The sequence below is a fragment of the Teleopsis dalmanni genome, chromosome X (assembly GCF_002237135.1).
Source record: "Teleopsis dalmanni isolate 2A chromosome X, ASM223713v2, whole genome shotgun sequence".
NCBI lineage: Eukaryota > Metazoa > Arthropoda > Insecta > Diptera > Diopsidae > Teleopsis > Teleopsis dalmanni.
Window position 1 is genome coordinate 32,886,142 of NC_051848.1, and position 59,677 is coordinate 32,945,818.

The 59,677-nt window shown below is 28.4% G+C and overlaps 2 protein-coding genes across 3 annotated transcripts; one reads left to right on the forward strand and one right to left on the reverse strand.

The window, feature by feature from the left end:
• Positions 1–6,389: 6,389 nt before the first annotated feature.
• Positions 6,390–44,778, forward strand: LOC119662132. The gene is made up of 3 exons (XM_038071688.1): positions 6,390–6,692; positions 28,804–28,989; positions 44,466–44,778. The coding sequence occupies exons 1-3, from the start codon at positions 6,626–6,628 to the stop codon at positions 44,672–44,674; spliced, it is 462 nt and encodes a 153-aa protein (XP_037927616.1). The 5' UTR covers positions 6,390–6,625; the 3' UTR covers positions 44,675–44,778.
• Positions 44,779–48,235: 3,457 nt separating this feature from the next.
• LOC119689047 (protein boule-like) lies at positions 48,236–53,950 on the reverse strand. Of its 2 annotated transcripts, none has more exons than XM_038103788.1 (2): positions 53,752–53,950; positions 48,236–49,256 (listed from the first exon to the last, which is right to left on the reverse strand). In XM_038103788.1, exon 2 carries the CDS (start codon positions 49,125–49,127, stop codon positions 48,564–48,566), a length of 564 nt encoding a protein of 187 aa, XP_037959716.1. In that variant the 5' UTR covers positions 49,128–49,256; positions 53,752–53,950; the 3' UTR covers positions 48,236–48,563. The 2 variants fall into 2 exon arrangements, with proteins under 2 accessions (XP_037959716.1, XP_037959717.1); XM_038103789.1 differs by lacking the exon at positions 53,752–53,950 and adding an exon at positions 49,913–50,125.
• Between the last annotated feature and the right edge of the window lie 5,727 nt (positions 53,951–59,677).

Sequence of the window (59,677 nt, forward strand, 5' to 3'; positions counted from 1 at the left end):
GAGTTAGTATGTACATGCATATATAATATGCATATATATGTATATACATATATATGTATATTTATTTATATACATACATAAGCTGTGCTATAACAATGAGACCAATACTCGGGGCTTACAAGACCAGGTCTTTCTGCTCAAGGGGGTGCTATGTGCTCCTATCACTACTGTAAGGAGTGTACCTAGTAGATAGAAATAGACAACCAGTAGACAATTTCAATAAGCAACGAATTTTTTGTCAACTGATTTATATATGTAGGTGCCACTATGAAGATTAGTATGTGGATGAAATCCAATTAATTTAAATGTGGAAGAAAACCTTAACACAGAGCTCTACACAGTAACTAGTAACAAATTAATCAGATGGTTAATCTGTAAGGTTGTCTAAAATACATTAGAAAGCTGCTTATGTATATTGTCAGAAAAGACAAAAAATATATTATTGTGGTCAAAAGAGGAAAAATTGGTTAAAGAGTGGTAACTTACGGAACCAGAGTAGGTATGGATTTAAAACTTGAATACTGCTGTCAAATGTGAAAGCTCTTCAATATGAAATCCAATTTGAGGTGCACTTTAGTTTTTATATAATTTTTAAGAAAAACTTTGAGTCTACTTGAATTTAAAGACACCATATAACTCTATTGTAGTTAACATATCAAAGTATGGATTCACTGGAATCTCTACCTCTACTCAATATTTGCTATTCGTTAATAATATATTATATGTTTAATTTGGTATATATATTCTTCATTTAATTTTTCCTATGCTTTGGTCATTAATTCATCAATGATTAGGACAACATTACTTTGCTTCATTTAGCGGGACTTTGAAGTCGGTGTAATATTCATCTCAATGTGTGAATGGATGACAACCATCATACTTTGCCGATATTTCTGTGGCAATTTTTTCAATTTTTTTAATCCACTAGGAAGAACTAACAGTGCCTTTAAATGGATTAATGACAAAAACTTGAAAGAAAAGTTTGTATAAATTCTCTTCTCATGTACCTAAATACCTATTACGCTGCTTTGTTGTAAGTCCTCCGGATGGACAATCAATATTATTGAAATGTGATGTCCTCTTTTTATTGGACACAGCATTTTACTTTGCAAAAATTTTAACAATAAAAAGTTTTTAGGGAATTCGCTAAACGTTTGTAATTCGGTCATTGCTTTGGCAAAACTTTGAAGGATATTCCGAATAGCTATTAAACAAAGCGGGTCATAGCAAATGAAAGCTAGAAATTTAATATAGAGCCAAAAGTTTCGAATAAAAAGTTGATAAAATTTTAAAACTTTCTTTAAAATATGAAGTCGAACCATATAAAAAAGAGAAGTTTCTAAAATGTGAAAGTACTGAAATTTAATCGAAATTCATATAAAATGGTAATAGTAGAGTGGGTTCTACCACCACTTCTATCCAGCTAAGAATAGCTAGAAATAGTAGTCGAAAAAAATAGAGTCCCAACATTCACTTATGTATATATGTTAAAAATGATAGAAATATGTTACTATTTTAATGGGTAATTTATTTCAATTGTCCATAATGATGTCCCGCAAAGTGGCTTAAGATAATTCCAATTAATTAATTCGAAGACTAACGTTTAGGTCAATTAACAGACGCGATTGATAATTCCAAGGTGTTCTAAGTAATCCTATTATGATATTTATTACGACTGTCATGCTAAAACAATGCATGTAAAACATATCAACAGCGCATTATTTCGTCGATTTTTATTTTTTTTGACTATATATGCTTTATTTTCCTTGTAGTTCTTGAGTACAGGACACCAATTTATTTGTGAATTCTTTTTGCTTCCTTTTTGACTATTATACATGCGAAGTCTTATTTTTTTTCGAAGAGATTCATTGGGTTTATCATTATTTACTTTCTATACGTTCTCGATTTCTGGTGTATAGTATACGGAAAATAATGCCTCCCCTAATTTATTGGGTTTGATTCTTTTTCGGAATCAATTTCGCATTATTTCGTTGAGGTTCGCTTCTTTATCTATTTATGCCTTATTCTTCTTGTAGAACTTGCGTCTAGACCACCAATTCATTTGTGATTTTTTGATAGAGATATTTTTTTGAAGATATTTAATAATTATCTATTTTCTATATTTTTGTTGCTTCCATTTTAGGCACTATATTATATGTTGGATTTCCCATCCTATCCTACATGTCCTATTTTATTCGAAGGTATTTAATGTGTTCATTATTTTCTATTTTCTGTAAGTACTAAACTTCGGGTGTATAGTATATGGATAATATCGCCTCGTTTTCTTCATTGGTTGTAATTATCTTCCGAAATCGATTTTGATTTTTGTTGTTATTGTGACTCATTATGTACCACCATGCTTGGAGAGATCCATTGTGTTCCCATTTCTTTCGAACGATGAGTCTTTAACAAAGGTGTTGAGGTCAGTTTTTCATTATAGAAGATCGGTACTGAGTCGTAGAACTGTCCATTATTAGAAACCCAATGAATGAGAGCTTATTTTTAAAAATGAACGAATGTTAATGAATTGTTGACTTGTTCACTTTTATAATTATATAAAAATAGTAGTAAGTCTTTGCTGCTTTCTCAGCACTATCAACAGATCTCTAGAAGTTTCTTCTAACTTGTTTTGCTAGCTGTTGACTCGAGAATGATTTTTCTTAATTATAGAATCATTTTCATTCGATATAAATTCAATGAACTTACAGGTTTACAATTTTAATTGAAACCATAACACGTACATAAAATTGTTTAAATGTAATTAGTGAGACATTTCCAGAAAAAAATCGTCTTTTTCCAAGAAGGATTTATATAAAAAAATGTACTCGCATATAAAATATTTAATTGTTCCATATTTGAACTATGGAGTAGTTTTGGTCAATTAATTTTAATGTTTCTCTTCTTTTGAAGTAATTTATTTTTAATTATGTCAATTTATTTGTGTGTTTTGATTTTGAGTACCGCATTGTCAATGAACTTTAATTGGTCTCCGTTTCTTAAGGGCTTCTATTTAAGTTTGAAGTAATTTTATACTAATTGTTGTCCTTGCTTGGGAAAAGGCGTGGGTGCTCCACGCTTTACTTTAATTGCATTAAATTAAATAAATTTGGCGATTATCAAAGTCATTACTTCTGAATACCCATTACGTTTCAAATTAAAAGTACAACGATTAAAAATGAAAACCGACTACAACGAATACTACGAAATATCTTGATTGGTGTTTCTTCAAATAAAGCACAAAAATTTTAAAATTTCTTTAAGTTAATATAAGAATTAAAGTATTCGCGCGTTATTCACATGTAGGTTGTATGACATCCATTTTTATTTTTGTTTTAGTCAAAAACTAATAAAAATGTCAACCACAACAGTGGATAAAAATATGTCGGAATAATTTTATTTTAATTTTTAATTTTAAATTTTTGTATTTTATGTAATTGTGTAGTATCTCTTTAGTGTTGAAAGTATATTTTTTTTATACTTACTGAATTATTTATATATTATAATAACATAAACTTACGCGTTTAAACTTATAACTTTTTAATTAATATTTTTTTTATACTTTTTATAATTTTTTTTTTGTAAATTTATTGTTTTTTTTTTAATATTACTTTTATATATATTTTTTTATTATTATTTCTGTTTAAATATTTTTTTATTGATACTTTTTTGTTTTTTTAATAATGTTTTTATTAATATTTTTTCTATATTTTTTTTTTAATATTTTTTCAGTAACATTTTTGTTATTTTTTTTTATTATCGTTCCTGCTTATATATTTTTTAGTTTTTGTTAATAATATTTATTTTAAATATATTTTTTGTTAATATTTTTTTATTAATATTTTTTTATTATATATTTTTTATTAATATTTTTTCTATATTTTTTTTTAAATATTTTTTCAGTAACATTTTTGTTATTTTTTTTTATTATCGTTCCTGCTTATATATTTTTTAGTTTTTATTAATAATATTTATTTTAAATATATTTTTTATTAATATTTTTTTTTGAATGTTTTTTATTAATATTTTTCTTACAATTTTTTTTATTATTATTAAAAAATGTGAACTTTTTTCTATAAATATTTTTTTTATTTTTTTTATTAATATTTTTTTTATATTAATTTTTTGTTTTTTATATTTTTTGTTAATATTTTTTCTATATTTTGTTTTATTAATATTTTTTTATTAATTCGTTTGCTTATTAATATTTTCTCCAGTTTTGTTTTATAATTTTTTAGTAATTCTACTTTGTTATATTATTTTTTCACAATTTTTTTTTTCAAATATAATTTTTGTTAATATTTATTTTACAAAATTTTAATAATAGTTCTGTTTATATATCTGTTTATATTGTTATTAATTTTTTTTCTTAATATTTTTTCTATATTATTTTATTAAAATTTTATTTTAAAGTTTTTATTAGTGCTTCTAAATTTTTTTTTATTTATTTTTAATGAATAATTTTTCTATACTTGTTCCATTAATTTTTTTTATATATATTTCATTAATTCTTTCTTTATATACATTTTTTTATTAATATATATCTATTTATTAATATTTTTTTTATATAATTTTTATTAATTATTTTTTTATACATAATCTTAACTAATATATTTTATATATTTTTTTTACTTCTCTTTATAAAAGGAGAGCAATATTTATTTGTATATTCTGCGAAAAAGTTTTCATGTAATAATATTTATACTTGACTATTTATATTTTGCCTATAAACAAATTATATTATTTTATAAAAAAAAATTACAAAAATTTGTTCTTTTTTATATATTTTTAATCTGGCTGTAGGTCCTTTCTTGTTAAATAATTAAAGGTTTAATATTTTTTATTATACTCTAAATTTCGACTCTCCTTAAGAGTCATCATCAGGATTACGACACGTCATCCTCTTTGTTCTATCGTCCAAATTGTAAGAAAATTTGATATCAGATCTATGTTGTTTAAATTTATAGCTCCAGATTGTTTCTAAGCTAGTAAAATAGCAGGCAATTCTTTTAGAGCTCTAATATTTTCATACTCCAATACAGTGTGAGTAAAATATGCTTATTAATTATTATTGTGTATAATACTATTATTATTGTTAATATTATTGTTTTGCTAACTGAATCACAACGACTTCACTGAAACTACAAACTCCATATATTATACGGTAACTTTCCTCATTTAATCCATTAAATAAAATATACTGTCGGACGGACAGACGAAAAGACTGAAAGCAGTTGGGGACACAGCCATTTCAAATCTGATATTTGTGTGCATGGAGTAAATAAACTTAATTATGAAAGCCATAAGTTCACTGTGAAACGATAATAACAGGAGTCATATAGTAAGTCCGTCCTCTATGGCAACTACGCGTATACGGATACTTGGCAACTTCGTTGAGTGTGTGTGTGTGTGGGTGTATGTGTGCGTGCAAATGTATTTGTGTGTTTTGTGTGGGAAATTGCAATTTTATCCGAACTTTACACAACACATTACACTATAAATATTTGCAAAACCATCAATTTTTTATAGTATTTTTGTTATTGGGTAAAAAATTTGTGTGCTTAAAATCACAAATCGCAGTAGCAAACATTAACAGCACGTATTAACCGTCGTCAACGTCGCTTAACGTCGCTTGACGTCGCTTAACGTCACTTGACGTTGGTTGACGTTGCGTTTGGTTGTAGCGAAATTATTGTGCACTTAAGTTGGGGCATTGCATTTAATCGCTGCTCACAGTAACGAGCACTTCACTCTGCACTAAGCGCAGTGTTAAAATTTGAATTACAGCAACAATGAAAGCAGCCAATGGATGAGTGTACGTACTAGTACGTACCTTCAGTTCGCTTTGATTTCGCCTGCGAGTGTCCCAGAGCAGAGCAGTGCGCCAGGCGCCGAGCTGAATGTGCAAGCGCGCTCGCCTTATTTTACTCGCCTGTAGTTGCTTTCAATTTTAGTTGCAGTTTAGTTTGGTTGAATTCAGTTAGTTTGATTTCAGATGTCAACGAGTCGACAACTTTCAGAATAACTAGTGTCGGTGGTCTTACGAGTTGTTTGGCGCGAATTTTTAATAATTCTTTAAAGTTTTTTTATTTTTATAAAAAATAAAAAAAAATCTTTTTATTAAAGATATATCAATTTTTGTTAAATAATTAATTCTTAGAAAATAGATAATTATTTATAAATTTATTGTTTTAGTGACCAAAAATGTTTTAATAATAATTTTGTTTTTTTATGGGTTAATTGACCAAATGGTTAATAATAAACTTTTTTAAAAATTTTTATTTGCTTTTAAAAGATTATTTATTTAAAATAAATATTCTTTTTTCATATTATTTTAAATTAATTTTTAATACGATTTAATATTGGATTATATTTAAAACTTGTGTTTTCAGTTGAAAATAAAATATTAGTGTTAAAAAAAATAAATAAAAGAAAACATAACTAGCAAAAAAATTTTTAAAATAAATTTATATTTCAAATAAATAAATTTAAAATTTAAACAATTCATTATAAACTCAGTGTATATCAATTATATTTAAAAAATATATACTTAAAAAAATAAAAAAAAGAAAAAATTGCATAAAATTTATGTTGTAAATTTGTGGTATTTTTTGGATTTTTAATTAAAATGCAATCCTTCCGTTTCATTATTGCAATTGCCTGCCTGCTGGCCCTGGTGCTGGACTGCAATACAGGTAAATGTCATCATTTATTCCCTAAGCTTTCACCTTTCTTGCTGTGAGCTGTAGTCGTTTGTTGCTTTTGTGACCGGAACCATTGTCAAGGTCAGCACAGGAAACGTCTATAAATCAATGAAAGGATATCAATTCTGTCAAAAATTAAAAATTTTCTTTTAAATTATTTCCATACTAACTCTATTTGGTTCGTTAACACTGCGCCCTTAATCAAAATTAAAATGTCATCAAAACTTGAATGAAAAATAATTAAAAACAATTTTCTCTGAAATATGCATATAAGACGGAAATTTAATTATAATAAATTTTAGTAGAGCAATTTCTAAAATTAGTTTGTGAAAATTGCAAAAAAAAATTTGGGTAATACTAGCTGAAATCGGCGTGCATTTCTACGTCTTACCGAATGTAAATAATTTTATAACAAAATTTATAGGAATTTCACATTTAAATTTGGAATTTTATAAAACAAAAATATTTTGTAGAAATCAGTTGAGTTGGTTTATAACCAAGTATATAAACGATAAGAATCCATAGCATTAGAATGGCATCAACTTACGGCGCTGCATTCAGAATTGTGGCTTGAATATAAGTTGGAATCAGTTTTTTTACAGCAAATCTAGTTGCATTGTAGAGTTTACGTGAATATCAATAAAAAAGTTTTTTGAACAGTACTGAACAACAAGAACAAAAATTCGTTTTTATATTATTTTAATTAATTGAATTTTTGGCTGACCATACAGCTCGTAAATAATTATTTTTTTGAGACTACAAGTACCAGGACTCGAACTCTTGCCCTGCCAACACACTCTGAGTTCTTAGGATGAAGTTCAGTTCCATTTTCTTTGGTTTAGTCGGCGTTGGAAATCACTTTTGGCCAAAAGAAGTAGAATATCTGTCATTAATACTTATTTATAAACACTTGTAGCTTGTCGGTGACAGCATTAGTTTTTCTCCAAGTCTAAGACCCATATAACAATACGGATTTATATTATTTCTATACATTTCATCGATTCATAATTTTTTCACTTGAACATTTATAAGCTATATTTAAAATTTATTTAAATTTATCTTAATAATTGAATATTAGTATATATATATATAGTTATAAATATAAAAAAGTGACCATGAATGGAAAAACGATTTTTATCTATTATTGCAGTATATCAGGATACGCCCTTAATTTCACTTCTAAGCACGTACGTTCATATTTATTATATTTGTATTGCACTAAATATAAAATATAATTTTTTATATATAGTTAATTCTTTTCTCCATTACTCGGATTAAGGAATAACTTTCCCGGTTATGCTACTTCATTTAAAAACAACTTTCATGTCTGACGTTAAATAATGGAACACATATATACGTTTATTTTTAATCAAATTTCTGTCATAGATGACCTTAAATATATATTGCTGATAGATTCAAAAATAGTGAAAACTATAGAAATACTTATAACATTTTTAGAAATGATTTGCTGAAATATTATAATAATAATAATAATATTTATATTCAATATATTAACAATAAATACCTGCTTTTGACACGGAGTTGGTGTTCCCAGGTTCCATTTTATATGACAGACCATATCACAACTGAAGATAGAGATAATGTAACTAAGAAAAATAGATTGTATCCATATATATTCTCTAAGTAGAGTGTGAAGATTGTGGGTATAGGAATTGAACAAATCAATGGAATAAGACATACAATTTATATGGGACCAAAGTTAAAGTATAAAGACAATCGTTAAGTGTGTTCCAGAATAATGTTGTATATAGTAATGTGGATGTGTCATATATTAACTGCCTTTAGAGGTAATTGTTGTGCTGATATGTAGAGTTTTAAGATATGTATAATTTTATGTATCCTTTTTAAAAATTAAAATCCGTTTTTTGGCTGTTATACTTTTTCAGATGAGATCCAAATTTTGAAGGTATAACCAGTTTTACTAGTTATTAACAGTGAAGTGGGGTCTTGAAATTATCTGAGTGTGTCTATTAAAATGCAATACGCTATTAAAAGCAATTTACTAGTCATGAAACTTTAAATAAATTAAAACAACCTAATCTAAGAAGTCTATTTATATAATGAACCTCTAATCTATTTAATTCATTTTATTTATATGTTTCATTTATTATTGAAGTGGGTTTTGATAGCATATGTGAAAGTAATGTTTTCATAATGTTTTTAAATATTTATAGATTATTTGTATAAATATAACATATATTTTATTGTGTATTATCTTCGAACAATGGTTTAAGTTTGGCAATCTATTTTGTTGGAACATATGAGTTTTCAGTTTCATTCATAGATTAAGTGAAGAGGTTTTCACCGAATTTCCGGTTTAGTTCGAATTTTGATATGTTTGTCTTTATAATTTTTAAACCTCTTAAATATTCTACTTACCAGGTACTTCTAATTGCTTGTAATAAATTTTTCATAGAATTTGTTTTTGGCTCAAAAAATAATTCTAAGTAAAGTAAATATCCTTTGGTTAATATATCGAAGCCTTTCTAAGTTAACGATAGCATTATATAGCTATAATGTGCCAAGATTGAGATATTTTTGTGGCTAGTTTAATAAGTTTTTGATTAAAGAGAATCGAAGATGTACAGAAAAAACAGAAAATTGAACAGATAGAATTTTGTTATTAATTTATAAACCGGTTTATAGGATGTTACCAAAATTTAATAGACCTTAAAAATTCGTATTCTTTAGTAATTGTACTATATCCATGATTTCATGAATTAAGATTGAACTAGATTTAGTTCTTGAGTATATATATTCTATATTAAATAAAATACATAAACAATATACATTAAATAATATATATAAAATAATTTCATAAATAATTTTATATATAAATTTTATTTTATATATAATAATATATTTTATAAAAGTATATATATAATATAGTACACATAAAATGATGGTTTCTATTATATTTTATATAAAAAATAATGTGTATTTTTTTCTTAAAATAGTATGAAAACAAAGATTAAATAAAAAAAGGGTTTAAAATGAATTAGAACACGATTTTTATATTGAATTATTCTTATTAATAATAATTAATAAGATACTCTCCATGTATTACAACTATATCTATAAAAAATGTTTCATATAGTCTAATTTGTCTAGTTAAATCATGTATGATATCTACAATAAAAACCACATTTTTTATTTAATGTCTTTGTTATCTTTAGAAATATAATCTACTATGTCGCATAGGTCATTTCTTATTGAATTAACAAAAGAATGTATCTTTTCTACATAACCACATTAGCTGTAATCGTGAATATAGTTGATTTTGAGGACGTCATTTTGCTCTTCCCACAGTTCAATCGAGAAGTCAGTTGAAAATATATTAACTGCTTAAATAAAATTTTTTGAATATCTATAGGTTATGTAAAGTGCTTTTGATAATAGAGTTACTAAATTACAATTATGTCTAATATATTTAAAATGTTTTTATATTGGCATGTGTTAAATTATTAATTGCAACTTCTCATGTCCACTATAAATATATATTAATTGTCCGTTTATATGTAATCTCCACTTGTCCCAACAACAGTTATAGTACTGATTTGAAAAAGCAGTCCATTAAGTGGGTATATAGGTCAACTAATTTACTGTTTCTGCAGTCACATTTTTTATCGTTATATCTTATTAATGATATCTTGAGATGTTTATGTTATTCGCATAAGCAACCACTTTGCAGTTTAAGTTTTTATAGTACTCTAAGTTTTTTTTTCGATTTCCTAGATAAGCGGGGTGTTTTAACTGATATTTCTTATTAGAAATAAAACTTGTTGCGAGGTCTTCACTTTTTTTATTTTTAAAATAGGTGTCTATTTTTTACTTATTTATATTTAAAAATCAATTGCTAAAAAAATAAAATCTCGAAAGGATAAGACATAATATATATTAATATATATATTTGATTTTTCATATCAAATTTCGTCTAAATAAAATTAAATAGGATCCCATTCAATCAATCCCATTCAGTATCTTTAATTAACGCTAAGTGCCAATAAAAGTTTATTGTTAAACCACAATTATCACCTAAATTTATTTTATTGTCATCCTTATATTATTATGAAAGAATTCACTTCTCAAAGAATTTTTTAAAAACTTATTTCTTATAAAGCTAATCATTATTGAAGAACTTTTCATTTTGGAATAAGTCATCAAATTGATTACTGGAATGCTATACAAGGGTACTAATGGAATGCTATACAAGGGTGCTTCGTTTTAAAATACTTAACTTAGGGAGATAATTCCTTTTTAAAATTATTTCTTTTTTAAAATTAAGCTAGATAACGGGTGTCCATAAAAGAATGATTCAAAAAATTTTTCATTGAAAAAATCCTTCATATCTTAAATTTAGACCTTCCATTCTAATAAGTCATATATTGGACGCATTGAGAAAGGTTAGGCAATTATGAGTATTTACTATTTTCGATATAGAGGTTATGGAAAAGAGACCTGTTAATGCTATTTGACTATCCGAAAGTAGGTAAATATGAGTTCCTTTTATCTTGCTGCGAAAACATTCCCTCACACTCATTTCGATTTTTATATATTTCAGCCTGATAAATTGTTGATTCATAGGAATGGATTCAACATAAGTTTGTACTTTTAGGCGATATATAAGTCGGTTTCTTTAGAAAATGAACTTGTTGTTTTAAGTTAAAAATGATAATTGTTGCTTGATCAAGTTGTTGGAGAAGGCACTACTTTATCTCGATCTAGAGATCTATTGGGACCAATGTTTCTTAATATTTTTAAAAATTCAATTGAAGGAATCTTTTCGTTTTATTTACATTTAAAAAATTGTAAAATTATTAAAACTCAAGTAAAATTTTTTTTGAATTTATTATTTTGTTAATGAATATGAAAAATGTTTATATAATATTTACAATTTTGTCAAAATTCTCCTTTATAGCTATTTATTTGAATAATTTTTCTATTAAAGTTTTAACAAACATAATATAATATGTTTGATTCAATTTGTTTGGCAGCATAAAAACTAGGTTTCATTATTTACGTAGGGTCTTCTAAAAGTTTTGCGCATGGAAACAGGTGCTGCACTGTAAATATTATATAAATTTTATGTACAATGCTTGTAAAATTATTTTTAATAATTTTTTTCATTGTCCGATTACATATATGAATAAAAATGTATATAAAAGACAGAGTTCAAGCGTGGTTACACTATCCGCGCTAATGGAGATCACGCTGGATGACCGTAAACTTGTCATTAACTGCATCAAATAGTATTGGACGATGGGCGAATTGAAATAATTAAACTTGATATAGTTATAGGTTTTTTGTTAGGAGATATTGCATAAGGGTTTAGGTATACGATTGCTTTCTACTACATCCAATGTAGTGTTTGCTAAGAAACTAAATTATTAAAGCATTTTTAAGGCTTTGTAAGAATGTTCATTAAGCTGTTCATTAATAATGGATTTACCAATACACATCAGAGATCTGAAGATCGACATTTAAAGAAGAGAATTATTGTGTTGATAGCATGAAAGATTGAGTCTACTATTTTTGACGACAGTAATTATTATAATCTTGTTAATCAACTATCTCGAGAAGATTTGCGGAATAATTGAAAGTGTTGAATGAACAGAATCTTACAGTTACTGAAAAACGTTACCATATGTAAAAGAAAAATGGAGATAATACATGTACTCACATTTCTTCTTCTTCACATAACTTCTTTTTTTATGCAATGTGTCGATTTATCTCATTCTTTAAACTTTATTCTGTAGCCACTACTTTTTGTTAAATCGTCGTTTGTATAATTAATGTTTAAATTGCATGTACTAGTTACGGATGGAAGCCACATAATTTTATTTTAATGCAAATAAAGTATTGTCATTGTAATACTCTTAAAGTTACCAGGAGGAGGCGAACTATACTAACCATTTTTTTTAAAATGGTACCCCATGTCATAATTGCTAAACCATTTACTTTTCCAGATGAAGTGAAGAAGACCCTTCAAGTCTTAATTCGTTTACTCTATTAGACTGGCGAAGAAATGGTTTCCGAGACATTGGAACGGCGTTGTGTGCAGTGCTGGGCGAGCACATAGATAAAGATTAATCGACACCACTTCCTCTATATAGTGGCAACTCTTGCATTGCCTACTTCTTGGAACTGCACTTCAGTTGAAGCATTGGTGCAATTTTATAATGCCGCATTAATACTCCAGTAAGCAAACGAATTGAAGCTTTATGGAAACTGAGAAGCTTAATTGTTTTTTTTTAACTAATCTAGACTAAAAGGCTGTAGTAATTTTACAGTTTACTCGATTACTTCATAATTTATTCATCACCGTAATAGTGAGTGTATATATGTTTATCTAAAAAGTTCACGCATCGGGGCTTGTATTACAGAGTCATTCTCGTTAATATACATATCGGAGACACTTCTGGCCCTTTTTCGATCTACTTCTATTATATATATATAGTGCAGTAGAAAAAATTGTTTAGAATATTGTAATTAATTAAAATCTATTGTCAAACTGTGGGGCCAGGGAAATTAAAATAGTGCTTCTATAACATTCTAACATAATTTCTTTCTCCGGGATATTGAAATCTCTACATAATCAATAAGGAAAACTTTTTAGAAATGTTACTCTCTACGTAGGATGCAAAACTTCTCAAACACCCCTTGTACTCGTAAGTATGAAATTTATTTTTAGAAGTTTTGAAGTATTTGTCGCATTTTTGCTTTTTTACTAGATGAAATTGATGTCACTGTGGAATCATTTCACTTGCTCTCATAAGTAACCCAGTAGCAAGTAGCTAGAAATGTTTTTCAATAGCAGAGACAAGGCACGCAAATAACATGAAGTTTACGTATATAAATATAAGTGGGTTCATCCCCTTGCCGCTTTGGGTATAGTTTGAACGATAGAATAACTGAATGGACGAAATAGCACATCAGCCATCAACCATCCGTCTGTACACATAGCGGAGAGTAGAAACTGAAGCATGATAGAGGAAATTTATTTCAATGGTTGAATCTATAATCTGTCCTCCGCATGGAGGGTACAACCGCATATTCGCATTTAATGGAAAAATAAAAGAATTCATAAATGGAAAAATTGAACATTTAATGAAATTGAAGTTAGATAGTAAAAAGAAAGCAACATTTTTGAATTTATTTAAATAATTGCATTGTATGTGACTAATGGAATATTTTTTCTCCTTTCCTCTACTCGTCTCTTTTGTTTGACTTATTCAGCAAAAATTGCAATTAAATTGATGTCATTTTTTTTTAACAAAATGGAAAGATACAAAAATATTTTTAATAAAATTTATTTGTTTCTTTTATTTAAATGAATTCTCTACACATTTCTCTTTTCTAAGATGACAAATATTTTCATAAAATTTTTAAGATTAAAAATTATAGAAATATTTCTGCAATGACATTGTTCTTGCTGACTTTTTCAAATAATTTTTATTTTTCTATCATTTTATTGCTTCAAAAAAATTATTAAGATATATTTAAATGATATATTTCATGATATATTAAATTACTTTTATGACAAAGCATGCAGCTAATACCATATTTTTCCTAAAATGCATTACTTAAAAATAAATAATAATTGATTTGTTGCTTTCCGTTTCGCTTACAAATGGTATTTAGACTTGCATATATAATAAAAAAAAAAATAAAATAAAAAAATAAAAATTTCATTTTACAAATAGTTTTACTTATACTTTAAAGTAATAATTATTTTACCATAAAACCATATATACTTAACTATACATATATAGCTATACACATCTATATGTACATGTATGTATATTATTTTTATCGGTTGTGGATATTGTGCAAGTGCTCGTCACATGCAATAAAGCAATTTTCCCACATAAGCAGTGGAAAAAATTCCCATAAAATGAGTTTTGAAATTTTCTGTGGCAAAATTGTCATTTACTTTTTATGACATACATAGGTATATGTAAGTCCACACAGGCCCATTAAACCTTTAAAATGATAAATGCATAAACAAAGAGTCCATTACCGATTACACTAGTTTCACTTTAAAATGCAATTATTTACATGTCTTTTATGTACATTTTACGGACTACTTATCGGGACTGGCCGTATGCAGAGACTACCTTAGGTTAAGTGCTTAAATATAAGAGGTATTCAACAGGGGTATTTATACTCTGACTTGCAAACTTATTGCAAGATGCACTAAATGAATAGATTGCGCGAGCTTGCAATTGACAACAATTGCTTGCCATCATACTTTACCTAAACCCATGTATATATGTTTGCAACAAACAAAAAAAGGAAAAAATACAGCTGTTTTCACATTTTCTTTGTTTATTTATCATGTGGATGGAGTGTGCTGCAAAAACAGCTGTTTTACTTTGATATAGCAATTCTGCAACAGTGGTGTTCTCGCATTCTTGCAATTTTAGCATACCACTCCTACATATCAAGCACTTTGGAAGACAGAGTGTATACCCCTACTCTGTTTTGCAAAGTCATTGCAAGGTGCAGGAAATACAAGAATGCTATACTAAAATTGCAAGAACGTGAGAACACCTCTTTTGCAAAATTGCAACAACAAAATGAAACAGCTGTTTTTACAGCACACCACATTCATATGAAAAGCAACAGATATTAAAACAGCTGTTTTTTTCTTTTTTGTGTTGTTGCAAGCATATACATATACATGTGTTTCGGTATAGCAAGGTTGCAAGCAAATGCAAGAAAGTTTTTTCATGTATTTTGTTGTCGTTCATTGCAAGTTCGCGCAATCTGTGCATTTCACGTACCTTGTAATAAATTTGCAAGACAGTGTGAATACCTCTATATACCTCAATAATCGTGGGTTTCATTTAATTTCTTTCCATTTCACTTTCTTTGATTTGCACTGCCTTTTTCCATAAAAAAAAAATTTTCATATGAAATTAATGTTTGAGAGTTTCCGCGCTACAGAAACTACAAGTGAAATTCGCTGTCTTTGTTAGAGTTCAATGCACCGAATTAATAATAATAAAATAACAGTGAAAACAACAATAAACAACTTTCAACTAGTTAAAAACATAACAATAAATAGTTGAGATAATAGTACGTTTTCCCAAGGAAGACAATTTTTCTTGAAGTAATTATAATTAAATAAACAAACTATACAATTTGTACTGCAAAATAAAAAGTACAAATTATATTTTTCTATTACCATTAATTTTCCAATTAATGTCTCTATATATATGTACTTATGTATATACATCATATACATATATAATAGGCATAAATAATTAAGTAGTTCACGTTTCCCACAAATGTGAAGAATATTTTTTACGGCAAGTGTGTGTTAAAGGGACACTAAAGAAAAAAAAATACCGGTACGTACAGAAAATAATAAGTTATACAGTCATTATTATTATTAAATTTGGGGATTTTGTACTCTGACTTAGAGTTCTACTAAAATACTAGGGTATATAGTCGATGTTGTTATTAAATTAAGGGATTATGCATTCCGACTTAGAGACCTACTAAAATCATAGGCTATATAGTAAATATTGTAATTTAATTAAGGGATTTTGTACTCTAACTTAGAAATCTACTAAAACAATAGGATATGTAGTCAATACTGTTATTAAATTAAAGGATTTTGCACTCTGCCTAAGAGATCTACTAAAACAATAGGGTATATAATCAATATTGTTATTAAATTAAGGGGATTTGCATTCCGACTTAGAGATCTACTAAAATAATAATAGGATATATAGTCAATATTGTTATTAAATTAAAGGATTTTGCACTCTGACTTAGAGATCTACTAAAACAATAGGGTATATAGTCAATATTGTTATTAAATTAAGGAATTTTGCACTCTGACTTAGAGATCTACTAAAATACTAGGGTATATAGTCGATGTTGTTATTAAATTAAGGGATTATGCATTCCAACTTAGAGACCTATTAAAATATCATAGGGTATATAGTCAATATTCTAATTTAATTAAGGGATTTTGTACTCTGACTTAGAAATCTACTAAAAAAATAGGATATGTAGTCAATACTGTTATTAAATTAAAAGATTTTGCACTCTGACTAAGAGATCTACTAAAACAATAGGGTATATAATCAATATTGTTATTAAATTAAAGGATTTTGCACTCCGACTAAGAGATCTACTAAAACAATAGGGTATATAGTCAATATTGTTATTAAATTAAAGAATTTTGCATTCTGACTTAGAGATCTACTAAAACAAAAGGGTATGTAGTGAATACTATTATTAAATTAAGGAATTTTGAACTGTGTTGTTTTTTTCATGGCTTTGGAATATTTTCTTGAATTCGATTTCCTCGATAAATTGTACTATTGAACCTATATTATCGCGTTTTATCTGATATAAGATAACAGCTTATATAAAAATAGTATAATATTAAGTTAACAAAAGAAACTGTCCAACAAATTATATACAGACTATAAACTAATTAAATAAAAATTCGAATATTTCCTAAAATCACAGATGATGAATACTTGGCAATATACGAAACAGCGTTGTATGGTCAGCCATATTTTAATAAATTAATCAAATTTTTCTAGCTGTTGTTTCTTCATTACTGTTCGAACGCTTCTAGTTTTGTTATCCTTATAAGACGCGACACATTCGACAAAAAAAATCTACTTTAAAAGAAAATGTAGTTTTTCGCTTTTACATCAATGCCGGGCAAGGCAATAACATGTGACTTGTAACTTCATTCTTTTCTTTACAAATCCAATATTTTATATGCTATGTATATTTAAAGAGACATCAGCGAATAAAATTATAGATACCTAAAAAAATTATATTAATAATAATAATAATATATAAAGCAATATGGACAAAGGAACTAAAAACCTGATGAAGGAATATTTTTTAATATTAATTAGTTTACATCCTGAGAGTCGAAAATATATAAAGAGGGTCGAAATATAAAAGATAACCAGTTGCTGGTTATTATTACTATTAAGTTAAGGGATTATGCATTCCGTTCTAAAGACCTAATGTGTCTCCTTCAAGCACTTAGATAGACCATTTCTTCACACCCAATTTCTTCGATAAATCAATTTCACCGAGTCCTATTTTTATATCTGTTATAAGATAGCGAACCTATGCAGAGTGGCTTAGACTGTAGTCTAAGCACAAGTGAACCAAAGAAAATTTGGTTTATTTTTAATTTTTTAGTTTTTAGCATTTGTTTTGTGACCTAGTCTCCTCTCTATAAAATTGAAAAGCTTTGTTAGAGTGAGTTCCCAGTTTTATAAGGTATTAATTTAATTTATAAGGAATGTAGAGAACTAAATCGATTGGTTGATATCACGTTCATTTGGGTTTCTAGACATAGGAACATCGAAGGGAACGGTAAAGCTAATAATTTAGCCCGCTCTGGTGCTTCCCTGGATGTGTCGCTGGTGGTACTAGTTTATATATGGTCCACCTATAGTAAAAATAGATCCTCAGAACTCATCAAAAAAGATCGTGTGAACACTGCAAGGCTTACTGGCTTTCTCATTTCTCACTGCAGGAGTTGTGGAAACTCGCAGGAAAAAGAAACCATAATATATTTTCTCTGTGAATGCCCGGATTTGGCATCAAGAATATATAGATTCTTAGGAAGATACATCTTTGATGGTTTATTGGACTGTTCATCGGTGAATACGAAAGATCTATTAAATTATCTAAATTCGGCGGGATGGATTTAGTCTTTTATACTTCTAGGCTTGTTCTATACTAGGGTTTTTGCGAGGTATGTGATAGGTAAATGGCGAAAAATCGCTAATTGAGGTGCATGTAAGTTATCTAATGGCCTGCCACTGCAATCAATCAACCAACCATGTGTAGTGTTCGCTATATTATTGTTAGGTAGTTGCCTTGAAGGAACATAAAGAGTTGGTGAAGAACTTTTGCATTGAGTAGCTTCATGATTGGTATGAAAATATATATTAAAACAGTTCTTTTAGTAGATTTGTATGCATTCTATAATATTAGGGTACGTAACGTTGAAATTAAATAATTTTCACAAAATCAAAAATTAAAAAAATTAAATAAATTTTATAGTTAAAATGTATATTAAAAACAAAATCTGGCTGCCTTTTGGCATACTTGTGCGTACAAGTGCAGTGCATTGCGTGTCTCAGAATAACCAATCAAGCGGCCAATCGTGCATTATATGACCAATGTATCTGCGGCTGCGGTATCGCCACTGCAGGCGCATTTCGATTTGAATTCAGTTTGAGATGCAGTGATAGCCGCCGTCGATGATGCTGATGCAGTTGTATGCGTTATGAGCGTTCGCTGAAACAAACTTGTTTCGGGAACTGTACGCAAAAAGTCCAAAAATCAACAAACAAAAAAAAAAAAAAAACTAACCAATAATCATAACAATTTGCAAAAGTGTTGCGAACTTATTTTAAATTTTGTCTGAGCTGTATCTCATTTATTTTCATTTATTTTCATTTATTTTAGTTTATGGAAGTTGAAATTATTTTTATTATTTTTATTATGGAAATAAATTGGCAGCGGTCCCAAATCGGCGACCGACACGCATATCGTTTACAAAATGGTGGTTAAGTTAAGCGATTGTAATGACAAACGAAATTATCTAATATTTTTCATAGGCTTTCGATATTTCGCGATATATTTTGATTTTTCAATTGCGGGAAAATCATTATAATATTTTAAATTATATTTTGTTTAATTTTTTTTTGTTGGTGAGTAGCGAGTTGACTGCGTAAAACTCGTTTAGAAATATTTTGAAAAGCTTTAATTGAAATTAAGATTTAATGCATTAATAATGATAATTCAAGCCCACAAAACGTGAACGCAATGTGCGAGTACATGAACTGCCCATCGTAAATTGAATTAAATAATTTTAATCTTGTTTATTAATGCTTTTCAATATTTACTCCAATTATTTTTAATTTGTGTTTCATATTTTATTTCAAATTTTAACCAAAGTGCAGAACACATGATGTTTCAGTGGGCAGGCTAATTTGATTTGGGACCCAATGAAGTTTTAAGTAGATACCTCAGCTTTTTTTTATATTCACTATAATATTCAGTTTGCTAAGTAAAGTCTAGAGATTCATTTATGGTTTTGTGCATACATTTTCTTTATTAATAATTTTCTAGACTTACCTTATAGAACCGGAGACAATTTTAGAAATTTTTTATATAGGTAATTTTATCACCAACTAGAAATCGTACAAACTCAGACTCTGAGAAGACTCTTCAAGGTACCATGGTATATTAGGGCATTTTCAGGGGTCACAAGATTGATCCGATCAAAAAATACATAAAGCATAGAGCGCTGAAATTATTTACAAAAACTGACACGCTTATGAACACCGCGTTATCGAATCTCAGATTGGTTACAGGCTCCTCGGTGAGGTATGCAGATCTAAAGTCAGTTATTGCTTAGTCTGATGAAGTGATAAACAATAATCCAATCAAGGCGTAGAGAGGTTTTATAAAGAAACCTCGCAGTTAATAGGTAGTAAAAGTGCTCAAGTGCACTGACTCAACTAGTTATAGTTATATATTAGGATAAAATCGATAAGTATAAGAAGAGAATTGTATTATATTTAATTAAGCTGTATGTTTTATAAGTGATATAAGTGTTAGAATAGTAATTAGATCTTAAATGCTAAGTGTGCAACAGTTAATTTCATGGGAAGTTTTTATTGTTTCTCTTATGTATTAAAGGTATTAATTAAATTTGATTATTGTTATAAAATGATAGATTTTAAATAAAATTGCAAAACAAAAACAAAAAAATTTCTTTATTCAGTTCAACTATTAAATAATTAAGCATAATCCTAATAATGATCCAAAATTTTCTTCAAGAAGAGATATTGATGTGTGGTGGTAGATTAACTAGAGAATTATTTATAATTTTAAAAAGTAAGTTTTTAATTTGTATATATCTGTTCATTTATTTAACAAGTCAAATTGAAGCAAAAAATAAATCAGTAATTTTTACAATTACAAACTATTATTGTTAGGAAATATGGCACTGCGACCGTCGGGTCTATTGTACTCCCTTCTGGGTTTAGAGTAAGTCTCTAAGTTCTGTTGCGCAATAAAAAATAGTATAGAACCTACTTTACAGAGTTTTATTGCCTCTTGCGTAAGGGTATATATTCCCAAAAGCACATGAGTAGCTGACTTCTCCTTCTCTTCGCAGAATCTACAGTTTGTATTAGTATATATACTCAGTTTCGCAAGGTGGTATTTTAGTGTACAGTTTCCCGTTAGGATTCCTGTGATGATTCAAAGTTTTTCTTTTGATAGGTCCATACAATCCTGGTATCTCCTATTGTCATCGGTACCAATAAGTGATTTGGATTGTGTTAAGATATTTTCCGATATTAGTCATTTTCAAGGAATTAAATAATTTGTTTTAAATATAAATAATAAATTATAGTTTTTTGTTAATTTTATCAATTAACCCGCTTATAAAGTATTACGTTATAAAATTAGTTGAAAAAATTTTTTAAATAAATTTTAATATTTAGCATTAAATTTAAGTATTTTAATATAAATTTAAATATTTAATGATTAACAACTTTGTAAAACTTAATACTTAGGCTCGATTTTATAGTCGTAGCTAAAGTCTGACTTCTGACTTAAGTCACACAGAAGTCATTAACTTTGCTGACTTTATTTATACTCAAGTTAGTACTAAAACTTAAGTTACCGCATTTTATAATCTGACCACTTTCCTCTAAAAGGAATATTCTATATTCCAATATTTTACTTGAAATGCCCGGTAGAGATAACAGTCTTATGGTAGGTTTACTTACAGAGCACTGCAGATTAAGAAATCATAGTAGAAGATTAAATCTCCCTTTTAATCGTACCTATTGCAGTTCTGAGGAAAGCGATAAAAATGCAACTTATATACTCTGTCTTTGCTCAACTCATACACAGCAGTGGCTCAACACTTCAGGAACTCCCTTTCTTGAGGATCTGGATCAATTACAAGGCCTCTTACTAAAAAGTATTTTTAATTTCACTAAAGGTTCTAGCTGGTTTTAAATCTTGAATTTCCTCTATATACGGTAACACTAAGTGGATCCCCTAGGGATTGCCGGTATACCGCATAAGGTAACTACCGCATATTACTAAAGTGAAATCGTTATTTACAAATATTATAAAATATATTGAATATTTTATGGGTCTGATTGAATTATAGTGGACGCGCTTAAACTAAAACTGTTATATATTAGAACTTACACTACTAAGATAGAAAGAATTTTCATAAGTTCCTGCTTAAAAGTAGGGACTTGATTTATTAATCTAGAACTTGATTCGTTCGTAGGTAGAATGCTTTGCCAACAGAGCAGCGAAATAGGGTGATATCACAGTGTCAAACAGTGAAAGAAGTTAATATAAAAGAGAAAGGTTTAATGCAGTATGCTCCGTGTAAAAATACTGGGAATAAAAGATTGAATAATAGAGGTGTCGGGTAGATAGCGACTAATAGAAGTGGTTGAAATATAAATTTTTCCTTCAGGACTGTAATGTTAAGCTTATACATGTAAATAATAAAGTTTTCAATAAGTCTAATTATATCCACTTTAAAGAAAAAGTTAAGAACTAGAACGTCTGGAAATACGTATCGTATTTTATCATGCTTTAAATGATCTAAAATTAAGCCTACAAGTTGTCTTTGTTTGGTTTTTTTTTGTTTTTGCTTTAAGATTGATAATCATTATACCCATTACTGTTTATTTATAATACAATATTATAAGTATTCCACAATTAGTCGTATTCAGATATGCTCGGTATCTCATATACTCGGTAAATCATAAATTTAGATATTATATAAAAAAATAATATATTTTCTTTAAATTTAAGTTCTGTGCAAAACTTTATTAATTTATGTATAAATTAATTTATAATTTATAAAACTTTATTATATAGACCAAAAAGAAGTTAAAGGATTTAGAACTCTTACAAATTGAATTAAACTACAGCTGATCAGTTTCAGGTATTCAGAGAAAATATTTTCAGTGGTTTTAAACAAGATATTACCGAAGATGTAGATATTATTCTCTAAGAACCAAGTTTGCTGTGTTGTCACCTCTGTAGGTTGTTGGTTCTTGCAAAAAATGTTGACCTCTTAGTGAACAATATCTGTCAGTTCTGTGTGATAGTATTAGAAACATCAAGATACATTCTCAAATGTAAGTGCATATAAATTAACAACAGTAGTTTGCTATAAGGAATAAGACTGGTAAAATATTTTAAAAGTGACTACAGGTCGTATACGTGACATTAGTACATTCATATTAAGTACATTTTTTTGTATTATAAAAACGATTTTATAAGCTAAATATTGACATAATTATCTTTACCCCGATTTAGAGTTTAATGATTTCTTTTTAATAAATAAAAGGCTGAAGTAAATAAACAAAATAACAGCTTATTATTTAGTTTATATTTTTGTTTTATTATTTTACAGAATTCCATGTAACAATAGCCGAAGTTTCGAAGTTTATTTGTTCTCCTCTCTCTTAATGCGAGTGGCCTCCCTTAATGAAATGGACTATAGTATCGAGTATGTCTATATCGTTTGTCACTTGGTTCTTCTACCCAAAATATGGACGTCTTTTATCTTATTTTCCACTCACTTTCTAGTCAAAGCATTTTTATCATTATCCAGCTAACAAATCCTGCGCATTTTTATGCGCCTAACAATGTTGATAATGTTGATATCTGCCCGTTTATACAACTCATAGATCTTTCTAGTTTAGTATTCGTCACGAGATCGTAAAGGTGTACGGGATCTTGAATCTTACAGAGAATTTTTCTCGAGAATGCTCCCAATGGCTTCTCATCACTGTTGGTTATTGTTTAAGTTTCTGTGTTCGGTCATAAGAACTAATTATTCAAGTCTAAATATATTTTCATTACAATTAAAAGTTTTACTTTTTTCTGGTAATAATTTATTGTTGTTGTTGTTAATTGATTTTACTATAATTAGCACAAATAGGTACCAACTATTGTTATTGTTGTTATAGTGATTAGTATTAAAAAAACAGAATTGACAGGGTTGATAGGGTTAAATAGCGTAATGAACGGAAATCAAGTTTCCACTTTAATAGAAAAAAATGCTATTTCCATTTATTAAGTGTATTATAGTATATATGAAAAAGTCAGTTTATTCGAATAATTATTTTTTCCTCTTCACGTCCTTTAGAGTGTTTTGTTTTATAGTTTGAATGGTATTTAAAACCTATAATTATTGAACTCTTGATTTAAAGTGCATACATTTTTTTTTAAAAAAATTTAAAAGCGGTGATACAGTTGGTTAGAACAATTTTTGATACCTCCGTGGTAGTGACACTATTGCAATAATCTAAAATTCCCACCTGGGACCGTAGCAGTTATCATTAAAAAAAGAAAAATAAACAAATAACTCTAATCATTCGCATTTTAAAATAAAACTTAAAAAATAATTAAATTTGCTTTATATTATATTTTTTAAAAATAATTATTATCATGTGCTTTTTATTTTTTCACGCACAAAAAACTCTTACACTCTGCTTTCTACTTTAATACGCACAAATAATTGTTATTTTTGGCTTAAAAATATAAGCCAAAAATTTTGTTTTTCAAAACAAAATATAGCTTACAGTGGCCTAACTAATGTTTTTAAAAACGAAAATATAAAACGCGTTTTGTATCATGCAAAATAGGCATGCCGTGTGAATTATCTTTTGTGTTCAAAAATAAAAGTCATTCCTGATTTTTATATTTTTAAGGCAAACTTTAAAATTATTTGTGCGTTTTAAAATAAAAAGCAGAGTGTAAGAGTTTTTTCTGCGTGGAAAAATAAAAGGCACATGATAATAATTATTTTTGATAAATATAATATAAAGAAAAATTTAATTATTATTTTTTGACTTTTATTTTGAAACGCCAAAGCATGTATAATATTAAGGATAAAAGTTGTTACAATGATATCCATATACCTAAATATGAGTATATTGCTGCCTGTTTTCTTAAAAATTTTTAAAAAAATCTTATTTTCGATCCCTGATTAGCACTCTATATAAAATTATTGCTTTTCAGTTATTATTGCCATTATTTTGAATAAAACCATTTTAATAATATAATTTAAGATCATAGCTAATCTCATAATTAAATTATGACTAATTTGACAATATAAATCAAATGAAAATTATTTTTAAATTACATTTTTTTATATTTACATAAATTTTGATATTTGAATATTAGCTATTAAAGTCTTGATTTATAAGACAAAATTATTTTTTGTAATTGAAAATTTTGACATTTTTATAGGAGGCCTATTTAAATAGACACTCAAATTCACAAGACAGTATGCTTTGGGTATTGGACAATGTCATTTGAAATTTTTACAATTTAATTTTTTGTTCTGTAATCTTTTTATATTTCTTTAGTTTGCGAATGACTTGTCTATGCAACTTTTCAAATTTAACCACTTAAAATAAAAAATAACTAACTCAATTGAAATTGACTAGATAGGAGTTGAAATACCCTTCATACTATTATTTTGACTATATTTGGTATACAATACATATTTGAGGTAAATAAATAAATAAAGTCTAATCATGAGTCTAGAAATTACTTATGTTTTTGGGGTCTTCATTATTAAAAATTATTTTATAAATAAAAAAATTTTTTTTTATAGATGTTTGAATTAGTTAAGTTAATATTTTTAGAAAGCAATATTAATTTTTATAACTAAGCTGTTTTTTTTTATCTACCTTTGATAAGATGGACTAATTATAATAAAATAGATAATACAAAGGAAAAGACTAAATAGAAACGCGTCCGAATTTGAATCACGGTAACTCTGTAATATAGGTAACTTCTATTGTATAATTAATTACTCGTACATCTCCGAAATCATCCACCTGAATGTAAAGTATCTATTAGGAAAATAATATTAGTAATGTATATTGCGACTCAGTTAAGAATGTTTAGTTTTGCTATAAACAAACACAAATGTAAATATTATTAACTATAATTGTCGGTATCCAAGCATGTCATAGGGACTCATCACTTTCTCGGGATCTGTTAGCTAAAAAGTATATACGGCTTAGCTTGTTAATTGTAGTAATGGGGACTAGTGACTTACTTAATTTATAACAATAAACTTAGCATTAGCAAACTACAAGTATATGTAAAATATAATCTACTTTTTCAGTTACATATCTTACATATCTTAAGCGTTACAAAGATTATAACACAGTGTTATGCCGTCTGCATAATGTTTGAAGGGTGCAATGAATAAGTGCATTAGTATTGACATATGCGTAAATATGTTATCTTAAAAAAAATTGTAGCTTTTATTGAAGAATAAAAATAATAAAAATATCATTTAATGAAAAAAAAATGACTTGTGTATTTGTTGTTTATCTAAATCGGCATCTTAAGCTAACATTAAACTCATTAGCTTGGCATTTTACGTGAGTTTAACTCGTTATATAAAGAGTAAAATAATGATTCATAAATAATTAAGACATTATACAATTAAGGCATTTATGTGACTACTTTGATTTATAGGTATTAAGGTAGCATAATTTTCATAATTATAATTCAAATTCACTCCTTTATAATTAAATCACATTGTTAATTTTACCATATTGAGCTTTGCACAGGGTCTTCATTAAGTCTCTAAGTAAGTTTTGTTTAAAAGGCGATTAATAAGATCAATAATAAGATCAAGATAATGATCAAATAGTTTAGTGATACTATATTTCAATAAAATACAAACAAACATTGACTAATCATCATGTGAAGAGCTACTTCCAAAATAAACTTTTGGCATAAAATGTTTACAGAGTGGTAATCCATGAAGCTATAAAACTTACCCTTATTTCAGTAGATTTATTGAATTAAAAAATTTTCATATGGAGTGTAAGGAAGACCCAATTGTACTGAAAAATACACAATACGATGGCGTTAATGCGACTAACTTCACCAAATAGTTATAGTATATTTATTGGAGAATATTTCTTAAGTAAAGAGATCAGAGCTTCAACGCCAATAGCGCCCGGACCAGAGACATGAACTAATATGTGGAAAGAACACGTTTTGAACAGTTTTGGTTTCAACGGGACTGTACTATGTGTTACTTTATTAGTTTTCAAATAAAATTAAAGAGTTATTAAAGAAAGTGCATGATGACTATATTGGTTCCGAAAGTTATGCTGTGACAAGGACTCTTAGATCATGTAGATTGGTAGAATAAAAAGTTTAGAATTTTGTATTAGATTTTATTTCAGGACTCATTATAATAGGATTTGAGAAATTCTATTAAGACACATAACAGACATCTAAAAATTTGGAGGATGTCATTGAATCAATTTTTTAAAAATAATTAAAGTTTTGTAAAACTAGTTCGATATCTGATTACGCCTGATACAATAGAATAGGTCAGAGTAACTTTTCTCATCAAGCCAGTAATGAAATTTTAATAATATTGAATATCATCTAAACTAATATGATGGAGATTAGGTGATCAGCTAGTCAAGCTGGCCAATTCAATTAAGTCTTACTGGTCCATACAGTACCATACTTAAAATGGAAGTTTTCTTATTAGTTTATTATGGAGTCATTTCGAGACTATTAAAAATGAAAAATATCAGTATATTGTTAAAATCTGCGCTCACAGTTCTATGAGAGAACTGCAGATATAATTGCATTGGTTGAGATTAAACTCAATTCTGCTTTAAAAATAATTTTCCTTCTACGATTATAATTTCCAACATACCACATGTTTCAGACTTCACAACACCAATACTCGATTTTATTACTACACTCAGTAAAATAATATAGTTGATTTAACCTGATTTTAATTAAATCTGAATTTAAGATATTCTTTCTCGACGTATGATGTTGGTTCAACCATACAACATGTTGATTTTCATATCTTCTTTACTACATCACCTAAAATTTCTCTAACAAAATGATAGGTCAATTTAACTAGTATGAGGTTAGAGCGTATGGTTTTTCTGAAAGCTAGGAGTGATGCTTCCGTTGTCATTACCAATGGCTTCTTTTAACTGGTTTTCTGATCAGTAGAGTATTGAATGCGACAAAATAATAGATGAAATGATTAGAGAAGCTTTTAAATGCTTTTAAATGTTATCGAAATCATTTACTTGGTACTTATCTTTACTTATGAGTTACCCTGTTGTGGAAATTGTTCTGGAGCACAGAAATACTCACCATCACGGCCGCAAAAGATTTGGTTGTTGCCACGGTTAAGAAACGAAGAGATAGTATTTATCAACTCTCTTCTATATCTTTGTCTACGTCTACAGATAAAGTGATCTCAATGTCCTGGAGGTCATTTTTTCATTGACGTGACTGAGAACATGAAAATGGAGTTCTCGGATCTCGTTAGCTCCAAAATATTTGTCTTGCAAGCAACTTTGAGGATATCACAGAGGACAATAGATATATTTTATCTCTGTTTAGGACTACAGATGAAGCGATCTAAATGTCTTGGTAATCATTTTTTCACTTAAATGGCAGAGATAATAAAAAATGAACTCTCTTTAGTTTTATGTGGAGAGTCAAATGGTTAGTCATAAAAGCAACTTTGGGGACATAATAATAGGCAATAAATATTTCCTATTAAATGTGCTGACTATTATATCGGTAGATAACCTCTTCTATGCTAACCTATCCTATATTATAAATAATACTTCTAGGTTTTTTAATGTATACGTAATGCTAACTCTATCCCTAAGAATAGATTTAATATTTGTAGTTTAAACAGTTCTATACAATCTAAATAGCTTAGAATGTAATAATTATAATGAATGTTTAAAAGTGAATGTGCTGACTATTATATCGTCACATACCCTCTCAACCTAACCTATCCTACACTTGTAAATAATACTTCTAGGTTTTTTAAATGTATCGATAATGGTAATAGATTTAATGAATAGATTTAATGTTTGTAGTTTGAACAGTTCTATACGTTATAAATAGATTAGAATGTATTGAGTATGGTAACATTACACCAAGAAATATATGTCAATAATACATTTCTTTTATTTCATTACAGCAAATGCGATTCTCAGATGTTGGCGTTGTTCCACCGATGTTTCGAATGGGGAATTCTGTAACGATCCCTTTCAACCCGAATTCATAACCGACCAGCAACGTTATTGGAGTTATGTAAACTGTACTTATTCAGTGGGTGTCAAATCAGTCAATGCACGTCCGGTTTGCAAAAAACTAGTGCAAGAAGGTGAGTTATCGGCAAAATTGTATTGCGTATTGAATTTGTAATAAGTGCGACCATGTAAGTAAATATCGATACGAGTACAGAGTACATCGCGACTATGTCTGTGGACGTAAAAACTATCTTAAGTAAACATGTAAATAGTTTTATATTTTGCTCAAAGCGTGTCATGAATTTTAAAGTCAATGCATTAGTCTAATGGAAATAAATTCTCTGTCATATATTTGATGACTTTTATGGCCAACAAAAATTGTAAATAATATATAAATGATTTCAGTGGCTAATACATTTTAGACGCATTTGAATATTTGCTGCGATGACTTAATGATTGAAATGAAATTGATTGGCGCACCTGATTTAATGTTAATTAACACAAAAAAAAACAAAAAAAAAAAAAAAACAAATTATAAATTTTGATTTAAAATCATTAAAGTGAATTCAAATGAATTCAAAATAATATTAAAAAAATTTGTTAACGATTTACTTTTAAATGGATGATTTTGATTTAATTACGTTTTTACAAAGAAAACGAACTTTTGCATTGCAATTGCAATTAAGAATGCAGTTATTATTTGGACATGCACTCATCCTAAACATTATTTCTTCTTTACGAAGTGATATTCTACAAATTTTGCTATTGTGGTAGTCAAATGTCAACAAGATTAAAATTTATTATCATTGCTAGTATGTCAGCTGCAACACGAAAATTAAACAGCAACAAAAAAGAATCACTTCCAATCTCGACAACACCCGCGTTTATGTCCCGTCCCATGTGCCTCTCAGCTCTCTCAGCCCTCGCATACGAAACATACGAAATCGAAATTGCATGCTTGCGAAGTGTGTTCCCGCCGTATAAACACCCCGACTTCTGCGACATCTGCGACATTTGCAGTCACGCCGCACTGCATGTGGCGCTAATTTGTTGCAATTTATGTGCGGCAATGTAGTTCGTTTGTCGGGCCTATCATGCGGTTAATATCTCTTGAACCAGTCGGATAATTGCGGTGCATGGCATTTCCATTTCATTCCACTTTTTTATTTTGTATTGGACAAGGAATTTAATTGCAATTCACCAATTGTTGCAGTTGCAATTGTTGCTGCTGCTGTTGCTGTTGTCGTTGTCGTTGTCGTTGCAACAATTTACATAATTGCATAATGTCGCATAAATTTTTGTTATCAAATTTGTTGAACAATTCAATCCTTCGATGTTTTCAACACACCTATACGATGGCTAATTAAATTATAATACCAGTACACTATATACTAGAGTCTACGGTGTAACTGTCATTGTACCCCGTTAATGCAAATTTTTATTTTTATCTAGATTCTACATATATGAATGCAATGTTCATGTTTATATTGACTTACTTTAAATTTGTGATTTTAGTATGAGTATAAACCATGTTTACTGAACATTTTACAAAAAATCTAGAAACCGTTTTTTCTTAAAAATATTCAATTCGCAGAATACCAATTTCTGCGTGATATATATATATATAGGCTAACACACTCTAAGCAAATGAATCAAATATTTTTAGAGAGATATTTTATTTTTTAAGCTTCTTGATACATTTAATAAAGGTTTTTGAGATACATACATACTATAACTCCAAACTTGTTAAAGAATCAATCATCGTTCTCAGTCTAAACAAGAAGAGTCTAAAGTCACTCTCTAGTGTACTTATAGGTCACGACGCCTGTGGCCTGACACAAATATTTGCAGATTCTGCTGTGATGAGTAAGAGTCTATTGAATATCTGAACACCAACTGTGTTGCGCTAGACCACACACATGACACAAAATTGTAAGTGTAAACCTTAAGTCCCAGTTTTAATGCATGATACACTCAGCGTTTGCTACCAAGTCTCAAATTATTGTTGATTTGTCGACTTTGGTCAATGATCAAATACTTCTATACATAGTCTATGGTCGTAAAATTTAATTAGATGATAACATAATTTAAGTGTTCACACCACAGTACCATTTTTAAATCAATGTGGTCATCATATAATTGCTACGATAAATCTACGGTTTATTTAATAACTGACAATATTAGCACATTCTCGTTAAAACAAAAAAAGTTTAAAACATGTGCACCCAAATATGCAATACAGAAATCTTATTTATGTCTCTATTCCGGTCACTAATGACGGTAACAATATGATCCGTCTCTCTGTTTTGAAGAATTTTTGCTATCAGTTACTTCAAATCACTATCTGCGGTTGAATCAATACCGTTGGGTCTCATGTTCTAAAAATTTCTCTTCTTAACAGAGATATTTTCTATTAGGAGAAACAGAGGCCTATTAATTGTGTAGCGTACGAGTACCACTCTACGAAAATTTTATTGAATATTTATTTTGGATGTAAGTCTTTGAGTGATGATTTTTCAAATTTAACAGAGAAATGGATTTAATTGACAGAAAAATTATAAGCTCTTCAATTGCCATTATATTGAAAAAACAATCTACTCTTATAGGACCTCGTGAGAAAATATTTTTTACTTGTATAAAAAAATTATGAAGACTCATTGAAAAACCTACCAACAAAAAGAGGATGTCTATAAAGAATACGTCTCAAAGACTCATTGAAAAATCTATCAACAAAAATAGGATGTCTATAAAGAATACGTTTCAAAGACTCATTGAAAAATCTATCAACAAAAATAGGATGTCTATAAAGAATACGTCTCACTGTATATATTATAAAGTATCTCTAAAGCATAAATTGAAGACATACAACATACAATCTTTACCAATAATAAACGAGTAATCTCATTGGTTATTCATATGTAGTTTTTGTTGGAATCTTTTATGGTCTTGAAGAAATGGTGTCGTGTAAACAAGATTGCTGACACCTGACTTATACGATTTGATTTTGAATTTTTTTTATTGCGTGCCTCTCAGCAATAAAATTCCAATAAAACGTTCGAATAGTTGATGGAATTCTGATGTTGCAATTACAATCAGAAAATTGCTATCTTATTATTCACTTATTTGAAATTTGCAACTGATATTAACTTATTCAGTTAATTTGTACTAATGCAAGTAGCATTATAGTTTATTTCATTTGTTATGAATGCTTAAGGCTACGCAATTAAATTTAAAAAAATATTTTTTAATGAATTTTTATTTTATTAAACAAAATAGTGTGTTTAAGGCGTCTATTTATTATAGGCGATGACCCATCCACCCATCCATCTTAAGTATTGGTAGAGCGTGTGTTGGGGTAAATTGTATACACACGATTGTTATTAATCCTAACTTTATCATAAACGGTTTTTCATACGACAAAGAATTAGTCCTCCTCTTCCATATACTTACATACTTCATATTTTCTATATAGTTGACTCTCAGTTTAACGCGAAATATATAAAGTCAACGTCTTTCGTTATTTCAAATGGCTTCCATATTTGAAACTCATTTTTAGGATAGAATGTTATTGTAATGTATGTTGTTTAGAGGATTCATTATATCGAGTATTTATTAAAACCACACTTGTTCTTCGACAACTTATTTATTGTTAGTTTGCAAGTATCAATTTGAATATTTTATATATAAGTATATCATTGTTCATACTAGTAGTTTCGATCCAATTTATGGTATTCCATTTTTGTACTGACGTCTAAAGCATTCTAAGCACAGATTTTTATATTACACACTTCTGCCTGAGAAATTGTGAAGAAGTTTTCAAAAGCCACAGTGTGAAATTTGAACCTACTAAAATCACATCTTTGAAATGAATCGATTATTCCAGTAATCAGTGGAGAGAAATCTGAGCGAGAGGCTTAAAACCTAACAGACTAGGTTTATTTTAGCCAGAAAACATGGGCGTAGAATGGGTGTACTAGAATGGGTGTAGTAGAGTGGGCGGGTTATGCTGCAAGCGCGTGGTTGTATAGTGTATTTTAAATATCGGTCTATGAATGTCAGTGCCTCTTTTTTAGTTATGTACTACTCATTTAATGTAAACACCAAAAACGAGGTCAGTCTAGAAACTAAATGAAGAATTAGTCTTGCCAATAGCTAATCAATAAATAAAAATTACAAAAATCTGTTGATTCCACCAACTGGTTATTCTGTTCTGCTGTATAGTGCCGAAGCTTGGATAAATCCCAACAGTCATCGAAAGACGTTACAACAATAGTCATAAATTCTTTATAAGATCTATAGCCCCTTACACGTAGACAACGAGTCTCGAATTAGATGGAACGTTAAGCTGTGTGGAAAATGCCGCGACATAAATATAGTTAAGCGTATAGAAATTTAGATACTTTGCTAGCTTGATCACATCTTGCGAATAAAAGAAAGTACACTGGTTAGGAAGGTGTTTAACTTTCTACCCGCTGGTAGAAAACGCGGTAGAGGATGTCCGCTTTATCTTTGGAAGGATCTGATGATAAACGATATTAAGGCATTTGAAACTACTAACTGATGACAGTAAACCACTGATCATGCTGGCTGACGGAAGTTACTGAACGCGGGCTAGGATACGTATATAATAGCCAACTTAGTAAGTAAACAGTTCTGATCCATTGGTGAATTAGATGCAGCGGTTGAATTAGATGCAGATTTACAAACATATTTAGTAGCATAGTGCGCTCAAATTTTGGAGATGCTACATTGCGGTATCCTTTATACGCATTATTCTGGTCATTAGTTATGGATAATGAATATATTTATATGAAATCGAACGTATGTATGATAAAGGCACATTATCTTGTCTTGTATACAATTTTTTGTTATGTTTCATAGTATACTGATGTTGTTGTAAATTTTTGGTAAAAATTTTGCATAAAGAAAATCATGGTTTAAAAAAGAAGAGGTGAAACTTCTTATTCTTTTTTAAATAAATATACTTTTAATAAAATTTATTTTTATATTGAAAATTTTAGTTTTTTTTAAAACGAATTATTACTATATAATTAATCAAAAATTTACAAATATGAATTTAACAATTTTATTGGTAGTCTTATTTTGAACTCGTCTATATGCTAAGGATTGAATAATATGTTATTTAATTTGAATTTAATTTTATTGTAGAACGTAGAATAAATATTTGTTTTTAATGTATTGTTTATATAATAAAAAATGTAGTATAAAATAATATTTTACTTATCAGAAAAGATCAGAAACCAGGTTCAAGGTTTGCACCAAAAACAGTTTGATTGCATAAATAGACTGCATTGAGGCGATCACTAACTGACAGAGACGATGAGATCTCAAACGGTGCAGTTGTAAAATTGCACTACTACTTCATTGTAGACTTAGAAAATTATTTTACAAAATAAAAATAAGTTTCTAAGTTTAATATTCATATAAACCCGAAATTGAAACTGAATCTATTTGTTAAAAATATTACTAAAAAATCATTATTCATTATTTTTTAAAATTCAATTTATTTTTCATGCGATCATTAAGAATAAAAGATAAATTGATAATAAAAATTAAACATTATATATAGAAGAAAATTTGTATTAAAGTCAGGCGCAATCTGTTCTGTTGATTGCATTTATTGAATGATGAAAATAAAAGTGTTCGAGTTATTGATCATTTCCGTTAGGTGGGTGGGAATATTCCTCATATAAAGGGAGCATTAAGTCCTACTTTAATAATCTTTCTCCGTGCTTTGTAAATATATATCCTTAGTTTCTGATTTCATATGACGATTTAAAAATCTTCAACATAATAAAAGCTTTATTACGTAGTAGTTGACAATTAACTATTAGCGATGCCATATACAAACTGTGAGTCAACTTAGATTATATACAAGTATTGTGCACTCAGACACTGTCTGATTGATTTCAATGCATCTCCTCTCTTTTATTCCCGTTTTCTTTCCCTCTCTTTCCTTCTTTCTTCGTTGGAATTCACCAAGTAAATGTCTCATGAACTCAATTGCATGTGTTGGTTCATTCCATCGCATCTATTCCACACTCTCTATCCCTCTCTGTTTCTTTCTCTCCCTCTATTTCTTTTTTTCACTCTCTTTTTTCTCTCGTTAGTATCTACCAAATTAAATTAGACACTGCCTTGTAAATTTAATTTCATGTGTTGGGTCATTTCACTTCACTTTTACAACTCTTCCTCTCTCTCTTTTTCTCTCACTTTTTTTTCTTTCTCTCTATTCCTCTCTGTTTCACCTCTCTCGTTGGTATTTTCTTATGTGAATGGTGTCAGACAGTGCCTTGTGAACTTAATATCATATGTTGAGTCTTTTCACTATATCCATTCTATTCTCTCTCTCTTTTTCGTACTATATGCATCTCTTTGTCCTTGTTCTTCTCTATATTCTCTCTTCTCTTGTTGGCATTTACAAAGGTAAATGCAATCAGACACTGCTTTGTAGTCTTGATTTCATATGTTAGGTTATTCCACTGCATCAATCTCACACACTCTCTCTCTTTTTTCCTTTTTCCCTCTCTCACTCTCTGACATACAGCTTCTAACTGAGTGTTATAAGGCGTCTGATAATAAGTACAGTGGAGAAACCTGAATGAAAAACTATAACGAATTGTTTCTAGGCGATGAGTTGATTTATCTTTGGGACGTCCATTTATTCAAAAGAGTGTACAGATAGAAGGCATATTCGGAAATTATCGTCTTTGTTAATTATCAATAAATCTTTTTTATCGTAAAATTTAAGTAAATTTTTTTTGTGAAATTAAATTTAAAACCACATGGAAACTTGGAAACTTTTAATTACTAATCAAAAAACAAGAAAAAAATCGCCATAAACTGAACTTGCATGCACCAAAAATCGAACTAACTATTGGTGACATGTTGCACGTTGCCAAGTCAAAATTCATTTCTGTACGTATATATAATTCAAGCAACATCAATTAAGTGCCACAACAGCGACAATAAAAAACTGCCAACAATGAAATAGGCAAAACGAGCAACTAATTGCAGGTGCGTATTTGTTGTTGATCGGCAGTCGCATTGAATGTTGCTCAATGAACGCAGCAATAAAAAATTGAAAATAAATAATAAGAAGCCTTAAAAGGTTGTTGGAGCACTGCAAATGATGCAATTCAAATCGATTCTGCAGTAGGAAAACCGAAATCAACTACTTTGGGAAAAAATCGTAAATCTTATAAAACTATTTTGAAAATAAAAAAGAATTGAAAAACACTTAAAATTTTAAAGTTATAAAGTAATAAAAACAATTAAAAAATCGAGTTGAATTTAATTAATTTTACAGATCTTTGTCCTTACCAATGAACAGCTGAACAAACTGTCAAAAAAATGCTTCCCCGAGAATCTATTTCTTCTGCAACATAAAGCTCAGTAATCGTAGGAACAATGCTTCACTGTTTTCTTTCCCGACAATTTTCACAACCTACAACGAGTATTGGTCTTGTTGTACTACGGCTAGATTAACCAGCTTTCCAACTTTCCACAGTTACCACAATTAACCTTTGAGCTTTGTTTTAAAGAGTCCCCGAGGTCTGCTTTATGTATTTTTATGAAGATCAGGTTGATCGGGAAATAGCACATGACATAAGTGTCTTCCAATTTTTTAATAATTAACTGAAGAAAATAGAGTTAAATAGTCGGTTTAAGGATCTTCAAGGGAACATTGCTCGTAACTTCTACGGATTCATCTGCCTAGCTAACTAAATAGTTCGCAAAAGGTTAGGGTAGGTTAAGAGGGTGACTGCTGCTATAATTGTCAGCACTTTCACTGGGACATACTTATTGCCCGATGTGATGACCTCAAAGTTTTTCACATAAAATAAATAGAATACATGAAAGTAAATTTAGATCATTCAGATCACAGTGAACATAAAAGTAGTATCTGAAATTTATTGTGTGCCCGGATTATCGAGATCATACTGTATTAATTTTCAAATAGTTAAAAACTAAGTTTCATACACTAATCCAATTTAATCAATTTAATTAAAATTCAATCTTTTTATTTTATTGAGTGCCATATGCGTTTTATATGTATTAAAATTGATGAATGATATTTATTTTATAATTTCCATTCCAGAGTGATAAATGATAGTGGGTTTTTATCATGCTTTTATAGTAAAGTTTGATTTTTCTCTTGGAATAATTAACTTCTTTTTCTTAGACATCAATGGATCTTCTGTAAGTTCCAGTTGGTGTTCCAGGCAGATGGCTACTTTGTAAGGTTCATATGGTCTTATTTAATAACTTTTAACTAATATTGAATTTGTTGAATTTGACAAAACTTAGAAATCCATCATTGACATTGTTATGAACCTTAAAAGAGTGTGAATATTTCTGAGTAAAATTATTGATGGGTTCTTCCTTCTACCCATCAGTACAATATTACTTTGCAGTTAAATGTTTTTATGAATAAGTAATAATCGTATGCTAACTGATAAGTTTGTAGTAGAATATTTTTAAATAGGTTTCAAGTAGTGTCATTACTTTGTATAACATTAAACTTTTCTTCTTCTTCATTCCATTACATTCCCAGGGTAACACTGGGCCATCATTAGAATTTTAGTTTACTGCAAAATCTATAGACATTTTAAGAACCGGTACCAATATCTTATACTCATTTTATTTCTGACAAGATATTAAAAGCTTCAAGAAAAATTTTTATAATTTTTAAGTAGTATATCATTCACTTTCAATGTTGAAGAAGTTAAATCTAATTTCCAGTTTCGCCTAAGCAAGTCTTGGAGTAACATAAGCATGACTTTTTCCGTATTACGTTGCTAGATTTGGTTCTATTTAAAAGAGAGAATAATAGAATCATGTAATTATTAACACCTACACAAAAATATAACATAGTACTGAAATTTAACTATTGACAATTAAAATATAATTAATTAATTTAATTATTCTATTGCTGGTTTATGAGAACACAGCAAATTAATTTGTGAATGATGTTTCATAGCAAAGTAACAAAACTCCAAGTTTAAACATATATGAACACTGAGTCTGAGCTGTAAATTTGGCAGGGCACGAGTTGAACCATTAATACTTGCAATTCTAAAAAATTATTTATAAATAATAAAATAAAATAAATAATTTCAAGACCATTGCTGATGGGTTTTTGCAATACTTGAAACAGTTGTATGATCAACCAAAAATGCAATTAATTAAAAATAATAAAAAAATGTTTGTTGTTGCAATTCACTACTGTTCGATAAAAATCTCTTTATTGAAAACAATAGTTTATGCTAAGAATTTGGTTTTTTTCATCAAAACGGATGCTAAACATCCATTTAAAATAGTGTAAACTGAAAAAGTGATTTTATATGAGCTATATGGTATATATTTAAATTCTCAGTGAAATTTCAAAGTCCAGAGTACTTTCCATCGATATCTGCAAGATACTGAAGGAAGAGAGTCCATTAAAACGATAGATGCCTGTGTAGCCAGTGACAGAGTAGAGGTGTGAGTCTTTCTTCTTTTATCTTTAAGCCACAGGTGAGACTATAGAAATTTAAGAAGTCGCTAACTGAATGTGTTTATACATAAATACATAGTATACATATATGTATACATTCTTCTATTTAAGAAGAAAAAACATGGTGAGGCAAGAAAACAAAATTGCTTTATGTTTGGCGTAAAGTAATCAAGTCAAGAATTCTTTAGTAAAAATTTCAATCGCATTTAATTTGCGGATCTTTTTTTTGAAGACGGTTATGTATCTGTCATGAAAATTTCAACTTGAATATATGTTATACATAAAATTTTACTAAGAATTGCTACTCATCCATTTGGTTATATGTGAAATATTTAATTTTGCTGTATTTATAACTAAATTGCGATTACAAAAAATTTTATATTTTCTCCATACATGCCTGAATTTTTGCTTGAATAGTTGCAGTTCTGTTTAAAAATATTTTGTAATAACGAAATTTATCATTAAATCTTAAAAATTAGTATTTGTAAAGATTTTTTAATTATGACTAAAAATTATATGAATCTTTCACGGAAATGAATATTTAAATTTATTTTCTCAGATAATTAAACTGAATTTATTATGATTAATTTAATTGCCGAACATGTTATTAGGGATTTAGACGTGGGAGTACTGATTCATATTCTCAATCAGTGAAAATCGTTAAACATAGTCATTTGAAGTGCATACATGCTTTTGTATTCGTAAATACAATACAATAAATATGGAATACTGTCATATTTCTATTCAATTCCATTATATTACTTCTAGAAATTTTAAAATTTATAAAAATATAAGTTATAATAGATAATAATATACATTACTAGGTAGGTAGGTTATATCGATGATCTTAAGACATCCACTTAGGCGTAAAGGCCCATTGTGTTGTCGTATAATAAAAAATAAACTCAAGGGTGAGAAACACTTGTAGACTTTGACGAAGCTTAAAGTAAGTCTTTGGCTTACATTAGTAATGTGCAGCAGGACTTAGAAGAAATGAACATAAGACATTGGAAAACAAAATCAAAAAAAACAGAGAAGAAGGGAAGACTGTTGTTAAATGGGCTGAGGTCATATTTGGATTGTATAGTCACAGATGATGATGACGATTATAAATATCAAAAGCAACTATTTTATGGTTATTATTTTCTAGTATAAAGTATTAAATAGTAGAAGTTAGGATAGTTTAGTTTAGTTTCTTGTAAGCCACGGATACAACTTTTGGTGTCTAGCGATACCGGATAGAGTAAAATCTTAGATTTGACTTATTTATAGGTATTTTTAAGATTTGCTTAAAGTTATATTCTTGAGATAGAAATACTATGCATTCTTTTAAAGATTGTCAAAACTCTGCCATAATAATTTTAATACGTACTACTTATATGGTAGTATACGTGTTATAAGTTTTCGATCGAATATATTTGTAAGAATATATAGAATATATATGTAAACAATTTTCTTTGCCAATTTTGCGAACTTCGTTAAATGCACCATTGGATAATTTACTATCCCATTATTAAAATATACATGAAACATATGTAACTCCTATAAAAATATATGTCATGAAGCTTTAAGTTAATGAGAATTATATATTCAATTTATGAGGATAGCGCGCACACCATAGTAATTTTAATACATACCACTTATAGTACATGTGTTATAAATTCTTCTTAAATTCTTCTTCCAAGTTGTGTAGTTAGTACATAGCCACTGTATTTAAGCGTGAATCGTAGTTTATTACTTTTCCGATTTAGAGTTAATTTATCGACAAAGTTTATTTTGAATTTAAGAAATTGAAGCTAATACATTTTTATATAATTTTTGGACACGAATTCGTTTTGGAACTGAAAAGTCAAGTTTTCAACAATTCTTAGCCTCATTATTTTGATTTAGAGTAATGCTTAATGGTGGTGTGCCCAACTTCTATTTATAATGATGAAATGAAATATAAAATTCTATTTAATCTTTTTAAAATTCTCTAGATGTTGGTTTTAAAGTCATATTCTAATATATTTTTGTTGCATTGTTGGCGAATGTGGGTTCCATTGTGAACACAACTTTTTGAAATCTAAAATTTCATATAAAATATAACTCACGATATCTGATGAAATGCTTGAGAGCCATACTAAATTTTTTGCTATCAGTAAACATTCCTCTAAAACAGTGATTTCCAACCTTGTTTTGACTGAAGACCACTATGTTTTTTTTTGTTTTTAGCAACCACTAATTTCAAGAATAATAAACTGTATGATTATTTTAATATGCTCTATGCATCTCTGGGTATATGTATAATGAGCTATATAAGTATATTATATAGGCTATATAAAAGGTATTTAATTGCGTGTTGATATTTTTGTGTTTATTTTCTAATAACTGAGGTCTCAGTGGGCAAACTATAAGCATCATACCCATTCCTGTTAAATTTGATTTACGGACCATTTGTAACCATCTTGCGAACCATCTGTTGGGAACCACTGCTCTAAAACGAAAGGTTCTAGTTCTGTGATGGTTGGTGTTGGTTAAACTTTAGACATATTTCACGTTGACCATATTCAAAGTTTGTATCAATTTAAAATAAGTTAATTCACTTACGATTCATTGTTTTTGAAGAATTATATTAAATATATATCATATATTTGATCACTACGGTATAAATTTTCATTGATTTAACTTTTTTTAATCAAAAGCTAAAGCATAATAGTTTTTCCATTAAAAAATATAAAATTAACATATTGAAATAAGATTTTATTTATACTCTTATAAAATATGATTTTTAACTCTGTAATTAATAATAGGTTCTTAACCTAGTATACGTGTATAACAAAAGTAAGTGAACTGTAATTTTGGATCCCTGATTAGAATATTTACTAAACGTACATTATATGTGGAATAAAGTAATCCTAAAATTTTTTTTATGCTAGTTTAATATACACAGTATATCAACAGTAAATTGTAACAACAAAATTTTTATTTATTTTTAAATAATTGAATTTTTGGTTGATCATAAAGCTGTTCGAGTATTGCCAAATACCTGTTATTAGTCGTCTTAGGATTACTTTTATATATATTAAATTATTCGTATATAATGTCTGAAAACTGTTGTAACATAGTTATAAACAGTTTGTTATAGGAAGTTGGTAAATTAAAACTCACAAAAAACTTTGGTTCGATACAATTAGAAAGGTCTTGAATTTTTTTGGATCGTATAATATTCAATAGACATGGGATCACAAATTCAGATTTTTAAAGTGCACAATCTATTTTTCGAATACAGTGCAGTATAGCTTTAAAAGGACGTCACAATTCATCGGACATAATAATTTTCAAAGACGTCAATATGTTTGACAGTTTTTTCCGATTTATTAGATATTTTCTAAAGAGATTTTTCAAAAAGTAGTGTTCACTCTACAACAATAACAATTCATTTTTATATTATTTTAATTAATTGAATTTTTGGTTGTTTTGAGTATTGCCAAAATCACATCATCAGTAATTTTAGAAATATTTCTTGTATTTAATTATTCGTAAATAATTTTTTGAGACTACAGGAAGTGCCAGGAATCGAACTCTTGCCCTGCCAAATTTGCAGCTCAGAGTCAGGGCTCCTTAACCAACTGAGCCAATGCTGTACTTGATTTTTATGTTTCCAAATTTTTTTGGAGTTTTGTTACTTTGCTGTGAAAATTTTAATTAACAAATTCACTTGCTGTGCTTATATTAGAACGAAATCATAAACCAGCTGTAGATTAATTGAATTAATTAATTAATCCTTATTTTTAATTGTTACATTTTAATACTTTTCTGTTTGTAGAGGCATTATTTTTTACATGATTTTTATTTTATACATTTTTTAGAATCACATTATGGTTTATTATATATATATATATAGTTTTTAGTGTAAAAATATTAAAATGCAAGTTCAATTTAAAATATTTTACACTTATAGATAATATTTTAAAATTTTTAATTTCGTAATTAAAATGTATGTAATTTTTCCCAAAATTTATGTGGACGTTTTTGACATTTAATGTTGCCATTAGGAGACGCATTAACAAGCACTTTTCTGCGTAAATTGCGACTGAAAACTTGATCTATGAAATATTGTCAAAGCCCACATAAAATATTGTAAAAATCAATTAAAAATTAAGCAAAAATAAAAAAATATATATAACAAGTTAACGATAAAAAAGCAATATTTATGCTGTTATTAATAAAAAACGCTTTAAATAAATTTAGCAAATTTGACTATAGACGAGTTTACTTATTTATTATGTTAACATTTAGAAACTAAAGCAAAAATAAATTTATATTTCAATTATGTTGACAAAAATCTGACATATTGTTGGTTATCGTAATAAATATCACAACTTAATAGATTTTAAGTTCATTTTAGATTTTAAGAACATTGATCACTTTTTAAAAGATATACACAAAGCTTGGTACATTGCAGTTCGAAAGCAATGTACCAAGTGATAAAATGAACTTAAATGCCTTCCAATTCAAGTTAATTCCTGTTCTTTACAAAACTTAGAACAAGAACAATATATACATTATACATATTAAATAAAAATGTATATAGATGCGAATACATTGATTGGATACCGAGTTTAATATTAATCGCTCTGAAACTCACCAACATATGTCATTCACTCAACAAAAATGTAGGTAACTTAATACCTACATAAATCATAAATTAAATTTTAAAATAAAAATTTTCGTATTTAAAAATGTTTTCAATATGAAATATGTAAGTGCATTAATAAATTAAACAGAAACATTAAATACGATTAAAATACAAAGTTAAGTTATTCAAGGAATATGACACATACTGAAATATAAATTAGTAAATTTAATTATTTAAGAATTTTAATACATATATATTCACTTAAATACTTTTTTTTATATATTCCGTTTATTTAGTTCGTTACTTAGTTTAATATATAATATCATATTTGATAGAATTTACAGACTACCCTATTATATACTCCCCTATGACGATGACCAATTCCTCTCTTTTTATTTAAATTTTCTGGGGCCAATTTCTATTTATAGCATCTTTTTTTTAACACGGAATAGATTACTCCATATTGTCTAATTTTTCTGCAGGTGTGTTCTTTTGACATGAATGCTTCAATAGAACAACAACAATCATATTTGATAGAATTTACAGACTATCCTATTATATACTCCCCTATGACGATGACCAATTCCTCTCTTTTTATTTAAATTTTCTGGGGCCAATTTCTATTTATCATCACTGTCTAAATCAGTAAATGTATGGAAAAGCAAAAACATCTTCAATAAATTTGTGATTGATAAATATATGTAAATACAAAAAAAATACAATGTAGATACAAATATCTACAAAAATTGTTAGAGGAAAGTAGTGTGTGCCATATGAGTCGACAACAAAAGTCCATAAAATAGCCTGAAAACCACCAGAAAAATCATAAAAATCGAAAGAGAGAAAATGCACTTGCTGTGCTGTTTTTACTACTAACGCATAAACTACAGCTATATGTATTTACTTAACTTGTAGACTTAACGGATCTACTCAGCTTTATCTGGAAGTTTAAATGGTTCAACAAGTACAATGCCAGGATATACACTTTCTAAAGAGTAAAGTGATTATAATGTTGATAATAATGTTTCGATTTTAAAAATATTATATACAGTCCATATATAAATTATATACAGACACACAGTCTGAATTCGTCAGACTATGATTGCAAAATATGTTCAGTGCAGTTTAAAATAATTGTGGACTATCATTTGACGAATTCAACGGAAATATTGAGAAAGATAAATTATATTACTGAATTTAAGAATAATATTGCAGCTTGTAGGCGGTCTATATCCATTTAAGAGTCGGCTCACAATCCGGAAAGCCTGTTTGCGATTAGTTGCAACAAAGGGAAAAGAAAATTATTATTATTTTTATTAATGTTATTAACATATATATTTCACACTTTGATATAAAACTGATTAATATATTAGTTATTTATAACAAACAAAATATTTTATATAATAAATAATATATATTCTTATTTTATATATAAAACTTTATTAATAATTATTTTGCTTTATTTTCAGTTTATGGCAAACGTGTCACTTCGCGTTCCTGTTTTTATGAGGATATGGATGATGCACCAGACAAATGCGCTCGTGAGAATACTTCGTCCTACATTAAAACCATCTTTTGTCAAACGTGTAATACCGATGGATGCAATGGTGCCGCAGCTTATACTCCTTTCACAGCATTGATCATTTTATCTATTATTGCGTTTAAAGTTCTTAATTAAAATTAAGGCATTCGTCTCGATTTTTATAGAAAAATCAACTTCAAGCTTTTTAATATTTATTGAATCAAATTTGGTTTTAAAAATGAAAGATATATATATAGTATGAATAAAAAAGAAAAAAAAATAATTTAATAAAAAATATTTTATAACTGCTCAAATAAAAACAATATATTCCAAAAATGATTTGCTTTAATTTTAAAATTTTATTGAACGAAATACTAGAAATCCAGTTAAATCCAGAAAATGTAACGAACATGCCAAAAAAAAGTTTTAAAATACTTAAGAAGAAGAGCGAGTACAACTTAGTAAGTTTTATAAATGAATATTACGATAGAAGACGTACAATCATGTATAGATATATATTACCTAACTATGTTTAGAAAAAATTTTTGGCATATCATTTCAAACGAAATCAGGTAATGGCTTCGATGAAACAATTTTTAATCTTCAGAATATAAAAAATTGTCAGATTATTAAGAGAAATTAAAGTTATTTTTTTTTGAACAATTTTATTTAATATTATGTATATACTATTATCATTTGCTACTTTAAAAGAGCTATTATTGTTTATATCAACTGACGCCAATTATAAGAATGACACACATCAAATATTATAATTTTAATTGTTTGAAATTTGAAACAATTATTTTAATAATCTTTTCCACAATCTGAATTCCTTTTTAAATTTTTATTCAATATGTTCGATGTGTGGACTCTATTAAATATTCTTGCAAACAATTAATTGAATTGAGTTTATATAGGACATAACTTAACAAGTGGACGTGTCTTAACTTACTAATTGGGTTTCAGGATCCCCGGAGAAGCATGGGTTTTACACAAGATTCCTAAAACTCACTTCGTCGTGGTTGATTTGGCAGATTTGGTTTTATGTATATCCAGCTGTTTTCAAACTTTAATTGACAGTCCTTCACGATATTAATATAGGTGCATACATATGTTTACACTCTGTGAGTTCTATCGAGAAGCCAATTAGTTATTGCAACCGTACAGCAATAGGTCTGACATATTTTTATTTCCTTTCTTTGTCTTCGATAACTGCGATTAACTAACTCATTTTCATTTCCATTTTTTTTTTTTTTTGATTTCGATTATTATTCAGTTTATGTTAGGAAAATCTATTTGCCCAACATATCTATAATATTCTTCTGATACATTTATTTATGAATGATTAAATATTTAATTATATTTGTCTTCTTTTCTGCAAAGTCTTATCTGCGTAAAAAAAGTATTGCTTAGAACTGTTTTCAATAATATAAAATTAAATTATTAACAAATGAAATCTAAATTACAGCCTATTCGCACGGCACCAGTTAATCTTCATTACCTACTGATCCAGTTTGATTTCTTGATGTAGTCCATTGGTTTATTATTTTTAAATCTATTTTAAAAATATATTTAAGTGGCGCTTTAAAAATTTCTATTGAGGTCTAGTTTTTAAAAATACTTTATTATTGTGAAGCTGTAAGTCCTGCATATTGTTTTCAACCCACTAATTGCGGTTTAAATCAATAAAAAATCATGTGAATGCCGATTTAATCTAGCTTTTAGATTATCGAGTAACTATTGTCATATAAATAGATTTATAAATAGACAGTTTCATAGATAAAAAAAGTGATTTCATATTCGCAAATGAATTAATTCAAGTGCATTGGGGAAAAAAAGTTACTTCAAAGAACTTTAAAAAACTTTGAATTAAGGAATAATTTATTTAAAATATTTTTTAAAAAAATTAAAATAAAATTTAAAATTATTTGAACTTATTAAAAATGTTTCGTTTAAATGGGTTTAACAAATTATATAAAATTAAAATATTAAATATTATTAAAAATTATTATATATTAAATAATATATAATATTATTATAACAATAAATAATAATGAATAATATTAAATAATATATTAAGTATATAACTTAATGTATTTGAATGTAATTAAAAGCAAACATTAGCTGAGAAAATATTATTTAAAAAATATACTTAGCATTTTTCGATATGAATCAAAATAGTTATAATTAATCTGAATAATGATCCCATATTATATACATAATTATGAAATTTTTCAAAAATAATTTTTTTTATTAACTCGAGCAGTTTATAAAAATATTTAAAACTAAACAATTATTAAATAAAATAACAATGATAATAATCATTGCAAAATTAAGGTAAATGCAAATAATTATAAAAAAAAAATATTAATTCTAAGAGTAAATGTTGTAATAAAATTGTTTGCACATTTTTGTCTACAAATATATCGTTACATCTATATATATATAATCAATATATAGTACATATATCCATGTATTAAAAACTTTCGATTAAGTCTAGAAATTGCAAATAGTAAGTGTCCTTTTTTTTATAAAAACAATATTATAAAATTATGTTTAAAGAATTTTTTATATATATATATATATATATTATATATTAAATATTTTATAATAATTTTGAAATTCAATTAAGTTAAATTAATCTGCACACAAATAAAATACCAAAACATACAAAACTACATAATCACTTAAAATTAATTCAAAACAAATTTTATATATGTATTTAACAAATAAAATATTTTTGTTTATTTTTAAACAATTTTTGTAATTTAAGTATGAAAATATTGTGCAAAATTTTTATATGAAAAAAATAAAGATTTGAAAAAAAATTGTTTATTTCTCTCTATTGAGGCATAAGCGGATGATTCTTACAGTCTTACAGTCTTTATAATATATTAACCAACATTAACCAGTTTATATAGTTTTATCTTCAAGTTTAATTTGTAGTTTTTAAAAAAAATCTTATGATAATCCCAATATTAGCTTAATATTGGCTAAAGTATACAATATGATCAACTCACTTAAATTCTACGAGCCGTTGTGATACCACACTGAACAGGGTCTCTTAACTGACAGTAAATTATGAAACCATTTCGAGGCATTAACTAAGTGCAGAATGTTATTTCCTTAACGTTTAAATATTTCTGTTAGAGAGCTGAACTGGAGAACCTGGAGAACTGAAGACCTGAAGAGCTGAAGACCTGGAAAGCTACATACTTCGAGAGCTGAAGACCTGGAGAGTTAAAACTTTTACGTTTCAAAGTTGCAGTCATATTATTAGTTTTATAGTGATGATTATAGTGCAAGATGGTTAATACCATTATTAACTTTACAGTTCACCTTAGACATCAGGAATATCATGGTAAACTTCTTTTGGTAACGAAAGACTGTGGGTCAGAGCAAAAGATGAAGCGATTAAAAATCAATTAAATAAAAATCAATTTGTTGGAGTGCACATATATTATGGGATATCACTATAAAGGCAATACAAAAAATTATATTTACGCTGGTTTTCAGTAATACATAACAAGTTTATAAACTGTTAAATTACTTGTCATGTTAACATTATTAATTCCCTGGCAAATATCGTCGCTCTTGACAATTTTAAATATTACACAAATCCTCAACATTAATGTTTTAAAGAAAGTTTTGATTTACTTGTGCTTTGTGAAAGTATAGAACCAATATTTTGCATCAAAAACTTTTTATTGGTTTAAAACAAAATGGAAAAAACATAAAAAAAAAATTTTGCACGACCATTTCCAGGGTTCAATTTTATTTTGCTCAGGTATGAGGATTATTTTCCTAGAGTTGCGATGAGTTCCTGTCCATAAATAAAAATTTTGATTGCATTTTTGGTTGACCATTTACGAAACTTGGACGTGCTCTTCCTATAGTAAATGTATAATTTCAAAACAGTAACAAAACAAAAATTCGATTCTCAAATGACATCTTAAAATATAGTTGCACAAGGAATAAAAAAAATCTGTATGAAAATATGAATTAAAAAAAAGCAACTTCTTTGTGTATATCATTTTGGAAAAAGTTATTGAGGATTTGCTTGGGATTCGATCTTCTCTGTAATATCCAAGTTCTGTTCAACGCCTGCAGTGCCGTTATTACCTGGAACTATACGTGAGTACAATAAAGGAGCTGGATATACACCTGGCATATTGTATGGCGGTAGGTAAGTGAGTGGACCCGGCATGCGAGACGGTACATAGGCCCAATATGGCATTTGATTTGGAGTGTATACAGTAAAACCGGTAATTGCAGTAACTGGAGGTTGTTTTTTAATAGCTGGAGCAATACTTAACTTACGATCACCAACAACAATATACTCGAAAGCATTTTGTAGACGCCTGCATTCTTCAACAGTTTCAAAGGTCACAAATCCGTATCCTTTACAATTGCCAATGTTGTCATAAATGATACGTGCTGACTTGACGCTACCATATATAGAAAATATGCGTGTTAGATCCGCTTCACGTACTTCTCCATCAAGTCCACCTACAAATATACGGTTAGGTATAAGGACACCAACACGATTATCTACTGGGTGGGGAGCAGATGGTAATGAGTTAAGTACTGTAGAGTCAGATGCTTCCATGATACTGATTGATGTTGCAAAACTCAGACAGCTCCTTTATTTAGTATTCCAAATTCCTGTTGACTTATAGTTTTAGTTTTGAACTGACAGAGCCAAAAGTTTGAAAATTTTACTACCAGGAATTTGCCTCTAGAAAATAGAAAAGAAATGTGTACATTTTTAAATTTATAATTTTTTTTTGAATTTAGATTTTCTCATATAATGAAATTTTGACATAAATTTGAATTTTAGTAGCTTTTTTGATTATGATTAACTACTCAAATTAACTCACTCAAACTCAGCTTAAATGAATACCAAGTGACATTATCCAATTATTGCTTAATGTTTTCTATGCCAGATTTAAGATATATATCATTACTATTAAGCAACTTCATTCACAGTCCAACTATACATCATATATTGATAAAAAGTATATAAATTTCTTAAAATATTTTTTGGAGAATACCTAACGTGGATAGCCTCTTATAAAGAAAATACGTAAATAACGAATACCGAACTTAGAAAGCCCATATAAGTAGGGTATAACAACTGCATAGGATAAGGGTAAAGCTAAAAAATGTAGAAACCCTTATTAGAGTACTTAATGTAATCAAATACTAAAAGAAAGTATAAGCCTGTAGAAATATGTAGAGAGTTCTGGAAGTAAATAATAAAATATATTTAACATCGTTTATTAAAGTACATTCCATTTAAAAAGTAAAAGACGCCGCCACAATTTTTTTCTATCAATTGATAGTACTATACTATGTTAATGTCAGATATTTGATGTCTAAACAAATTCATACCTTGTATATTCACAGCAGCTTTTTATACTTTTGAGTGTTCTGGGATGGTACAAAACGGTCGTTGTGCAAGATTTTTTATTTCTTGATGCCACACATCAAAAGGTACCCAGTATATCCAGTCGTTGAACTCAAAGGTCTTTAAAAAGATCTCTATGGTCAATAAGAATTCCAATCCAAACTTTGGAAAAAATATACCAAATATTTCTATCTAATTTTAATTTTATTTGTAAATTTTTGATTATTAAAATTGAAATATTGTAGTTATAAATTTTGAAATTGACATAACTATCTTGAAAAAAGTTGATTTATTTTTCAATACACTTTTACATATAGTTACATGCTCAAACGAATACCACAATAATAATAATAATATCTATTTATTGGTAATGACCGTCAATTTATTTCTGTAAAATTAACTGTGAAGTATTTTCTCGCCTCAACGCATATACTATAGTCGAGACGCGGATTTAGTACAACAAAGCCATGCGGGCAACAATCAGTCGTAGCATTTATACTAGAGTCCGGTAAGACTCTAGTAATATTTTTTTAGAATTCTCATTGCAAACCAGAAATATTAGCGACAGTTAAGGGTATTTAAGGACACAACACTCATAACTAATAGTATAGACGATCAACTTTTTCTTGAAAAAGTTAATGAGAAGAGTAGAGATATAGACCTATACATTAATATTAAAAAAAAAACAAGTACATGATTATCACTAAAAAAAAGACTACCATACAACGATGCTACCATTAAAATTGGAACTGAAGCTATTGAACGAGTAGCTTAGTTTAAATACCTCGATTGCTGGCTGAATGAAGAGTGGACATCAGATCAATAAATCAAATGTTAAATACCTAGAGATGGCTAGAAATTCTTTTCACAAATTCAAAAAAGTGATATGCAATAGCAAGTTCAGCATCAACTTAATGCTATGTCTGTTCCATTCTACTCTATAGCTTGGAATCTTAGACTTCAAAAATGCTAACAATGAACGAAATTGATGCTTCAGAAATGTGGTGCTACAGACGTATTCTGAAGATTCCTTGCACCAACAAAGTTTCAAATGAAGAAGTTCTACCAAGATTAAGAAAAGATAGAAAACTCCAAAAAACTAACAAAATAAGAAAAATGAGGTATTTTGGTTAATCATCCGAGGTCCAAAATATGAATTACTGCAAATGATTGTGGATGGCAGAATCGAAGGCAAACACGGCATTGGAAGAAAACAATGTCTTAGTTGAGGAACATCCAACTTTGGGCTGGGTTAAAAACAATTGGAGACTTGGTACACACTGCTAAAGATAGAGAAAACTTCAAAAACATTATTTCTAACATTGTAACTATATTGTAAGTTATATGATTGTATAACATTCAATTTTTGAATAAACAATTAAAGGAGAAGGGTCGTTATCATATCTAAAGTCAGATGAGACGGTAGATCTTAGTCACATGTGCGAGATAATTTTAAAGACTGGACTATAAAGAGTCGTTGAGCGCTGATAATATAAGCTTATGATGTAATGAACCTGGTAGACACATGTGATATAGATTTTAAAAGAATTTGGACTGTTTTATTCGCTTGAATCCCATTTTCAGCTGTATGTTAATACAGCTATTTATACAAATGATTACTTAAACCATTTAACAAAGTCAGTAGTGTTTTTCTTTAAGTAAAAAATTTATTTGACAACCCTCGTAACAGTATTTCTCACTACTGATCTTATTAAAGTCAATTAATGGCATGCTCGTATATTTCATTCTACAAATAAAATAATACAGTCAGTAAGTTCTAGAAGAGTGCATCAAAAGAGAATTTCCAAAAGAATTGCAGGAAATGCATTTATCTTTTGAACCACACTCCTACACTACTCTGTCCAACTTTTTATTTTAATTTTCTAAATTAATTAACATCCACTCAAAAATTTGAATGGGAATATACTGAAAGGTAGGTGGACACAGAACAGAAAATTTTTTAAATTAATTTATTAATTTTTAAGTGGCCGGTGCTCTTGGGGGAATGTCATGGTTGCGATTTATTAATATATTTTTCCTTTATAAGTTAATTGAGATAAAACTGTCTTAATGTAGTATAGACTGTTTGCACAATATATAAAAAAATATATATATGTTTATAAAGAGGAATGAGTGACATCTCTGCATTTAGTCGCATTAGTTAATGTTGTCAATAGTTTCGAAAACAGTTAGGGAGCTTCACGGAAAAGTCATATCAAGTAACAATGACAAGATTTCTCTATGTTTAAAGAAAATGTATTAACTCCATTCCGGCATAATTTTGTTCTATCTAAAGTTAGTCAAGACGTTCATAGTGAGCAAATGAACAAACGTAGTCATCAAAGAAGAAGTTCGATTTATTAAAGTAAATAAATGTTTCTTTTTATATAATATACTACATTTTTAAAACTAATGTATTATAAGTTAGTGCCACTGATATTAATAATTATCTATCTCAGAAGATAAAAAATGAGTTTGATTACTTTGGGTAAAGGTACTCAAATTTTTTCATTATTGGAGTTGAGGTACTCTTTGGGTAGAAGAAATCGAATTTTTTCTGTGATAGAACACCTTTGAAATTGGAAAGTCAATGCGGGGCTCTAAATTTTATCTTGCAGTTATGTACTATAATAAACCTATCTTTTCAAGAAACGCTGGAAAATATGTTGTAGATTTGAAAATAATGCCAGCACCTATATAATACCCACAAATTGTAATTTAGTGGAGTTTTTAATTTATACGATTTTATTAAGTATAAGATTAAAGTATGGACTGTTTGTTAAGAACGGTAAACCTTAAATTTGGTAAAAGGTTTCTTGTAAATGTTGGGTAATGAGATATTAAATGAGTCACTTTTTCTTCTTTATCCTCTAAGACAGAGTTACTACAATATGCCTTATCGATCATTGGGTATGACCGATATCAGACAACCGGGGAAGAGACCAATTAAGGTGTGTAAAGGTAGTTAAGGTTGTGTAGAGATGAAGTAGTTTATTGACGTTTTCATTTTTCTCTTTTAAGCTACAGATAGGACAGCAGTCGTTGTTGATCACTAAGAAGGATTACAACGTGTAGTTTTTCAATCGACTTTCATATTGCAATACACTTTACATATGAAGTGGGTTTTAATATGTCTGATAAAATTAAAAGTTATATTATTGAATTAATCATAACAAAGTAGAAATAAAAGTTTATCCTTTAACATTGAATAATAACATTCTACTTCCAAGTAAATTGAATTACATTGAAATATTGAAACATTGATTATTGTCGATTTCATTGAATATATATGATATTCATTATTACATTATATTATATAGATTATTAAACTCATCTAATAAATTTGTTTGACGAATTTTTAGCATAATAAAATATCTATAGATGACCTAGATCTTCTTACCAAATAGGTGTGAGTACGAGAAATCGTAATAATTGTTTTATTAGGGTATTTCTTAAGGAATTTTAGTTGTAAATTTGAATAAAAAAAAGTTTTTTCAAATCGGAAATTAATTAAATGTCAAAATTTTTTGTATAAATTAAAAAAAAAAATTTTTTTAATTGAGCAATATTAGCTGAATTTTTAGCATGAGTTTGCAAAATTATATAAACAAATTCATCTCTAACAAGTATAGAGTATAGTGCGTGTCTCACTGGAAGTTCAAAGTAAGAATAATATTTGTGTGCAAAAAACATAATAAATTATAAAAAACGCCATCAATGTTTGCAAAGTAGAATGGTATTAGTTTATAAAAAAATTAATTAATTGTCTTGATACATCAAATAAAGAAACTAAACAATAAAAACAAGATAGATTTTAACATACCTTTAAATCCCGTTAAGCACTGATGAGCCCTGAATTGAAGTTCGATTTATGCTGGCACCGCAGGTCCTTGAGTTGTTTATGTACGTCCAAACAAGTCTTAAGCCCAATACTTAACCTAAGCAACTGTAAAATAATCTAACATATTTTACAGATTGATCAGATTCTCAAATTTTTTTTTAAGTAAAAAATCTAAACGTTTCCTCTTTCTAAATATTTTTATATGAAATGTAAAGTAAATGAAATTTTATAGTAAATATTTTTTTTATGAAAAAGAAAAGCAAACTTGATTAAATTTATTTTCAAAGTGATTATATTCTGTATTCAAGAGTTATATGTAAGTGGTATTAACTTAAGTTATGTCTACTTGGTTCATCATCGTCATTAATTCCTGTACCTCTTATTGGAGCTTAGGGCCTCCTGTCTAACATATCTGCTTAGACAAACATAAGTATCAGTCACGTATCAACGTATTAGACCTATTACACACTAATAAGACAAAAAAAATAGACATTACATGGTTGGTTACTTTGATAATTCCCTTTTATATACAAATAGTGCCACTTTGTCAGCACTCATCCGAAAATAAAGTTTTAGTTATCATTTTTGTAAGATTTATATAGTAGTATGTCTATTTGTAGTAGTACAGATTTTTCACAGGCGGCCGTAGTCTATCATCCATGCAACCAGTGGTCTTGTATCTACTTTCCAGCATTTTGTAATGAAATCAGTATATGTTGTTCTGCCTAGGATGAGACTAATCTTGTTCAGGTTAGTTCCTTCCGCATTCGTTAATGAAATCATTATATGTTGCTCTGCCTAGGATGTGACTGATTTTTTACAGGTTAGTTCTCCCCGCATTTTTTAAAAGAAATCAGTGTATGTTGTTCTGCCTAGGATGAAACTGATTATTTTTAGATTAGTTCACTTGCATTTTTTAATGAAATCAGTATATGTTGCTCTGCCTAAAATGACACTGATTTTTTTCAGGGTAGCTCGTCCCGTCTACAATATTATTTTTTTGGATTTTTTCGACCCAAAGTTAAATATATGGTAAACACAGATTACTAATAGATATTGACTGAATTATCCACTGGTTATCAATTTTTGATTTTGAATTATAGTTAATAAGAGCGAAAAGTACCGCTCTTTGGTTCGAAAAATAGGAATTCGCTTAATTTGAGGTTCTTTTCTTCAGTATTATATCTACTTTTTGCGTTATATTGATCTCTACCATAATTCACCTACAAAATTTTCGCGATGATATAGTAATGTCATTTATTTATATTCATTTTTTCTTCATTTCTTGGTTCGACGGATGGATTGTATGCAAGAATTTTTAATATTTCTGCAGTTCATTAAGAAAAGAGTGAGCATTTTAAATTTGTTATTAACCTTATTCAATCTGAAATCTGGGTAAAAATAAATTATGTCATTGAGAAATGTTTAGTATATTGCGTTATGCCATTTTTTTGAAATTTCACGAAATTTCTGTGAAGGGTTTTGAAGAACATGTTATATAGGCGGGTTGGAAACCTCTATAAAGTGTTTCATTTGATCATTTCATCAATCAACATTGTGACACTCAAAAAAAAATTGTTGTTTGAAAAATATTGTAGTTATGGGAAAATTATTTATTTATAGTTAATTTATTAACAAATAAACATGATATTAGAATAATAATCATAAAAAAAGCATACTTATAACGCAATAGCGGAACGGTTATTTAAACACTACTGATAGAAAGAGGTTACAAGCTTTATTATATCTGACGATTTAAGATTCATACTGTGAGATTCTCAGGACCACCCAAGGGTTAAGTTTTTCCTGTGGGAAGTAGGGAAGTATGCTACTGATATGGGTATGCCACGTAACTAAAGGTCATAACTTATATAAATTTAATTATCTTTTTATGACTGATTCATAAGAGTTTTCTATTTTTAAGTGATCTGTAGAACTTGTAAGGAAGTTAAAGTTCTATTGTTAAAGCTGTAAAAAGTAAAAATAATTTTTTACACAATATATGTATAAATGTATCTACAAAATATTTTTCTATTTTTAAGTGATCTGTAGAGCTTCTAAGGAAGTTAAAGTTCTATTGTTAAAGCTGTAAAAAGTAGAAATAATTTTTTACACAATATATGTATAAATGTATCTACAAAATATGGTGTAAGCCCTAGGCGTCCTGTTGCTTTTATTCTTAGTTAACTTTAAAACTAATTTTAGTCTTAATTCACTAATAAATAACTAAATAAATATCTCCAAAATGTATTGTGTTAAATTAATATAACCGCAATTGTAGCAGATAATTATTCGTGAAGCAGAAGCATCTGGTACATGTTCACAGTTTAGACTAAATCACTTAAATCGACTAAGAAGAAAAAATTGAATAATTCTATTTATTTCATGCTTAGGAGTGATAATCGCGTTAATGACTAAGACTAAGGCGTTTTCAATAAATCAAGCTTAAATCAATTTAGGTTAAACGATTTTGAGGTGTTTTTAATCAATTGAAGTGCCAAGTGAAACGCATTTTGTCTATTTTATGCCAGAGTATAGATATATATATCAAAAATTCGTTATCGTATCCATTACGAAATACACGCATAAATTTTAAAAATGGGTGGCAACCTTATGGCTAACATTAAATCAACAAAAATCGCCAATAAATTTTGATTTTTGTTTTTTTATTTCCAATTCTTTTTTTAATGCATTAGCGTGTAACTCTTATTTATGCAAATGTCTAAATCGTTATAAAAAACTTTTATTGCAACAAAAATTGGTTTTTCTTTAGTTAAAATTTTTAATAAATAAGTCTTAACAGCGCCAACGCTACCACAATCTCGTTTAAAGCCGCAAATCTTATATTTGCGTTTCGATCCGCAAGATTCGATTCTGTAAAAAAAATTAGATACTTCACCAATGGAAATATTAATTGAGTTGAATACTTTTGAAGTTCAATTCTTATTTCACATTATAACAGTTTTTATATTTATTTGAGGCTTATTGATTGTTGATACCGACAATGTACATTAATAGTCTTGGGCCAATGTCTAGACTAACATAATTATCTCGTAAAGTTTGGTTTAAATAGTAATTTATTTTATTGAAATATCAGTTAATAAATAATTATTATATTTTAGAAGGATTAATAAAAGAATTTTTGGTAAAATCCGACTATTCCCTTGAAGTATTTGTTTTAGATCTGCAATTGGATCTGTTGCCACGAGTCTCATCCTGCCGATACAGTGAATGAAAAAGAGATTCAAAGTGCAATTTTAACAATTTTCCATTTTTGTGATCAGTTTTAGTCAGTAATCACTTCTCCCTTCCTTTTCTTACCTATTTACAAATTTGACTAAAATATATTTGTTGTCTAAACACTAAGCTTTCTGTTTTCTAATGTCTGCCTTTCTTTTGCAAACTGGAACGGTGTTCCAGCTTTTGACCTTAATAGTCCAATTGCTGAGAAATGTTTATTCTGCATTTCTAAAAGGTGATTTAAGTGGGTTTCCGTTTAACATTGTGTTAAGACTGATGCTTTTCATCTATTGGAAAAAAACTATTATCTTACGCCATAATATGCGCCATAAAAATATATCTCTTGTTATTATATTACCTCACAGTAATACATGTATTTTCACATTACACTTACTTTGTCAAGTAATGGAAATAATTTCTGCAAGTATATGTACTGGAACTCGCCAATATGTGGATTATGCAGAAGTTGCCAAGATGAAGAAGAGGTAAAATCCATCAACCACTTCCTGTGTCTCTGTCAAGGACTGCAGACAAGGCGACTTCAATGTCTTGGGGATTGCTTTTTCACTGCCTTGGAAGAGATAACAAAAGCAAATTTATCGGAACTCCTCAATGGAAAAACAAATGGCTTAACAAGAATAGAAGATTACAAAGGATAGCAACTCACCTCTCCCGGCATAATTTTTGAGGGCATCACAACGGGCAATATATACCTCCGAGTGGATGTGCTGACAACTGTCAGCACGCTCCTAGCCATATGTACGTGTATGGGTTATTCCTTTACGAAAAGTCTTCCGTCCTTAACACTTCCGATTTTGTTGAAATTCTTTTGATAAGCTCTTCAATAAATAAGATAACCTTTAACTTTTAAATTTGGTTGTAAATATATATATACATATATGTATTGACAGAACACTCTTAAAGTACAATTGCAGTTATGCGAAACTCTGGGTTTATTGACTTTACAATTACCAAAAAGTATTCTCTTTTTTATATCACCTCCTTAATGCACTTGTCAAAAACATTATGACCGACAGTCATGACTCATCCTTGATTTCATCACCCGGACGAATAGTTTGAAAATAGCACTGAGTTTCACATTTGTTCCAGACGTGTGAAGGAATATGTTTGGCACAAAGATGTTGCATCTAAGATAGAAATGTCTGCACGCATAGAGCAAGTCGTTTTCCAGTACTCTTACTAGCAGAAATATGCATTCGACCGCTTGTATCTGATAGAACGACTACAAGACGCATAGACAAATGGACAGACAGACATTCAATATTCGCGAGTACCGTGATCGTTATCGCGATTCATGCATTGCTATACGCTATGTGAACTCGTATTTTGCTAAATGGCAGTCAAGTTCGCTGTCAAGAGATTTTATGCGCTTAATTTTTGTATCTTGTAGATACTTTTTTGTTGCAATTATTTTGCAATTCTAGCTGCAATTTAGCAATTTGTATTTATATTTGCTTGTGTAAATTTGACTTCTGCTGCTCTTATTACTGTTGTTATTCTTTCTGCGGCTTAAGTAAGCAGTTTTACTGCGTGCATATGGCAACGCACAGTTTTTCACGGCGCTGTCATTGTTTGAATAAGATTAATGTCAAGATTTGCATACAAATTCATATTCAACACAGAACACGAATTCAGGTTCATTTTTAATTTGATATGTTACTCACACAGTTTTTGCTTTATTTGGACAGAAATCAAAAGTTACCGTATTTTTGCGCTTTGCAGCCCAAATTGGAATATTTTTTGGACACAGTTTGGACATTACTTCTATTCATACTTACCGCACATATATTTATTTACTATAATAATATATGCATGTCGAATGTGTGGACTTCGAATAAGACATGAAAAGAGAACCTATTACTTATTTTTTACTATATTAATATCAATCGAGATATGTAGAGTGCCATAGAAGAGTCTAACCAAAGAAAAGCTACAACCCAGAAAATAATAAATATTACATTCTGTTAGGGCTAGTTTAGTCAGTGCACCTAAGCACTTTTACTCTCCATTAACTGCGAGGTTTCTTCAAAACCCCTCTTTGCGCCTTGACTAGATTATTGTTTATCACTTCATCAGACTAAGCAATAATTGACCTCAGATCTGCATACCTCCCCGAGGAGCCTGTAACCATTCTGAGATTTGATAACGCGGTGTTGGTAAGTTTGCCAGATTTCGCAAATAATTTCAGGGCTCTATTCTTTATTTATTTTTTGATGAGATTAATCTTGATGTCCCTGAGGATGTCATTCGTCCTAATGTACCATGGAACTTTGAAAAGTCTTCTCAGAGCCTGGCTTTGTGCAATTTCTAGCTGGTGAATAGTAGTGTTTGAAGCTTTGCTAAACGCTACACAACCATATAGAAGTGACGGACGAATTATTTGGTTATATATCAGTTTTCTGTTCTTAGCATTGAGATTTTCATTTTCAAATAGAGGTTACATGTCAAATATTCTACCACAAAAATATTAACATTAATAATATTAGTATTTGTTAGGTATAAGCAGATTAGTGCTGTCAGATATATAGATATCAAATGTATGGATACTTCTTATATTACCCAATATATACATTACTCTCGACTATGTTACATGAAACCGTTACTCTCGAAACCGTTACATGATAGCGAAAAAATACTTTCATATCAA

Bases quoted from the DNA above. Each gene is read 5' to 3' on its own strand.
- LOC119662132 (XM_038071688.1), top strand. From the start codon at position 6,626: ATGCAATCCTTCCGTTTCATTATTGCAATTGCCTGCCTGCTGGCCCTG. The intron at 6,693-28,803 runs GTAAATGTCATC...ATTTCATTACAG, and splicing joins GGTGCTGGACTGCAATACAG to CAAATGCGATTCTCAGATGT. The intron at 28,990-44,465 runs GTGAGTTATCGG...CTTTATTTTCAG, and splicing joins CAAAAAACTAGTGCAAGAAG to TTTATGGCAAACGTGTCACT.
- LOC119689047 (XM_038103788.1), bottom strand. From the start codon at position 49,127: ATGGAAGCATCTGACTCTACAGTACTTAACTCATTACCATCTGCTCCC.